The sequence below is a fragment of the Phascolarctos cinereus genome, unplaced genomic scaffold (assembly GCF_003287225.1).
Source record: "Phascolarctos cinereus isolate Bilbo 61053 unplaced genomic scaffold, phaCin_HiC Scaffold_2;HRSCAF=192, whole genome shotgun sequence".
Classification (NCBI taxonomy): Eukaryota; Metazoa; Chordata; class Mammalia; order Diprotodontia; family Phascolarctidae; genus Phascolarctos; species Phascolarctos cinereus.
The window spans coordinates 175856490-175928578 of record NW_027555625.1 but is presented as its reverse complement, the minus strand read 5'-3'; the positions used below and the strand labels follow the sequence as shown (position 1 = coordinate 175928578).

At 40.2% G+C, this 72089-nt stretch overlaps 1 long non-coding RNA gene and 1 pseudogene across 4 annotated transcripts; one reads left to right on the top strand and one right to left on the bottom strand.

Annotated features, from left to right (window-relative positions):
* Nucleotides 1-18477: 18477 nt before the first annotated feature.
* LOC144455833 (uncharacterized) lies at nucleotides 18478-57940 on the top strand. Of its 4 annotated transcripts, XR_013484640.1 has the most exons (4): nucleotides 18478-18755; nucleotides 19470-19674; nucleotides 28368-28493; nucleotides 56994-57940. It is a non-coding gene; the product is annotated as an uncharacterized LOC144455833 (long non-coding RNA). The 4 variants fall into 4 exon arrangements; XR_013484641.1 differs by lacking the exon at nucleotides 19470-19674 and having other exon boundaries at nucleotides 28368-28489; XR_013484638.1 differs by lacking the exon at nucleotides 19470-19674.
* Nucleotides 57941-63665: 5725 nt separating this feature from the next.
* Nucleotides 63666-66163, bottom strand: LOC144455685 (ubiquitin-like FUBI-ribosomal protein eS30 fusion protein pseudogene; annotated as a pseudogene).
* Between the last annotated feature and the right edge of the window lie 5926 nt (nucleotides 66164-72089).

The following is a 72089-nucleotide window of genomic DNA, read 5'->3' as shown; positions in this document are numbered from 1 at the left end:
TGCAAAATCAGCTGTATAGATCTCTCAATATCTGTCAGCACTGAAAATAGAAAGGAAAACTCTCTTCCTTGAGTCAAAAAAAACAACAAGCATTTATCAAGCATCTAGACGCTAGCTGTGTGACCCTGAGGCAAGTCACTTAACCCTATTTGCTTCAGTTTCCTCATCTGTACAATGAGCTGGAGAAAGAAATGGCAAACTGGCCCATTATCTCTGCCAAGAAATCCCCAAAACGGGTCACAAAGAGTTGGACTCAACTGAAAACGACTCAGCAGTGACACGAAGTACAGTAGGCACTGTGCTAGCTGCTAGGAACACAGATATGAAGAATCAGATGATCCCTATTCTTGAGGAACTTGCATTCTTTCAAAGGAGGCAAGTACATATGTTTGTGGTTGAGTCATTTCAGTCATGCCCAACTCTTCATGACCCCATCCGGGGTTTGCTTGGCAAAGATACTACAATGATTTGCTACTTCCTTCTCCAGCTTCTTTTACAGAGGAACCGAGGCAAACAGGAGTAAGTGACTTGCCCAGGGTTACACAGCTATCTCAAGTAGCAATACAATGCGATAGGATTACACTCTCCAAGCCCTCTCCAATGAGAAGACAGCAGAAGGAAGGACAGAAAGAAACATATATAAGCTTTGAAAGTTATGAGGGGCAGCTAGGTGGTGCAGTGGATAGAGCTCAGACCTTAAAGCCAGGAGGACCTGAGTTCACATTTGACCTTAGACACTTGACACTTACTAGCTATGTGACCCTGGGCAAGTCACTTAACCTTGGTTGCTCCACCAAAAAGCAAAAAAAAAAAAGAAAAAGAAAAAATTATATGATGAATTTACTGTACTTAAACTATGACTATGCTTAATAATTTAAAATGTATTACATTTAAGAAGAAAAGCAAGCTATACATAGAAGAGATTTGCAGTTTCATGTACAATCATCTCCTTATGCTCTCTGTTGTATATGGAATTGCTCATTTTATTTGGTGTTTAAGTTTGAAATCAAAAGAAAAGGAAGTAGAACGGGGGAAAAATTAATAAAATGAGGATGTTGGGCTAGTTGGCCTCAGAGATTATCTAATCCAAACCACTCGTTTTCTGGATAAGAAAACTAAGGCAAAGAGAAGAGAAGTATTTACCCAAATGGCAGAGCTGAGACTTGGCCCCAGGACTACTGATTCCAGGTCTAGAATTCTGTCCACTGCAAAAGAGCCTTCAGAAAAGGTTCCTTTCCACTGGTTCCAGAAAACAGCACGGAAGAGGTTGTGCATAACAGGACCTCCTCGTGCCAGAAATAATCACATAAATATATGTCGGGTTCATAAAGACACACTCTGCCTAGGCAGGGGGGAACAGAAAGGAAAGATGAACAACAGGGAAAGGGAAACAGTAACTTCTTATACCCATATATACTTCTGATTTTGTAACGTACAGTAGAAATCGTAGATTCACAGAATGTCCAGAGTTAGAAGGGACTTTAGACATCATTTCATCCAACTCCTTCATTTTGCAGAGGAGAAAACTGAGGCCCAGAGAAATCAATTTAAAAGCCTCATTTATCAAAACTTATTCTTTGAATATTTAATGAAATACAAAACACTACTTGGGAGCAAGATCAATGGCCCTAAAAGTCTCCAGAAGAAAAAATGAGCAATTATGGAATTTCAGCGTTGGAAGAAACCTCAAAAGTTCTCAAGTCCAAGTTACACCTTAACAAGAAAGCCACTCTATAAAATACCCAACAATCATCAAGGTTTTGCTTGAGAGTCAAGTGAAAACTTACTTGTACAGTGCAACTGTCTACTTTTGGACAGCTCAGTCAGTCAATAAATATTTATTAAGCACCTACTACTTCCAGGAGGCTGTGTTAAGCCTGAGGACACAAAGAGAGGCAAAAGATAGTCCTTGTTGTGGAGAGGAAAGATAAAGAAGCTGAAAAGGGAGGGAGGTGGAGGGGAGGGAAGAGACTAACCAGGTGTGACTTCCAGGATTGATGTAGGTTGATGGAGTTCCTGGGAGCGTGGTGAAATCCAGAGGCATATAGTTGAATGGGAAATGAAGAGATGGCTGGCCCAGGAGAGCCTTCTTACATAAAGTATCTGGGAGGACTGCTTTGCTCTCCACCCTCTCCCATCAGAGGGAAGGAAGGGCCCCAAGGGGAGGGAGTCCTTATGAGTTGTGAATTCTAGTTCTTCAACAATCCACCTATTCCCTCTAGCTCTGTCATTTGGGAGTCAGAGAGAACAAGCCTAACCCCTTTTCCACTGGGCAGCCTTTCAAATATTTAAAAGGTATTGTACCCCCGGAAGTCTTTTTTTATAGAATCATGTGATTTCTATCTGCGAGTGAACCAAGAGGTCATCTGGTCCAGAAGTTCAAACAGACATGTAGCCCTAGTGAAGATCCAACCAGATTAAGATGTAATTGGGAAATATTTAACAAAATAAATAAAAATACAATAGAATATAACATGAATATGTGGTTTTCTAAGTCAACATGGAGCCTATGGTGATCCTCATGTTTGGTTTAGTGGCTCTTGTTTGACCCTGTTAACTAATCCAACTCCCTCATTTTAAAGTTAAGGAAACAGAATCAGAAAATATAAGCAATATGTCCAAGGTGTCTTAGGACGCTGGTCACATAGCAAGGATTCAAACCCAGGTCACAGCTTCATGGACTCAGAGCTGAAAGGTACTGCAGAGGTCATGGCCAGGCTAAACATCCTCAGGCCCTCCACGCAGTCTTCACACGGCAGTCTTCCATCCCTTCGCCATCTTATTTGCCTTCCTCTGTACAATCTCTAGCATGCCAATGTGCTTCATAAAACGTAGCTGCCAGAACTGAATTCAGATGTGGTCTCACCAAGGCAATAGAGCAATTGAGAATCACCTCCCTCACTCTAAATGCCGAGCTCCACCGTGAAGACTTGAGTACCCACCAGGCTTTTTGGCTACCATGTCACACTACAGATTAATAACTAAGATTTCAGCCCACTGAAACATCAAATTCTTTTTCACCTAAACTATTATTTAGCCAAGCCTCCTTCATCCTGTATTTGTGCAGTTCATTTTTCTTTTCAAAATCCAAGTGAAAAGGTGGCAGCTAGGTGGTACAGTGGATAGAGCTCTGGCCTTGGAGTCAGGAGGACCTGAGTTCAAATCTGATCTCAGCCACTTGACACTTACTAGCTGTGTGACCCTGGGCAAGTCACTTAACCTCAATTGCCTCACCAAAAAAACCAAACAGAGGGCTATCAAAATCCAAGTGAAAGAATTAGCATTTGCCACTGTTAAATGTTGTTTTAGACTTGGCAAATTCTCCTAGCTTGTGGAGATCTTAGAAGATACTGATTCAGTCTTCCAATAAATCCAAACACTTTTATATAAGCACCACATAAAAATCTTGAATAGCTCATGGTGAAAGACAGATCACTGGGGCATTCTTTCCCATTCCCATCAACCAATTCATGTCTATTCTTTGGGTCCAGTCACTCAGCCAGTTCCAAGTCCATTTAATTGTACTATCATCCATCTACATCTACCTCTCCACCTTGTCCACAAAAACAGCAAGAGTGCATCAAATGTCTTTCTGAAATCCAAGCATATTATGTCTAAGACATTCTCCTGATCTATTAGTCAAAAAAGAAATGAGATCAGTCCGACATAATCTATCCTTGATGAAAGAATGCTAACTCCTGGTGATCACCACTTTCATTCCTATTGCTCACGAACCATCCCTCTAACAAGAGCTGTCATTACACCCCTTTAATCCCTTTAATAATCCTTTAACGGTCTATTTTAGAATTTCATCAGAAATTGAAATCAAGTTCACAGGCCTGTAATTTGGAGACTCTACTGTTGTCCCTTTTATGAAGAACTGGATCTTCTGTAGATTCACTTATGCATGAATTTCACCATTTTAAAAAGTAGGAACTACTTTTGGGTCCTTAGAGTCTTAGGGTATGATTATTAGTGCCCAACTTAAGATCACAACAAGAATAGGCTAGAAGTCATAGAGATCTCTTCCAGAACATTGCTTGGGAAGAGATGTCCATGTCATCAACTCAATCAGCAATGCATATTAGGCTGGGTCCAAAGATTAGAAGGGAAAGTGTCTTTAGAAATAAAAATCAGGAAATAGGGCTCTGATCTTGACAAGGTCCCCTGTTTTCCCTGTAAAGTTCACCAGGGGGGGCATCATTACTCTGACCTTTGAAAAATAGTAAGAAGGATTAGGAAAAAAATGGGCACATTGGTCAATGTTATTCTGGTAACTACTTTGGACTTGTCAGCAAGGTGAATTTCACTGTCCTAGTTACTGTTTTACTCCAAAGGCATTGGGGGTAATAGAATGGCTTTAAAGCCAGTGGACTTCAAGATTCCAGTTTAGTAGAGTCAGTTTGGTCTAAAAGAACTCTGAACTGGGCCTCTGAGGACCCCCTAGCTCAAAATTCAAAGCCCAACTTTGCCAAACTGGCTGTGTGATCTGGGCCTCAGTTTTCACACCAGCAAAATGAAGAAGGACTCCATGATTTCAAGATCCTTTACAGATCTAAGTTCCACGATAGGAGCCCAGGTTGTTGGACCACAGCAGAGCAGAATTCAGCAGTGCAAAAACCCCACACTGTTGAGAGCAGCTCAGGTTCTCTAACGATATTCCTTCTGTCCCTTCCCTGACCTGACCTCTCCCCAGCCTCCAACACACTCAATTGAGGCCTTAAGAGGCCGTGGGAGTTTGGCTGCCATTATCCTGTTCTTATCACCATTAATGTACAGTCTGACACTGAGCCCACTTAGCTCAATGAGTAGAAGCTGACCCCCAGGTCAAGCCTGTCTCCAAAAAACCCCTGCTATCTCACTGACAGGCCAAAACCTTGGCAGGAGCTCAAGTTTTCTGACGACAGAGAGGACCCTCTCCACCCCACCCCCTACCCTCTCCATCTCACCACCCCCTCCAAAGCCCTCCTCAGTGTCTGGCATGGCCCCGGGAAGGCTCCACTATTACTCATGGAAATAGCAACCCTGATAACTAGAGCAGACAAAAACACACGGACAGATTGCTGTTCTGAAAACAGCCACCTCCCATCCTCACCCTCGTCTTCCCCATGCCCTACTATCTCTCACACAGTCCATCACTCATGAGCTCACTAATCCCGTGTTGTCCTGCATTCATGGTGACACACAGTAACACATACAAGGGCAGCAGTCATGCCCATGTCTATGTTATGAGAAGAGGTGACAGGTGAAGTGCAGAATTGAGATAATTATCAGGACGGTAAAGGCTAAAAATCACTACCCCTTGTGTGGTAGAGTGAAAGAATATTGGACCAGGAGTCAGAAGACCTGGACTGGGCAGCAAGGGCTTAGCTCAGATCATTATAATGGCTAATCAATCAATAAGCATTTATTAAGTGCCTATTATGTGTCAGGTATTGTGAATATAAAGACAAAAAAATCAATTCACACTTATTAGGGACAGCTAGTAATTGACACAGCATTGGGACTGGAGTGAAGAGACTTAAGTTCAAATTTGACCTTAGATATTTAACGTGTAGGGGGCAGCTAGGTGGCGAAGTAAATAGAGAGACATAATAGTCACTGGCTGTGTGACCCTGGGCAAGTCACTTAACCCCATTGCCTAACCAAAAAAAAAAAAAGATACTTAATGTGTAATCCTGGACAAGTCACTTAACCTTTGTTTGCCTCAGATTCCTCATCTATAAAATGGGTATAATAATAGCACATGCCTCCCAGGGATGTTGTGAGATAATAATTGTAAAGCACTTGGCAGCCATGCCTGGCACATAGGGAGCATTATGTAAATGTTAGTTATTATAATTATTGCACGCCTATTAAAGGCTAAGCAGTGTATTAGGTGCTAAGAACTCAAAGACAAAAGGGAAAGTCCCTGCCTCTCTAGAGAGAGAGACAACATAAAAAAAAAACCTTAGCTTCTTCATTTATAAAATGGGGCTAAACTACATGATCTCTAAGTCCCGTAGAGCTTGCCTTAGGTCACATAGCTAACCACATTATACCTACTCTTACTTGGAACCAAATGTATGATGTTTCATTCATACCTAGCTGTATGACAGTCATGTGGGTATGACCTGAGTATGTGTGATGCCCTCTCCTTCCCCTCCTTGCTTGCAGACCTCGAGTTCAAGAGAACCTAGTCCAGGGATAAGTCTGTTGTATCTTAGTCCGCTTAAGAGACAAGTAGGTGGCTCAGTGGGTAGAGCTCTAGGTCTAGAGTTAGGAACTGAGTTCAAATCTGGCCTCAGATACTTACTAGCTGTGTGACCCTGGGAAAGTCACCTAACCTGTGTTCGCCTTAACCCATTAGAGAAGGAAATGACAAACCACTCCAATATCCTTGCCAAGAAAACCCCATGGACAGTATTGGCATGATGTATCTATGGGGTCTTGAAGAGTTGGACAGGACTGAACAACATTTTAGTCCACGGATAGGCCCTTAACAAATGCTTATTGCTTGATTAATCAATTGACCCAAGATCTTGGAAAGACTCAGACAGGGATTAGGAGGACAATGAATGGGCAACAATGACTCCTTTAGCCACACAAGTACTGCCATCAGGCGCTAGACACAGACAGTGAAAAGAGAAAAGGAATAGGAAGGGGAAAGAGAAGATATTAAAGGAGAAGTGAAAGAGGTATGATGGGGAAGAAGGGAAAGGGGAGGGGGGAGATGGAACCAACGGAGAGAAAAGCACTAGCAGTTTTCTCAGAGACCACTCAGTTGTGCCTCAACCAAAGGGAGCCTGTGGAAGCTCAAAACATCTGAGACATCTAGATTCAGACATCTTCTCTTCTATGTCACATGACACGAGCCAAAGTCCCCGCTCTGCCACTTAGCAGTCACATGACGTTGGCCAAGCCGTTCAGTCTCCCTCAGCTTCATTCACTTCCCCCATCTGTAAAACAGGGAGACCAAAATAAGCCTGTCTATCTCACTGAGTTGTTGTGAGGATAAAAGAGAAAATGCAGGTAAAGGGCTTTGTAACCACTGATGAAATAGCAATGTAAGTTACTCTTACCAGACATCATCATCATCATCATCATCATCATCATCATCATCATCATCATCATCATCATTCCTTTGTATATCAGCTAGAATAGGTGAAAATCTGTCTGGGAGGAAAAAGTGTAAAAAGAACGCTAACACACCTGATCAGAATTTGAACAGCGTCGTGGGTGGCCCCCTGCTTTCTTTTCTCCTTTCCCTTTGTAGTCTATAGAAACTCTGGGAATCCTTATCCAAACAGCATCTGAAGAGTCAGGTGGGTCCCTAAGCAAAGCTATCTCTCACCCACAGGATTCTAGTGGGAACTCATAAGGAGGGGGCTATACCTGGTGTCCACCTGGTCGCCCAGCTCTCACTTATGGCTCCAATAAGCTGTAGCATGCACAGCAGCCACGCCTTGCTAAAAAATCATCTTGGTAGACAGGCTGAATCAAGTTGAGGGTAACCAAAAGGCTTCAGACCTTGAGATGTGTTAGGGGGATGTCTATTCCAAGAATGTGAAGATTTCTTCCCTGCAGAATGGGCAGATGAGAACAATTTGTTCCAAAGGCCATGAAGATGGCTGGAGCAGGAGCCATGGAGCACTTAGATACCAAGGTCACATCCACTGCACCCCTGGGCCTCACCAGTCATCCTGACTTTTTCTTGTCACTGTACTTCAATGACTCTGGAAGACAGAGTGCAACGATGCCTCACTTAAATGCAATTCCATCAAGTCAAGATGTCATTGATTCTCTGAAAACAGACATCTTTTTCTAATGCTATTGGCTCAAGCATTCATTCCAATATCAGTCACTAATGATTACCAACCTAATCTCTTAATAAGCAGCTAGGTACCCCAGAGGATAGCTCACCAGACCTGCAGTCAGGAAGATTCATTTTCCTGAGTTCAAATCTGGCCTCAGACGCTGAAGTCACTTAACCCTATTTGCTTCAGTTTCCTCCTCTGTAAAATGAGCTGGAGAAGAAAACGGCAAACCACTCCAGTATCTTTGCCAAGAAAACCCCAAATGGAGTTGCCAAGAGTCAGACATGACTGAAACTACTGGACAACTCATTTAACAAATCATCACCAATTAATTTTTACAAAAGAACATCTATTGTAAGGATATAGCAAGAACAGAAGAACAAATATGCCCCCCTCCAGCACCTGAGGGCCCTCTCTCCCTATACTACCTCAGTCCCTAGGAAGAATGAGTTCAAACTTCAAGTAATTGCTGCAAAGCATTTGTCCAGTTAAGTTGATTTCCAAATTTAGCACAACCTCCAAACAAGGCTCAGATATCACTGGGCTTGTCTCCCACTTCTCAGAGAAGCAATGACAACTGGGATGGTAGCAAATTCTGGCCTGGACTCCCAGCACCGGACTTATAGTATTTTGCTTTCTGACTTTATAAAGCTCTCAAAGTCATAGCCTTCTCCAACACTCCTTACCCCTAAAAAATATAAATATATAAAATAGAAAATAGAAATATCTGCAACAGCCAGACCAGGGTCACATGAAGGCAGCTTGGGTGGGATGATAAAGACTTGGGCCTTTCCTATACCAAGAGCTTAGAGCAATTCTTTCCCTCTCAGGCAGGAAAGAGAATATTTCTTGAACAATTAGTGCCTTCTGAATACATATCTGGTTCCAACTCATCAGCCACTCAAAAGGCTCCTCTTCTTTATACAGTAAGCTAACCAGAAATAAAACCTGTGTATGCTCAAGTCCACATGAGAATTATATCAGAGTACATTGTACCTGCTCGTAAGGACTGGGCTCTCATCGACCAAGGCAGTCACCTCCATTTCCACATACACACACCCTCGTTAAGATTCTGGCCAATAAGTCTAAGGACCACTAAATTCAGAAAAGCCCATCACTGGAGGGTTGGCTGCTTGATGGTAGGGGGTTTTCTGCCATGGCAACTCATGAGGATTATCTCTTAAAGGCATGGAGGGCTGGGGTTTCAGTCTGTGCTGATGGAGGGAGCACCTATACCAAGAAATCACCACTCCTTACAGTAGTGAAGTTGAATTATCCCCTGTACCTGCTGTTTCCTCTACAAGTCGAAGTGTCCTCCAGATCTCAGGACACCTCATCCAAATCTAGGAAGTGCTCAATAAATCCTTCTCTATACATTTCTGTTGCTGTTAAGTCGTTTTTCAGTCACATCCAACTTTCCTTACCCAGCTGGGGTTTTCTTGGCAGAGATACTGGACTGGTTTGCCATTTCCTTCTCCAGCTTATTTTACAGATGAGGAAACTGAGGCAAGCAGGGCTAAGTGGCTTGCCTAGGGTGACACAGCTAGTGTCTGAGGCCAGATTTGAACTTGGGGAGATGAGTCTTCCTGACTCCAGACCCAGCACTCTATCCACTTCGCCACCTAGCTCCCCCCATCCAGCTGCTTCTCCCAAAAAGATAGACGTAAATTAATTACACATACCCACACACACACACTCAAAAGAACAAGGTGCTACACTGATGACACTAGCCAAAACCCAACAATCTTACTTCCCATTTCAGGAACCACCATCACCACCCCTACTTTAAGGAACAAAGGCTTCTGAGAAGTTTGCATCTCAGAGGTTGTCCCAGCCACTTGGCCACCCACACCTCACCAGGAACAACAGAAACTGCCTTAGGCTTATTGGCTTTAGCGCTAGAAGGAACATCAGGGCTCCATTTATTTTCTCCCCCTGGCCTGTGCTTTAAGAGCACTGGGGAGCTTGCTTTGTCTTGGCTACTTCCTCCTGAGGCTAGGGGACCCTGGTCGAGGCAGGACTTCTAAATGGCATTTTGTTTTTATTTATTTATTTATATTTCTTTTGCTTCCAGTTCCCTTTCCAGACCCTCTCCCTTATCTGCTTCCATTTTCCTGTTTTCTGCTCCCAAGCAGTCCCCAGTGCTCTTCTCATCCTGGAGCACTTTGCTCTGGTTGGCCCAGGCTGAGGCTGACTGTTTCCTCCCCTGACGCCATGGCGGCCAGCCCTGGACTCTCCCGGATATTGGTGCAGACGTGGAGCCAGAGCCAGGGCAAAGGGGTGGCTTTGTGGGGACAATTCTGACCACCCTTGCCTTGAGGGGACAGGGCTTTAAGTGTCAGCCTTACCTCAGGCCCCAGGAAGGAAAGACAGAAGAGTTCAGGGGGTTGGGCCCCAGTGCCTTAGCCAAGCAGTACTAAAGGAGATAAGAAGGAAAAAGAAAAGCAGAGTCTCGGTTGGGGGGAAGGGACTGTTTCCTTTTACCTTCTGGTGGAACCATCCCTCAGGAACCTCTGATCTGACCACAGCATCCAGGCTTTTGGGCTTCAGGCTGAGTGACTTTTTGACTTGTGACATCTCTAGGTTGAGACAAATAATAATGCTATTCATAGAGCCTCCTAATTCCATAAAGATGTTTCTCACCAAAAAAAGAAAAAAACCCACCTCTGATGGAGAGAATAGAAAACCAACCCCATTTGACAGAGGAAGTTGGGGAGTCCCAAAGCAGAGAAATGTTTTGTCCAATGTTATAAATATATAGCTAGAAAGATTATTGAGCACAACCCCTGCATTTAACATGTGAGGAAACTGAGGCCCAAAAAGTCAAATAATTTGCCTATTGGACACAAGGTCCCAGATAAAGGACTTAAACATGTAGCCATCTAAATTCTACCCCCATAAAATCACAGAATTTTAAAGTTAGAAGGGATGTCAGGAGATCATCTAGTCCAATTTTATACAGGGTTAATTAAGGCCCATAAAAGGGAAAGAATTTGCCCAAGCATGTCTAGGAGGGAGTAGGGAGGGAAGAGGAAAGGCCCTATTCAGCTGAAAGTATTCAACTCTGCCTGATTATTGAAGCCTTCTGTTAAATAGAGGAGGCTGATGATCCCAGAGCCATCCCTAGACCTAGGACCAAGGATGGAATTCAGGGTTTGCTCCCCACTACCTAACATTTCTTTACAGTTGAAATCTGCAGAAAATGACCATCAAGGTCAACTATGATCAGTAAAATGGAAAGCAGGATACCCTTTGATCCAGCAATAGCACTTCTAGGGCTATATCCGAAAGAGATCAAACAAATGGGAAAAGGACCCACGTGTACAAAAATAAATGTAGCAGCTCTTTTTGTGGTGGCAAAGAATTGGAAATTGAGAGGATGCCCATCAATCGGGGAATGGCTGAACAAGTTGTGGTATATTAATGGAATGGAATACTGTTGTGCTATAAGAAATGATGAACAGGCAGACTTCAGAAAAACCTGCAAAGACTTGTATGGACTGATGCTGAGTGAAGTGAGCAGAACCAAGAGCACGTTGTACACAGTAACAGCCACGTTGTGTGATGACTAATATTGATAAACTTAACCCTTCTCAGCAATGCAAGGATCTAAGACATCTCCAAAGGCCTCATGATGGAAAATGCTATCCACATCCAAAGAAAGAACTATGGAAGTCGAATCGCTCTCACTTATTTTTTACCTTCTGTTGAATTTTGTTTCATCTTTCTGATGGTTCCTCGTATTGGTTTTAATTTTTACTTACAACTTCAGTAATGTGAAAATATGTTTAATGGGTATGTAAATGTAAAGCCTATATCAGATTGTGTGCCGTCTTGGGGGGGGGGGGAAGGGAGAAAAATTTTCAACTCAAAAGCATATGGAAAAAATAAAAAAATTGAAATTTAAAAAAAAATGGAAAGTAGGAACTTGTGTGTGGGATTTACAATTGCCCAACCTACAAAAAACTCACTAAGAACTCTGAGCCAATGTCACTTTATTAAAGGGTCCATGGTCCCCTCTCATGAAGTGGACTTCATCAGGTCTTCCTCATGAGCTGAGATGCCCCCTTCTTCCAGGGCTTTTTTATAAGGCTTGATGCTAGATTTGATACCTGAACACTCTAAAGGAGCTGCACAAAATACAGAACCCAGTTGGCTGATAGACCTTGCTTCAAGGGCCAAAAAGTGATGCATCAGCTAAAAATGGTATGTCAGCAGGGGGGATCTTGGTTTAGGTGAAACATGGGGCATCTTCACTGACTGAGTGGTCATAAGATGGTTACTTGCTCATTTTGGACAAGAGAGAATGGTCCACAGGTACAAAAATAAGTTGGGGGACTTTCCAGGTAATTGAGTCACCTCCACCACATCGGGGTTGGTCACCATGACAAGGAAAAACCAAGGCGGTGGGCCTCTAGTTAGCTTCCTCTGATTAAGCAAGCAAACTTACAATCTGCAGTTCGTAGCTCTAGGGACTAATATTCAGACCTTATAACCTCTACCCCCTGTGGAATCATAGCAGACTGATTAATACCGATTGGAATAGAAAGGGGTCCAAATGAATTCTCACAGATGCTATTGTGTTAGGAGGAGATATTACAAGCTGGAGTTGACTCTATATCTTTTTTTTTCTTTTTTTTAATTCTAAAATGATTTTTAAAGGGCTAAATAAAGTATATGTTGCTGTTGGTGTTACCCAGAACAGGGTGCTTCACATCTGAATCTCTGAGAAACTGTGATCCTGGATTGGGTTCATAGGATACCAAGGGCAAGGGTTATTCAGGTCATAGATTCCTCTCCCTCTGCTCCCGAGTCCCTCACAGGCCCCTAGCACTTCTCCATTCCCTGCACCCCCAATAGGCTAAGAAATGTAACCATCTGTTTGCCAGACTCATGGAGAAGAGGCTGTCCTGACAAGGTCGGCCACCAGATGGAGCTCTCTCTGCATGATTGTAAGAAGTGGCCCAGGTTCTGCTGTTCCAGGCCAGACCAGTATAGATCAAGGATCTGGTTTGTTCCCTTTTTACCTGTTTTAGCTAACAGCCGGCTGGCCCTAAATGAAGGCGGGTCTGCCCTCAGCAGAAGGATGCTTCAAATGCCAGGCTGGTGCCCTCCCTCTGAGGTGCGGGGTCGTTTCATAGCCCCTGGACCTGATTCTGGTCCCAGACCTTCCGGGGATCTTATGGTAGTCTGCAATCAGGGGTAGCGCTAAGGGTGAGAGGGAGGTGCAGGCGGCAGGCAGCAACCAATTCCAGGCTATCACCGGACTCAAGAACTCCCTGCAGCAGTAGGACGGCCCTGGGTGGAGTTTGAAGTTGATAGGAGCAATCAAAAGCATTTATTTAGGGAATACTACATGCCAGACCTTGTCAATAAACACTAAGGGCCTACTGTGTGTCAGGCATTGTGCTAAGCACTAGGAATGACAGTCCCTGCTCTCAAGCTCAGTCTAATGGGGGAGGTAGGTGCTATTATTATTCTCATTTTAGAGATGGGGAAACCAAGGCTGAGAAAGTTTAAGTAACTTCCCTAAAGGTCAGACCTTCAGGAAACATCTTTTAAAAAAAAATGGGATTTGAAAGTCAGGTTGCCCTGATGCTACAACCAATATTCTATCCATTATATCACTTAGTTGCCTATAAAGTGTAATAAACCTGGAAATATAGGCTAGAGCCAGATTGTAAAGGGTTTTAAAGGCCAGACAGAGGAGTATGTACTTCATCCTTCAGGTAACAGTGACTGAAGCTTCTCTAACTGAGGAATGACATAAGCAGATCTATCCTTTAGGAATATCATTTTGTGATCCAACCATTTTGGAGGGCAATTTGGAACTATGCCCAAAGGGCAATAAAAATGTGCATACCCTTTGACCCAGCAATAGCACTTCTAGCACAAAAATATTTATGGCAGCTCCTTTGTGGTGGCAAAGAATTGGAAATTGAGGTGATGCCCATCAATTGGGGAATGGCTGAACAAGTTATGGTATATGAATGTAATGGAATACTATTGTGCTATAAGAAATGATGAACAGGCTGACTTCAGAAAAACCTGGAAAGACTTTGTATGGTCTAATGCTGAGTGAAATGAGCAGAACCAAGAGAACACTGTACACAATTATGCAGTGATTAATATTGATAGACTTAACCCTTCTCAGCAATACAGGGATCTAAGCCATCTCCAAAGGCCTCATGATGGAAAATGCTATCCACATCCAAAGAAAGAACTATAGAGTTTGAATGCAGATTAAAGTATACTAATTGGTATTTTTTTTCTCTTCTGTTGTGTTTCGTTTCTTCTTTCTGGTGGTTCCTCCTATTTGGTTCTAATTCTTACTTACAACAACACTAATGTGAAAATATGTTTAATAGGAATGTATATGTATAGCCTACATCAGATTGTGCGCCTTCTTAGGGAAGGTGGTAGTGAGGAAGGGGGAGAAAAATTTTGAACTCAAAAGCATATGGAAGGGGCAGCTAGGTAGCACAGTGGATAGAGCACCGGCCCTAAAGTCAGGAGGACCTGAGTTCAAATCTGTCCTCAGACCAAACACTTGACACTTACTAGCTGTGTGACCCTGGGAAAGTCACTTAACCCCAATTGCCTAAAAACAAACAAACAAACAAAAGCATATGGAAGTGATTGTTGATAAATCAAAATAAATTAATAAATTAAAATTAAAAAATAAAAAAAGGAATATCATTTTGATAGCTGTAGGGAGAATGGATTGAAAGGGGGAACCAAAGGCAAGACCAGTTGGAAGGCTATTGCAATAGTCTTGGCAGAAATAAAAGGGATATGAACTAGGGCAGTGGCAATGTGAGTGGAAAAAAGTGGACTGCAGGGATGGGAACGATGTTGTAGGAGTAGACTGACTGATTAATTGACTGACTGATGAAGGCTGACTGTAGATTCGGATGTCATCCCCCTAAATATGATAACTGAATCCACGGGAACTGATAAGAGCGCCACAAGAGTGTAGAGAGAAGAGGAGAGGAGTCATGACTGAGCCTCCGTACAACAAAGGGAGCCTTCTGGCTCTCTCCCCCACTCCAGAGAAACAAACCTTGATGCAGCAACCCCAAGTACCAGCTTCTGCCTTTAAATCTGGCTAAGGGGGGGGGAGGGAATTTGTTTTGCATGACTTTACACATTCGTAATGGATTTTATCTTTCTTGCCTTCTCAATGAGTGGAGAAGGGAACAAGGGAGGAAGAGAATTCTGAACTGAAAATAAAATAAAATTGAATTTTTTTAAAAGAGTATTTAAAATGGATATCAGTAGGAAAATTGTTTTTCAGGCTATATAATGGGCCTTTCTCTCTTCAGTCAAAGTTGCTCATTATTTCCTATTTAAATTTCATGGCCCTTGCCCAGAGTTTATGCTGTAAAGGACTGATTCCATGTGCCAAACTAACCCTCCTGGTTCTGCTGCTCTGAGAAGACTAGATCTAAATGGTTACAATCTTTGCACTTGTGTTTTCCAATGGCTGGCCCTTCTCTAACCCTATCTCCCACCCCACTCTATCCCCTCAGGTTTCTGGAAGAGGTAAAAAGTAGACAAAGCCTGAAGGCAGCTCTGAGGATGCTTTATTTAACAACCCGTCTCACCTCTGATCCCTTATAGCCCAGAGATTTCAGAACTGGAAGGTACCTATGAGATTACCTAGTCCAACCTCTTTGATTTACAGAAAGGCAGCGAGAAGTCTAAACAGCTAGGAGGTGTGGTGAATAGAGTATTAGCCCTGGAGTCAGGAAGACCTGAGTTCAAATCTGTCCTCAGACATTTACTAGCTGTGCGACCCTGGGCAAGAAACTTAACAGTTTGCCTCAGTTTCCTCAACTGCAAAATGTGCTGGAGAAGAAAATGACAAACCACTCCTGTATCTTTGCAAAGAAAACTCCAAATGGGGTCACAAAGAGTGGGACAAGACTGAAACAACTGAACAACAACAAAGAGGGAGATCCAGAAAACACTTCCTACATCTTGCCCCCATAACATCAGGACCTCCTCATCGTTCTGGATCTGCATCTGGCCCCAGTGTGTTGAGACTGAGCATCTAGGTAAGGAAGGGCTATGAGGGAGGCAGGTATGGGACCAGGATCAGGCTAAGGAGGGGAGGAAAGAGAGGAAGAGTGCCATGTAGCACTAAGGCTTTCAAACCTCTTTGCATACATTATCTCATTTGACCCTCACAATAACCCTGACAATTGCACTTACTATTGTTAACTCAGTTATACTGGAGAACAAATTGAGGTTCAAATACTCAGACTTACACAGCCAGTTACTGTCTGCAGCAAGATTCAAACCCAGATCTTCCTGACTCCATGTCCATCCTTCTTACCCACTAGCCCATGAAGAGAAAGAAGTAGAAAGCAAGAAGGATGTTAATTTGGTACTTAATAGTGTCATTTCTAAACTACAATCAATATTTCCCAAATTCACAGAAAGACTTGGAATCCAGAAACACAGAATGTTAAGGCTGGGAGGGTTCTTAGAAATTACCTGTGCTTATTCCCTCATTTGACAAAACTAAAAACTGAGGCCTAAGGAAAGGACTTGCTTAAAGTCAAAACTCTCTTGTCTGCTGGCCCAGGGTTTGCTTATATTCAACCTTTTTTTTTATTTTTACAAATTACATTCTTAATTATTTTATTTTATCGAAGAAAATCATTTTGGCTATTCAAGTTTTTTTCCACATACTAAATTCTAAGATGCTTTTCTATCCTTTAAGAGAATGATTTGAGGTACAGTTCTCTTATCTAAGACTGTCCATTATCTGGAAATCCATAGTTCACATCTCTATAAGAACAAAATGGAGTTTTTTGTTAGCATCTATTATCATATACATGTTAGGTACATATCTGTAGATGCAAATACATGCTTGTGTGTATTTATATATGTATGTGTACATGTAAACATATGTCATTGTTGCTATTTGCCCCTTGTTTTCAAAGAGGACCCATGACATCACAGGGTGATGTCTTGACTTGATCATGAATCAGATTTAAGTGAAACAGAGTTGCACAAAGTTATCAGCTTCACTCTCTTCCAGAGTCATTGAAGTCCAGTGGCAGAGCTAAAATCAAGACAACTAGCTATGGCCCAGGAGGCAGTGGATGACCTTGGCATGTCTGACCAAGCTCTAAGCACTCCACAGCACCCACTTCAGAAACAAACGTTCTCCTCCAAACAAATTGTTCTCATCCATCCATTCTGCCAGGAGAAGTGCTCTCATGCTTGGGGAAGATACCCCCCTAACTCACTGATAGATCTGAGGCCCCTCAGTTACCCTCAACCTAGTTTAGCCCATTTGTCCAATTGGTTTACCAGGGTGTGGCCGCTTTGCATGCTACAGCTTCTTGGTGCCACAAGTGAAAATTTAGTGACAAGTAGACACCAAAGATAGATAAGAAGCCCTGAAAAAGGCTCAGCAAGCACTCACACCAGAGATGCTAGTCTTCCCTGGACCGCCCATACAGCCACAGGGAGAAAAAGAGAGAGCTACATATATATGATATAGATACATAGACACATTTTTACACATATATGTGTGTGCATATATATATATATATGTATATATATATATATATATTTATAAATACCTGAATTAATGTTCTTAAATCAATAAGGGTGCTGTCTTTCTATATCCATCCATTCATCCATCCATCTATCTGACTGTCTGTCTGCATGTCTATCTATCTATCTGTCGCCTTGAGACACCAATGATGGGCCTCATGGAGGTGGGATACTGAGCCATTCCCCTGTTCTGTATCCAGCAATTCAGTATGAATAGGGTTCAGTCCTAGAAGGAGCCTACCTCTAATTAGGAGGGTTAGGCATCCCTACCTCATGATCTTCAGTTAATTAAGTTCCCTAATTAAGGGGGAAATTGCTTAAGACTTGCTATAAGTACTTCTTCTAGCCAAAATGGCTGCTTATACCAGAGGTATAACTGCCTGGTTCCTATATACTTGCTTCAGCAAAACCTTGAAATTTACACAGGAATGAGTATTGATCAATATATCCAATGATAAACTACTGAGTGATTTCTCCCAACTCAGAACTGCACACAAGACTCTCCAGAAACCTGATGGCAGTAGAAAAAAAGCCCCTTCCAGCATAATCAGACTGCTAGGGGGAATGCTAGTTCCAAATCTCCACCTGAGAATTTCTGACCAAGCTGGGGAACTTTCACACTTGCTGTCTTCAAGGCTCTGTGTCCAAAAGCAGCAAGAGAGGAAGAGTCCCCAGTTTGATCAGAAATCCTCAGATGCAGACTTTGGAAATGCTGAGGAAGTGCAATAGAAGGGGATAATGAAGAGTGTGCAATGGCAGCACTCTCTTCGGTTCCCTGTTGTGAGATGTCAAAGAGAGCCTTGAAGATCCAGCATTCTAAATTCGAAAAACAAGGAGAGTCTAAACCTGAGGAGTTGACCTGGGGTGGTGGTTGTGCATGGGGAAAAAAATTGTAAAAGTCTTCTTGTAGAAAGTGGGATTTTAGCTGAGACTCTGGTGCTCCCTCTTGAGTGCCAACTGCCTTTTCGACATCTAGAAATGGATGTCCCACAAACAGCTCAAACTCAGCATGTCAAAAATAGAACTCAATATCTCCCTCCTTTCTCCCCACCTCCTCATCCAGTTCTCCCTTCTTCTCAACTTCCCTGTTACTGTTGAGAACCCCACCATTCTTCTGGTCACCCATGCTTGCAATCTTGGCATCATCCTCAACCCTCTTACTCATACTGCATGCCCAATCCATTGCCAAATTTTGTCACAGTACAAACTGACAGAGTCAAGTGAGCAAAGCCAAGGGAACAATTTATACAAGGACAGCAACACTGTAAAGGCAAAAAAACTTTAAAAGCCTCAAGAACTCTGATGACCAACCAACCATGTCTCCCCAGTGGACCCATAATGAAGCATTTTACCCAACCCTGACAGAAGGATGATGGACACAAGGTACAGGAAGATTTTTGAACACGGTCACTGTGTGGATTTGTTTTATTTGATTATACTTATGTGCTACATGGGATTTTTTTCTTTCTTTTCCTTAGTTAAATGGTGGGGGGAAGAGGGGAGGCAGGGAGGAAATTAACAATAGTGATACCAAAAAAAAAAGTTGGGGGTGGGTGTCATTGAAACATTTTTTTTAAATGCACAGGAAAAAAAAATAGAAGTTAGGAAGGAAACACGGACAAGCAGGACAGTTTTTAAAATAACATGTAGAATGTATTATGTAACTTTTTTAAAAAGCTAGTGGTATAAAATAGGGATTTATGGTTTCATGTGGAATCTGCTGTGTGTATGGAAATGCTGTTTTGAGTGTTTAAGTTAAGAATTTTACAAAATAAAAAATTTTAAAGAAAAAAGTCTTTAGGTTATAACTTGTGTCTAGATCTCCCCAAAGGGGGAAGTAAAAGAGATACAATATGAATCACGTATAGGACAGGTAGTTTATTCCTAAACAGAAAAGGAATGACACAGTACATTCCCAAAAACATATTAACAGAAGAAATTAAATAGTATTATGTAGTTTATCTCATAACTATTGTTATAATCTTTGGGGAGGGGAAATGTTACTTAATTCCATTAGAAAATAAATCAGTTTGCAGCACTACTAATTAGGCATTATACATTTCACCTCAATTTGGTACTATTCTTGCAACTCTACAGGTAAATGCCCAGACTGGTGTAGCCCTCTGCTTTTCAGTGGCTATCCTTTCCAAGAGTGCTAAAATAGTTTCTAGGGATTCTCCCACTGCCTCTATCCATCTACAACCTGTGACAGAACCTTCAGACCTCTCGAACTTAGAAGGTCCACCCTGCCAAGATACCCATTGGCTTAAGATCAGGAAAGGACAAACAAAAACATGGAAAGGTAAATTAGATTGCAAGCTCCTTGAGGGCAAGTCCTGTCTTTTGTCTCTTTGTGTATCTGCAGTGCTTAGCACAGTGCCCGGCACCGTCATAGCTGCTTAATAAATGTTTATTGATTGAAGGCACAAGCTTGCCTAGCTGTCAACCCCTATAGTAGCTGCCACATTGGTGAGGTCCTCGTAGTACCAGCATAAAGAAGACCCTGTCCTTCCCCACTCTTTCTCTGAGCTACCTGATGTCACAAAGCCTCAGTCAAAAAAGCACCAGTCAAAAGCTATTTGCTCTTTTAACTGTAGCACTGTACATGAGCAAAGAACCACTCAGGGTTTACCACAAGATACCAGCACACAAAGTCTCTTTAGCAATGAGTCACAACAATACAAAATACAAATAGTTTGGGTGCTTCCAGAACCTGAGGGAACCCATAATTCCTTATAGCCGTCTCTGGCATTTCTAGAGAGTGAATGAGCTCAGGAAGGCATTCTGGGTTCAAACGGTAACTAGTCACATAAATTTAGACTTAAACAGTATAATAAGTTTTCTGAACAGTATGATAAAGCTGTGTGTGCCATACCTGGCCCAGCACTCTATCCACTGCCCATCTCTCTACCCTTTCACAGTCATTCTCCTGGGAAAGCTGCCAGCACTATTTGCTGCTACTTCCTCATCTCTCAATCTTTTGTAATATGTTTTTCTACTTTATGAAATTCAATTGAAACTATTCTCTCCGTGGTTATCAGTGATCTTCTAATTAGTCCAATGACCTTTTCTCAGTCGTTATCCTTCTTGACTGCTTTGTAGCTTTTGACCCTGTTGACTTCTCTCTTACATACTCTCTTTCCTGGATTCTTCTGTCATTGCTCTCTCCTAATTTTGCACCCATCTTTTTCTTAGTCTTCTTAGCTGAATCATGTACCTTTGTGTAGGTGTATGTACTCCAGGGCTCTGTCCTAGATTATATGCATAGCCCAGTAAAACAAATTTCCACAATAGCCGTGTCCATAAATGTTTGTGTCACCCTGCATTTTAAGTCTATCACCTCTCTGGGAGGGGGTGGGTAGAGTGTTTTACCTTCAGTCCTTTGGTATCTTAAACTCAATATGTTCAAAACAGAACTCAGTGTCTTCCCTTGAAACCTATCCATTTCCCAAAGTTCCCTATTTATGATGAGATCACCATCATTCTTCCAGTCAACAAGTTTTGTAACTGTCCCTCACCCCACCCAATATATAATTAGTTGCTAAACAGCTGGACAATTCACTTGTTTATTCTGCTTCCATATCATGTTTCATATCTGTCCCTTTCCCCTTGCTCAGCAACAACCATAGTGCAGGCCTTTAGACCTCTTTCCTAAACTATTACAACTTCATCTTCATTGGTATCCCTGTTTCTGGTTTCTCCCCTCTCCAATTCATCTTCCACATAGCTGCTCAATGGATATTCTGAGCACATCATTCTTTCTGTTCAAGAAGCTTCAGTGGCTCATTATTGCCTCTAAGCTAAAATACAAACTTTTCTCTTTGGCAATCAAAGCTCTTCACAATATGATTCCAAACCACCTTTCCAAGCTGATCACACAATCCTCCCCTTCATACATTCTGTGTTCCAGCCAAACTTGCCTACTTAAGGTTCCCTGTACATGACTTTCCATCTCTAGACTTCATTTCTTTGCATAGGTCTCTTTTTTTCCCCCATACCTACCTACTTTCCTGGAATACTGTACTCCTTCACCTCTACTTACGAGAATCTCTAGCTTTCTGGGGCCAAATCCTATAGGGGGAATTTTGCTATCTTCCCTACTGTTATTGGTCTTCCTCCTTCAAATGTCTCTATATTTACTCTGAAGGTATATTTCATACACTTATCTGTGGACACTCTGTTTTCAGCTCCTTGAGGGCAGGTATGGCTCTATTTTTGTCTTTATATCCTCACAGCAACCCTGTGATGTAAATGTAATAATAATCACCATTTTATAGTTGGGAAAACTGAGGCAGATAGTAGCTAAGTGACTTGCCTAGGGTCACATATCTCATAAACATCTGAAGCAGGGTGTGAACTCAGGTCTTGACTCTAGGCCTAGTACTTAATTCACTTCTATAGATATGAGCTACTGCTGCTGCTGTTGTTAGAAGCAAGGAGAAATCAATATAAATGTTATTATCCTTAAGAGAGAGCTCTCTTTTTCATACTATAAGGAAGGATGAAAATCCCCACTTTTGGGCTGCTTCCCTCTTCTTGCACCTACATCTGAGCAGCTAGCACTTTACACAGGTGGGAGTAAGATTCATCCAGTAACCTTCACTAGCTGGAGGAACATAGCACCCAGGAAGTTCTCATGGGGGATCATTCCTCAGCATTCATATCCCTGTGGAGTTGGAACCAAGAACCAGCCTATCACATCCGAAAATTTCACCCCAACGATTTTGCCTTTAAATATGTTGGTTTGGTTAACAGGTTGCTGTCAGTCAGACAGTCAACAGTCATTAAGCACCTGTTTTGTACCAGTTACTACACTAAATATTAGGAATATGAAGAAAAGTTTAAAAAAAATAGTCCCTGCCCTCCAGGAGCTCACAATCTAATAGGGGAGATAATGTGCAAAAAACAAGCTTTTATATATACATATATATGATAAATAAGAAATAATCAACATAGGGAAGGCACTAGAATTAAGAAGAAATGAAGAGGAAAGGCTTCTTGTTGATGGTGGGATTTTAGCTGGAACCTGAAGGAAGCCAGTGCAGCCAAAAGGCAAAAATGAGGAAGAAGGGCACTGAATTACCATAAAAATCATCCATTTATACATTTTTACTAAGTGGTGAAGAAAACCAATTAGAGTTTAGAAACCCAAATAACACTGTCACAACATTCTATACCAAATTATAGTTCCACAATCATTAATATTATTATTGTGACTATTACCACTACTCCTCCTCCTCATTTTTTTGCTAAAGTGACCAGCATTGTTTTCAAATTATTGCAAACCATACTAGGCCTTCTTAGCAGCATGGTTAAATGGAAGAAGCACCAGCTATGGAGTCAAAAGATCTGTTTTTTGTTTGTTTTGTTAGAGAGGTTTTTGTTGCTTTGTTTTTTATGCTGGCTGGGGGCGCTTTCTACTTAAGTAACTTGGGGCAAGTTTTTCCTCTTCTCTGGATCTGAATTCTCTTTGATAAAATGAGAGTATTGGCCTGGATAAAATCCCTTTCCATTCTAAATCCTATGATTCAGAGAATCCTTTGCAGAGGTATCTACATCATGATGCTTCCCATATTAAAGGTTACAGTCCTGGGGACATCTCAGCATCTCAGTTTCAGTGTTCATCTTTTGGTGAAAGAGGAGTGACAAGCTATAAAATGGCCCCCTTTTGTGCTAAGGAGTGCATGAGGGGGGTGGTAAAGGGTTCTTACCTCATACTTTCCCCCCTACCGTTAAAACTTTAATTGTTACCTGAGAAGATTAGCTGGAACAAGGAATTGTCTGGTTTCTATTATGGGACCATGTGACCTGACAAAGTCTGCATGATCAGAGGACACGAGGTTACTATGTTCAGTTGCCATTTCCCCAGGGACATGTGATTCTATCAGAAGAGGAAATTTAAAAAATGCTAAGCAGAGATTTTTCTGAGGGAAGTGCCAGGGCTTGTATGGAAAGGAGTCCTATTCCCACAGAGCAGCTGTTCTTCTATCCAGCCCCTCTTCTCTCCTCCCCTTGCGTCCCCAGAGCATGGGAATGACCCTTTTCTTACCTGACTCCTTCTCCTCAGACTACCACATTCACCCTGAAAAGCAAAGCCTTCCTTCAGTCTTGCCCTGAGAAAAATTTTGGAAAGGTTAAGAAAAGTTTGCAGTTGATGTGCAATCATCTTTTTTTTTCTATCCTACTACGTTATTGAAATGCTTGTTTTATTTCTTAAGTTCAGAACAAATACATAAGCAAGCAAACAAATAAATAAATGAAAGACTAAGGAGGATTTATGCAAGTGGAGGCAGAGAAAGAGAAAGGAAAATTAAGAAAACAACCCTATTACCTACTTGAGGAAATGTGCCTAAGGGTCTCTAGCTAGGGAGATTAAGATGGCTAGAAATTATTGCTGAGAAGAAAGTTCCAGGAAAGCCTGGGGCTTCTAGATAGTATCTGCGAATTTAAGGGTAAAGGAAAATTCCATCCAGCAGAACTGATGTGCCTAGTACAGAGTACACATGTGACCACAGAATACAAAGGAAGGACACACATATGAGGACATATGAACATGGAATAGGCATGAAGAGGCACATACAAGCAAACTGGATAGCCATTCCCATGGCCTCCTCCTCCACCATACCTCAGCTACACAGTGGGTCATACTTTTGGCCTTGCCAGAGCCCACAAGAACTCCACTTCCATATTCGTGAACTCTGAAATTCCCTTCATTTTACCATAATTCTCATCACCCATCTTCATCCTCATAATGACCTCCATTCCCTCCACCCCTCATCCCTTTCCCAGACCATCACTTTTGTACTGGGTAGACTCACTTCCCTTCACTCTCTAGACTCCTTGGTTAACCAACTCAACTCTCCACTATCCCCCACCCTCAATTCCCTTGCCCCCTTGATCTGATAACTATTAGACCTTGTCCAACACTGGATTACTCCCTCTGTCTGTCTCCTTTACTCCTATTCATGTACAACTGACTAAAGCTACCTGAAACCACAAAACCGTTAACTGAGCTTATTACAACTTTCTATTGTCCCCTCTCAACTGGGCCTTCATTGCATCTAGGAAAATATTATATTCCTCCCTTATTGATTCACTACCCCACACTCCCCAGAAGCTGTTTCAAACCTTCCCATCTCTCCTCAAGCCTCTCATGGCACACCCTCCCCCTTCCCTTTCAGATGAGGACTGTAATTCTTACTTCACTGAAAAACTTAAGAGCTTCATTGGGAGTTCTCCCTTCTTTCCTCCTCTTCATCTCACTTCACTCAAACATCTTCCTTCACTCTCTCTTCCTTTACTCCAGTCTTATATGTAGAGATTACCTTTCCCCTTGACAAAGACTCCCTTTTAACTGCCCTTTCACTGTGGCTCTCCTATCACTTTCATTGTCTGCATCAGGCCCACTCCAGGCTACTTGCCACTCCTTAATCTCATCTAGACCCTTTCCCTGTTGCCCCTGGGCCACCCCAGGCTATTTACCACTGCTTAATCCCATCCTTAATCCCGAGATCTTCTCCCGGCCTTTTCTTATATATAAGTACCAATCTTATCCCCATCAAATTTCAAAGATTCCCCAAGAATCACTCCAGCTCCTATTGGCATCACAATAGTAGATTCACTAGGAATCTTACTGTGATGCTGGTGTTACATTTTGAGGTTCCCAGCCCCCCAAACCATAACTACCGGCATTACTCCTCATCATATGCTTCTCATATGGCTGTTATGAGAACCATAATGCATTAATTCCCCAAATATGGTAGACCACTTACTATATGCAATGACACTAGTACAAATAAAGTATCTCTCCTTAGGAGTTCTGAAGAGAGAGGGGTCATTTACCTCTGAGAAAGGACAAAAGTAACTGGGGAAAGCTGCATAGAGGAAACATTTCATAGAGCTGGAAGAAACCATAGAGAGTATCTAGAACAGAGTTCTTAGCACTTTTGGTGACATGGCTCCCTTTAGCAGTCTGGTGAGGCCTATGGATCCCTTCTCAGAATAATGTTTTTAGATGCATAAAATAAAACACAAAATATTACAAAAGAAGCCTGTGGGACTCCAGGTTAAGAACACTAGATCTAATACATCTTTTTCATCCTACCATTGAGGAAATTGAAGTTGAAAAGTGAAGAGATGTGTTCAAGAACATACAACTAGTAAGTGACTGAGCCAGGACTCAAGCCTAGGGTGTTTGGCTCCAAACCCAATATTCTTTCCACTACCCCAACTTTCATCCAGCAAGCTTTTCTCAGTGTACGTGAACCATAAATCTTGTTGATAAACTCCAAAAAAAAAAAAAGGGCAGGATTTCAAAAGATTGAAAGGGGAGGGGAAACAAGGAAGAGGGAGTTGGGAGCAAATCCCCTAGGCTAAAGGGAATCATCTGAGTTTTCCCATTCTACCGATCTCCTAGGCTTCATCACGGTCTCCATTAACTCATCTTCCTGCAAGACTGAGTCATTTCTAAAAGTCATACCTTCTCAGTTACCCCTGTGGCCCTAGGACCCTTCCCTCCTTTTGACCAGAGAGAGTAGAGGACAGATGTCAGAAAGCTCCTCTCAGATTCTCCATTAGATCTTCATCATACCCTTCCCCACCCCCTTTTCAGCTTTTTTGTAAGTGATTTCTTCAGCCATCAGATTGTCATCTCTTCAAGGTCAGGGTCTGCCTTTTGCCTTTCTTTGTATCCCTAACACTTAGCACAGTGCCTGGCACATAGTCAGCACTTCATAAAAGTTTGTCAACTGACTGAGTTAGTTAGGCATGGAAATGGAGGAAATAACACCAAATTTTCTTTAAATACAAAGAACAACAACACATTCACAGACAGATACACTTTTTCAAAATTACTATTCAAAATTATTCAAGGCCATCCAGCCTGACTCATACTTAAACAAGGATCCCCTCTACAACATATCTGACAATTAATCATCAGTTTTTGATTAAAGTCCTCCAATGAAGCAGAATCTATTACTTCCCAGGTCAATCCATTCAACTTATGGATAATTCTAATTGTTCCAAAGTTTGAGGCTTTTTTCCCCTCCAATGTTGTTGTTATTTTTGTTGTTGTTCAGTCATTTCTGACTCTTCATAACCCCATTTGGGTTTTTCTTGGCAAAGATACCAGAGGGGTTTGCCATTTCCTTCTCCAGTTCATTTTACAGGTGAGAAAACTGAGGCAAACAGGGTTAAGTGACTTACCCAGGTCACACAGCTAGGAAGTATCTGAGGCTGGATTTGAATTCATAAAGATGAGTCTTCCTGATTCCAAGCCCAATGCTCTATCCACTGTGCCACCTAGCTTGCTCCTTAATTTTCTTCTTTCATTTCCTGTTTAATGTTGCAGGGTTGTTCTTTGGGGATGAGTAGAAGTATAATCCCTATACCAGTCCTTCAAACAGTTGGAGATAGTAATTATGTTCTCTCTAAGTCTTCTTGTCTCCAGGTTAAACACCCCTCGTTCTTTCAAATCACACTCATGTGGCAGGAACATGAGACCTTTAACCATTCTGATTGCCCTACTCTAGATTCTCTTCAAATCATGTTGTTCCTAAAATATGATGCTAGGAACAGAGTACATTACTCCGTGTGATGGGGACCATCATCTCCCTAGTTATGACCATCATTCCTCTCTCAATAGAGCATAAAGTTAGATTCGCTTTTTGCTTGCCACATCACAAAATTGATTATAGAGAGCATCACTATGTATATTGAGAAGAGAAATTTATAATTTTCATACTAATTGATATGATATGTGTAATGAATATACTAATAATTTCGTTTTATCATGAGCTGCCTCTCTGGCTTGGAAGTCAGAGCTCACAAATGCAGCTTAAACTGATTAATCAAAACTCTGACAATGCTCACAATCACTGGATCTGAAGTGAAGCAAATCAAAGATTGCAGAACCTGTTCCCTTCACAGAACTGTGGTTCTGTACTCTAGGGAGGTGGTCAGGATAACCAGACTTGACTCCAGAATTGTACTGTGGGACTTACAGGCTTCTAGTGGGAAACCATTAAATGATTGTTTGTAATCCACCTTCCCCCTCTCCTTCCCCACTTGTGATTTAAGCATGTAACCTGTGCTTTTACTTCAGCTAAAAGAACGTTCCTCTCTCTGAAACTGATTAAACTACTTGATTCCTGGCACTCCTGTCTCTAGGCCTGCTTTGTGCAGTTTCTAGCAATCTCAGTTTAGAGACTGGCTCAGTAAAAATCTTGCCCATGGGACAGCTAGGTGGTGCAGCGGATAGAGTACCGGCCCTGAAGGCAGGAGGACCTGAGTTCAAACCTGACCTCAGATGTGTAACACTCACTAGCTAGGTGACCCTGGGCCCCGTTACCTCATTAACCCCCATTGACTAGCCAAAAAATAAAAATCTTGTCCACAATATTAAACCACTAGATCTTTAGTCAGATGAATTGCTATATAGCCCAGTCTTCTCTATCTTATATTATAAAGTTGATTTTTTAAACCCCCAAATAAAACTTCACATTCATTCATATTACATTTTATCTCAATATTCTAGCCAGCCAAATATCTTGTTGGATCTGAACGATGTTGTTCAATGTGCTAGAAACTCACTCTACCTTCCCCCCACCCCACCACCGACCTAATCAGCTTTGAATCATCTGAAATTTTTAAAAAGAGTCCATGCAGTCCTTTCTCCAAGCTACCTTGACTAGCAGCTACTTGGTAAAGTGGATAGAGGTCTGGCCCTGGAGTCACAAAGACCTGCATTCAAATCTGGCTTCAGACACTTACTAGCTATATGACTCTGAGCATGTCACTTGACCTCTGTCTGTCTCCACTTCCTCACCTGTAAAATAGGATGATAATAATAGCTCCCGTTTCACAGAGTTGTTGTGGGGATTAAATAAAATAGTATTTGTAAAGTGCTTCTGTCCAGCTCTTTGTGACCCCATTCGGGGTTTCCTTGGCAAAGATACTAGAGTGATTTGCCATTTCCTTCTCCACTTCATTTTACAGATAAGAAAACAGGGTTAAGTGACTTGTCCAAGGTCACACAGCAAGCAAGTGTCTGAGGCCAGATTCGAACTCAGGAAGATGAGTCTTCCTGGCTCCAGGCCCTGCATTCATACCTGCACACAGTAGGTACTTAATACGTGCTGTTACTTTCCTTTTCCCACTTTCCCCAAGTTAATAATAAAACGCATTGAACATTTGGCTCCTGGCATGGAAATAAGCACAAATCCCTGAGGGACTCCAGGGGAAACTCCCGTTCAATATTAGTCCCACCAGCTCCAGATCCATCTAACTATACTACCATCTTGCTCACAGCTCTCCAGCTTTTCCAAAAGAATAGCATTGAGTCTGTTTCCTTATTTGTAAAATGATGAATTGTCCCTTCCAGTCTTAGATATTATAATACCTATATGATGCAGCAATCACTTCTACACTATCTGCAAAAACCGGTCACCCCAGGCAAGATCAGAGGTCCCTCATACTCATTAGTGAAAGTCCGTGAACATTCTTTAAATAATCTAAATGTTCTTGATGGTGAACCACCAAAGGTTAATTATTAGAATTCCTTACATTTGCCCTAAACCAAGAGCTTGCTCTTTGAGAATCCCAAAGGGCTTTTCACTCTTTCATCACCAGAGGAGAAGAATTTGCCACAAAAGGAGTATATGACCTGAGGTTCACATTAGCACAGAAAAGAACTGAATTCCTGTTCTCCTCTATGAGACTACAACCGCAGGACCATGCTCTTTAACTTTCACAAATTATTAAGACACAGCTTTCAGCTACAATCAACTTGTAGTAGCTGGCAGCAGTTTTTAAAATGTGAACTTCCTGATAGAACACAGTCTCCTGAAAAACTCAGCAGGGGAAAGGGTAGTACAAAGGAATCAGAAAAATAGGAGTCAGGAGGCTTGCTTTTGGCACTAGGTTACTGTGTGACCTTGGGCAAATCTCCTTCCTTCACTGAGCCTCAGTTTCTTGTTCTGTAAAATGAAGGAATTAGACTAGGTGATCTCTAAGATGGACAAGTAAGCTGCAAAGCTTATTTCCAGCTTTAAAATTTTGTGATTCTATGCTTTATCCCTAAGTTCTACAGATTTCTCTTCTCTTGACACCTTTACAAACTGAAAAGGCATCTTCTTGGAAAGGTTTAGGGCAGGGGTTCTTAAGCTTTTTGTGGGTTATGGAACCCCTGGGCAATCTAATGAAGTCTAAAGACCCTTTCTCAGAAGAACGTTTTTAAACGCATAAAATAAAATACATAGGATTACAAAGGAAGCCAAAGATTAGTGAAAATAAAGTTTTTTTTCCCCATCCAAGTCCACCGAAATCTAATAATGGACCCCTGTGGACTCCAGATTGAGAGAGCCCCAGATTTGAAATGAATCTTGCCTAGAGGCAGGTAACTGGGCAAGCTGGCCCCTTAGGGTTAGACTACACCAAACTTTCAGCCTATTTTGACATGTCTTATCTAATCCCTTAATAATAGCTAACAAAAAATTAAATTCAAGAAAAATAATAGCTAATATTTATATAGCCCTCATTATGTGCCAGGTAGTATACTAAGCACTTTACAATTATTATTTCATTTGATTTTCACAACAACTCTGGGAGGTAGGTGCTGTTATCCCAATTTTACATATGAGGAAACTGAGGCAAACAGATTAAGTTTAAGACTTGTCCAGGGTCACACAGTTGAGAAGTATATTTGAACTCAGTACTCTATCCACTGCATCACCTAGCTGCCCATAGTTAACTCAACCTGGCTCTTCGGATCAAAACAACAGGGTCAACAAACCAGGCTTTCTGGAAACTTCTCCCAGTGGGCGGGGGTTTAGGTTTGTTGTTTTAAAACTTTAGCTACGACCCTATTGATGAAGTCTTTCATCATGTTCTGCCTACAGTCCCCACTCAATGTTATGGGGTGGGGACCTTGATGGCACACCCCATGCACAGCCTCCCAGTTTTGTGAGTCATTTTGTTTCCCCAGCTCTGGAATGATCATCTGGTCTCCACATAATACCTCCTCCTTCTTGACACTTAATGTCTTCACTATGTTTATGTAAGGAGTCAGGGTGACACATCCAATTTTACTAACTGAGAAACTGAGGTTGAACCAGGGACAGAGGGATCTAGAAAGAAAATTACTTGCCCATGGACACCTAAAGGGCGATGAAGACAAAAATGAACGCAGATGTCATGATTTGAGCCACTATTCCCCAAATTGGAGAAGAGCCTTGGATAACAGGGCGAAGAAGTCAAAAGGTACTTCCCCGGCACCTCCTGTCTTTGTCCTCCAGCCTCCACTTTCTTTCCCTGTCTTCTCTTATTTTAGAAGTGACAAGGCTCTCCAAACTAGTCTCAGACAACAGGTCCACAATCTTTCATTGAACAAACACTCAAAGTCTTTACAGATCACTCAGAATTACAAGAGCTTGTGTTTCTATGACATAACTAAGAACCCAGGGTACTCCCTCACACCTCATACCATGGTGAGACATTAAAGGAATTTCAATCTTATATTTTTAAAAGCATGTAAAAAAAAAGTTTCATGGAGGGTCTTATTTTCAACATTTAAATTTGTTTATAATCAAGGCATGTGAAGTAATATCCTTGAAGACAAGATGGAGTAACGTCGACCAAGCCCATGCATTCATATCTCTTATGTTCTTACCCCTTCTCTCCACTCACTCAGCTACTGCCTGACCTCAAGCCTTCCTCCCCTAAATTACTATGCTAGCTTCCTAGTTGGTCTCCTTACCTCAAGTCTCTCCCCATTCCAGTCTGGGCTACACACTAATGCCAAAGAAATTTTCATCAAATACAGATTGGACCACATGACTCTCCCACTCAATCAATTCTAGTGGCTATTGACGGCGGAAAAAAACATAAGCTTTCAAAACTACACAATCTGTCTTTAACCTATCCTCCCAGTCTCAATGAGCATAAATCCCCCACCTGCTCTCCACAATCCAGCCAAACTGACTTTCTCTCCATTCTTCCTACGTAATCCTCCACCCTCTGTCTCTGATCCATTGTACTAGCTGTCCTACATGCCCGAGATGCAGACCTTACTCACCTTCCCCTTCTAGACTTTCTCCTTCAAGATGCAGCACAAGTATCATCTTCTACATGAGCCTTTACTGATTCTCTCAACCTCTATTTCCCTTCTTCCCAAACTGCCTTGTATTTCATTACCTTTAAGTCCACAAACATGTGTGCATTTATATATGTGTGTGTGTGTATACATACATGTGTGTGTATAGTTTTTCAGTCAATTCAGTTATGTTCAATTCTTTGTGACCCCATGGACCATACTTGGCAAAGATATCGGAGTGTCTTGCCGTTTCCTTCTCCAGTGGATTAAGGCAAACAGTGGTTAAGAGACTTGTCCGGGATCACACACCAGATTTGAACTCAGGTCTTCCTGACTCCAGGCCTAGTGCTCTATCTACTGATTTAAGATCATCGTAACTAGAGTTGTTTCATTATTTGTAATTCTATCCCTAGCACCTAAATAATACACATACTTGATTGATTGATCACTTGATTTTAATAAATATTGTTATCCTGGTCCACAGTGGAGAGTCCCAGGGATCTCTCCTTGTCCTTATTCTGTGCAACATTTTTTATCAGTGACTTGGACAATAGCATAAAAGATGAGATGGTTGTTACATTTGCAGATGACAGGAAACTGGGAAGGGCAATGTATGTAGGCTGGCATCCCAGAAAGATGCTGACAAACTCCAAAGATGGGCCAAAACTAATGAGATCACATGTCTGTATTAAATTTAAAATCTTGAAGTATCAATTTCCCATGTACATGATAGAAAAGACAATGCTGGAATACATGTGAAAAAGATCTGAGGATTTTTGTGGATTGAAAGCTCATTATGTGTTAACAATGTGACAAGGTAATTCCAAAAGGTAAATACTATTCTAGGTAGCAGTGAAAAGCATAGGATCTCCATATATACCAAAATATTTCTAGCAGTATTTTTCATGATAGCAAAGAAGTGGGAAAAAAGTAGATGTCCACCAACCAGGTAATGACTAAACCAATTGTGGTACACAAATATATGGAATATTATGTAATAGATACAGAGAAGCATGGAAACATCTACCTGTCTGTACTCATGCAGAGGGAAGGAATCAGAGCCAAGAAAACAATATACACAATGAATACAACAGTATAAATGGAAAGAAAAAACACACAAACACATACACAATAATAAATGTTGCATGAACATGCATGCTTTACAAAGAACAAAACTGGCTCACAAGAAGAGATGTGAGAGAGAAAAACCCACGTCACCTCTTTGCAGAAGTGGGAAGTCTACAAATGCACATGGTGCATATTTTCAGACTTTTTTTCAATGTATTGATCAGTTTTGCTGATTTTTTCTTTTCTTTTTTTTTGTTATTGTTAAAGATATCATTTATTATATAGGATTGCTCTCTGAGAGGGGAAGGAATACTGGAAGAAATCTTGATGATATAAAAATACATCAATTAAAAAATTATATTAAAAGAGAAAAGCATAATTTCCAGAGGGAAGAAGAACAAAAGCAGAAGGTCAGATCATGGATCCTGTAAAGGAAACACTTCTAATAATAGTTATTCAACAACAGAACAGCCTGCTTCATGAAGTAGTGAGCCTTTTGTACCTAGAACAGTTTAAAAAGAGGCTATTTACCCATCTGTTAAAGATAAAGATTGCTGTCTGCAGTGAAAAGTTATGCTAGATGGCCTCTAAGACCCTTCTCAGCTCTATGACTGTCACATTGTCACTCATGCTCACACTGTTCTCTCTGCCCCCCTTCCATTTCTCCTGCTTTGCCACAAGTCAGCTAATTCAACAAGCATTTCCCAAAGCTGGGATATTCTTTGTAGAAGGCATAAGAGAGGACCTGACCTGGTTCCTTCACCCTAGTTGGAGAGATATGAAGGAAAAATATGAATGGGAAGCATGAAGACAAAGAATAGTTAAACAAAAGAAAAAAGAAAGAAATTCAAGTTACTACTCAGTAAAACACAAGATTTGGTACCTTAAAGAGCAAATGTTGAAGGAGTTTAGAACAGGAAGAGATTGTTGTGGGTTACAGTAATCCAGGAACATTTCAAGAAGTCCATCTAAATCAGACCTTGAAAGTTAGTGTGAAGATAGTATGTAAGAAGGAGAGTAGACAGCCAGGGCTAGGGGAGAAACAAGATAAGCAAGGACATGGAGACAGAAATAAGCATGTTGGAATTGGAGAGAGGAATGACAGAAGACATATTTATCCCAACTGGACAAAAGCATTTACCTTAGACAGTAGTAGAAGATAAGGTTAGATGGGTAAGCTGAGGTCGGATAGTGGAAGACCTTGAATGACAAGCTGAGGATTTTTTAACTTGATCTATAAAGAGCCAGGGGCAAGACAACAAAAGGATGCCGTCAAAATCTCTCTCTGACTCCTGTTTGGTCTCTTTCTATACACCATGCCTCTTCCTCTCTCCCCATCTCTTTCTTCCTTCAATTTAGTCTTTAATTTTTCTGTCTTTTTCATCTTCCTCTTCCTTCTCTCTTCTCTTGATCTCTATCTTTTCCTCCCCATTTTCTGGCTCTTTGCTCTGAGGGTAAATTGTTTTATTTATCATCCCTTGGCATTCACTGATTGTCCCCCATGCCTGAAATGCACTTCTTCCTCATATCCTGGATACTTCTTAGAATCCTCTGTTTCCTTCAAAACTCAACTCAAGGACTTAGAAGTCCTTTCTTGATTCCCTCCCCCACCCCCAGATGCTTGTTTATGTCTCTTCCCAAAAAATTAGCTTGCATTTATTCTTTATATATTTGGTGTGTGTATGTATAACACACACAAAGCAACGATAATAATATCTAATATCTATATAGTGCTTCCTCTGTGCCAGGCACTGTGCCAGGCAAGCTTGTTACAATTATTACTTCTTCTGATCCTCACAAGATCAAGAGCTAGGTGCTATTATTTTACAGATAAGGAAACTGAGGCAAATAGAGGTTTGAATGACTTGCCCAGGATCAGACAGCTAGTAAGTTTTTGAAGCTGGATTTGTATGTACATACATACACAAAAATGTATACACATACACAAATATATGTATATATACATAGTGTCTTCCCTGGTACGATGTATGTTGTAGCTATCAAATGGGTGTGTATGTCTATGTATATACACATATATATGTAGCATTTTGCAATTTAAAAAAAAATGCAAAGACTTAAAAAAAGAATGTCTCTTAGATCTAAGAACAGGATGGTGGGAGATGACAGAATCAAAGATCTAGGGAAATTAGAAGCCATTTAATCCAACTCCTTCATTTTACACATTAAAAAAAAAATTGAGGCCCAGAGGAATTCAGTGACTTGCTCAAGGTTACATAAGGTATAGATTATAGAGGCAGGATTTAAACCATGACTCTGAATGCCACTCTGAATCCACTATCCCATTTGGGGAGGGACTGAGTCAAGAAAAGGCTATGGTTTTGGTTACCTGTTGAGAATAGCCTCCTTCTATATTGTTTGAGCGAAAGGGAAAGGTTCCTTTTTATTTCATTTTTATTCTTGTATCCTCATTGCTGAGATAGCATGACATAATGAACAGAGAGCCAGTCTTGAAGCCTGGAAAACCTGGGATTCAAATCCTGCTTCTGACACATACTACCTGTGTGACCCTGGACCTTAGAGCACTGAACCTTTCAGCTCTCTGAGTAAATCTCTAGGACAATAAACTGCAGAGAGAATGATAGCCCGCATTGATAGAGGGAGTTTCCTCAACCAGAAGTTCCTTATGCCAATGAAATCGCATGTTTAATCCCCATTCCTATCCCTATCTATTAGCATAGGCCTGGCACATGTTATTATTTAGTTGTTTTTCAGTCATGTCTGACCCTTCGTGACTATATTTGAGGTTTTCTTGACAAAGATACTGGAGTGGTTTGCCATTTCCTTCTCCAACTCATTTTACAGATAAAAAAACTGAGGCAAACAGTGTTAAGTGACTTGCCCAGGGTCATACAAATGATGTGCCTGAGGCTAGATTCCAACTCATGAAGGTAAGTCTTCATGATTCCAAGCCCAATGCTTTATTCACTGTGGCACCTAGCTGCCCCTGGCACAGAGCAGGCATTTAATAAATGCTTGTTGATTATCTCTGTGCCCTAACTAGTACCAAAGTCATAAAACATTAGAGCTGAAATGAACCTGGAACACCACCTAGTCCAACTTGCTTCTTTTAGAGATGAGGAAGGGGCAGCTAGGTGGTACAGTGTATAGAGTGCCAGGCCCAAAGTTGAGACGGTTCATCTTTCTGAGTTCAAATCTGGCCTCAGATACTTACTAGTTGTGTTACCCTGGGCAAGTCACTTGACCATGTTTGCTTCAGTTTTTTCATCTGTAAAATGAACTGGAGAAGGAAATGGCAAACCACTCCAGTATCTTTGCCAAGAAAACCCCAAATGCGGTCACAAAGAATTGGATACGATTAAACAACAAAACATAAGAGATTAGGAAACTGAAGCCCAGGGAGGGAAAGAGACTTGATCCAGGTAATACAGAATGTAAATAGAAAAGCTAAAATTGGGATGCTTTTCTACTCCATGTCCAATGCTCTTTCCACAATGTAGGAAAAGGAGCTCTGCACTTGGACATGAAGTCAGAAACACGCGGTTTTGAATCCCTCCCCTGAAACTCATTCCCTATGTGACTTCAGGCAAATTTATTTTAACCTCTCAGAATCTCAGTTTCCTCACATGAAAAATGGAAATATCTGCAGAACCTACTTCAGAGAGCTATTGTCTCAATCGAGATAATACACACATAGTATAATATAAATGTCATTATGGCATGCTGTTTAAAGATAATAATAAAGACAACTCATGTCCATTTAGCACATTAATAAGCCTTGACCAATTCTGCATCATGAACATGAAGGGTCAGAATACCAGAACATTTCCGAAGAAGGGCTAGCAGTGCTTTTATACCCACAATTATGTCATGGCTCAAAGCACAGCAAATCTATCAAAAGGGAATTCCTGTAAATGTTGGAGAAGTTGTGGGAAAATTGGAACACTAATGCATTATTGGTGAAGTTGTGAACCATTCTGGAGAATAATTTGGAACTATTCCCAAAGGGCTATAACCTTTGACCCAATAATATCACTTCTAGGTCTATATCCCAAACAGATCATAAAAATGGGAAAAGGACCCATATGTACAAAAATATTTATAGCAGCTCTTTTTGTGGTGGCTAAGAATTGGAAATTGAGGGGATGCCCATCAACTGGGGAACAAGTTGTGGTATATGAATGTAATGGGATACTATTGTTCCATAAGAAATGATGAGCAGGCAGACTTCAGAAAAACCTGGAAAGACTTATGTGAACTGATGCTGAGTGAAGTGAGCAGAACCAGGAGAACGTTGTACACAGTAACAGTAATATTATGAGATGACAAACTTTGATAGACTTAGCTCTTCTCAGCAATGCAAGAATCTAAGACAATTCCAAAAGACTCATGATGGAAAATGCTATCCACATCCAGAGAAAGAACTATGGAGTCTGAATGCAGATAGAAGAATACTATTTTCTCTTTTTTGTTGTTGTTTCTTCTTTCTCCTGGTTTTTTCCTTTGGTTCTAATTCTTTACAACATGACTAATGTGGAAATATGTCTAGTATGATTGTAGATTGCATGCCATCTTGGGGATTGGAGAGCAGAGAGAGGGAGAGAAAATTTAGAACTTAAAATCTTATAGAAGTGAATGTTGAAAACTAAAAACAAATAAATAAATAAAAATTTTAAAATAAATATTTTTTTAAAAAAGAAGAAAGAGAATTCCTGGAATGGAGTCTATTGTCAAGATATAGATTTTGCCTTTTTTCCCCTCTCCTTTTAAGTAATTTGATCTTTTCTTCAAACAATATAGAAGGAGGCTATGGCCAGCAGGTAATCTGGAACCACAGTCTTTTCTTGGCCCAATTATGAGAAGTTCTCAACAATGAATAATCCTGAATAGTAAATATGAACTATGTGGCACAACTCTGGCCTTGGAGTCATGATGACCTCAGTTCCTATCTGGCCATAGACAGTTAGTAACTGTGTGACCCTGGGTAAATCCTTAACTGTATTCTTCCTCAGTTTTCTCATCTGTAAAATGGTGATAACAATAGCACCTGCCTCCCAAAGTAGTTGTGGGAATGAAATGAGATAGTACTTGTAAAACATTTCACAAACTTTAATGTTATATCAATGCTAGTTATTAGTATCATCATCATTATTATTACACAAGATACATCTCCTGTTAAATGAGAGTTGGACCAGATAGCCTGAGGGGTCCCTTCCAACTCTAAAGAAATGATTCTATGGGGGCAGGTAGGTGGTGCAGTGGATAGAGCACTGGCCCTGAAGTCAGGAGGACCTAAGTTCAAATCCAGCCTCAGACCAAACACTTGACGCTGACTAGATGTGTGACCCTGGGCAAGTCACTTGATCCCAATTGCCTAAAAAAAAAAAAAGAAATGATTCTATGATCCCACTGAGAACTGTTTGCATAGAGGAAGAGGTAAGAGAGAAACGAAGACAGAGAAAAAATGAGATGAAATGATTACTCACAAAACAGTTAAGACTTAGAACCAAAGAAAACTTACGATCATAAATTCAGAGCTAGAAGGGACCTTAGAGGAACTTTTTAAGGGCAGCTAGACTCATCTTCCTGAGTTCAAATCTAGCTTCAGACACTTCCTAGCTGTGTGACTTTGGGTAAGTCACTTAACTCTGTTTGCCTCAGTTTCCTCATCTGTAAAATGAGCTGGAGAAGGAAAGGGTAAACCACTCCAGTGTCTTTGCCAAGAAAACTCCAAGTGTAGTCAAACATGACTGAACAACAGAGGAGATTTAGTCCAGTCTTGCCATCTTATAGAAGAGGAAACCCAGGCCCAGAAAAGCAAGGTCATACAAGTAACACATAGCATAGCCTAGATCCAAATCCAGACCCTTTGACTCCAAATTCATCTCTCTTTCCAATGTTAATAATAATAATATTTATATAGTGCTTTGAAGTTTTGCAAAGCACTTTACATGCATTATCTCATCCGATCCTTACAGCAACCCTGTGAGGTAGGTTCTATTATTAACTGCATTTTACAGATGACAAACCGGAGGCTGAGAAAGATTATGCAATGTGCTCAGGGTCACAGGACTACTAAGTGTCTGAGGCAGTATTCAGAGTCAGGTTTTCTTGAATACAGCTCCAGTACTCTATCCTCTGTCACTTAACTGTCTATTTAGCATGCCTCCTAGCAGCCAGTACACCCCACTGTCTAGTTCAACCCCCTAATTTTGTTATTGTTGTTGTTCAGTTGTTTCAGTCATGTTCAACTTCTTGTGGCCCCATTTGGATCAAAGATACTAGAATGGTTTGTCATTTCCTTCCCCAGCTCATTTTATAGATGAGGAATTGAGGCAAACAGGATTAAGTGACTTGCCCAAGATCACACAGCTAGTATCTGAAGCTGAATTTGAAGTCAAGTCTTCCTGACTCCAGGCTTAGTGCTCTATCCACTTCACAACCTAGCTGCCCTCTCCCTAACTTTACAGATAAGGAAACCGAGGCCAAGGATGGTACAAATGATTTATCCATTATCACACAAATAGAAAGAAAGCAGATCAAGAATTCAAATCTACTCCTCTAACAGTTGCAGTTCTCCATTCCAGAACCTAGGTCCCAATGCCTCTGAACTCCTCTCACTCCCACCCTATCTTAAACTTTCACCAACAAAGGTCCCTGTGGGTAGAGGACCACAGGAGAGAGGGAAAGGCATCTCACACCAAAGTGTTTCCTTCTAATGCTTCTAATTCTCAGACCTGTGGCTCTCAAGATAGATTCTCTCCCAGCTTCTTCCACCCCAAAGTCTCAATGACAAGGTCAAAGCAACAACAGACTTATCCGGACGTGTTGGAACTCTTGTGGCTTCTCCTACCCAGAATTCTCAATGCCCTATGAAAAGTATCACCTAAGTGGCAAAATCTGGAACAGTCTGTTAAGATATTTCCAGTAGCATTCCATCACAATCATATACCACAACTTATTTGGCCATTTTCAGTGGCAATTTCCAGTTCTTTGCCACTACAAAAATAGCTGCTATAAATATTTTAGAATATATTGATTCTTTTCCTTTTTCCCTAATCTTCTTTGGAAATAGACCTAGTAATGATGTTGCTGGGTCAAAGGATATAGGTTTAATAACTCTTTGGGCATAATTCTAGATAGAATACTGTGCTATAAGAAATGATGAGCTCAATGACCTTAGAAAAACATAGATAGACTTGCATGAAATAATGAAGAGCGAAATGAGCAGAACCAAGAGAACATTGTACATAGTAACAGCAGTATTTTCTTACGAACAACTTTGAGTGAATAGAAACATTTTGACTATTATAAATACCCAAACTAACTACAAAGAACATATGAAGGAAGACACTGCATCCAGAGAGAGAATTGATAAATAGAAATATGTATAGAATAATTTCACATTTATATACATATTTGTGTCTAATGGTAGCCTTCTCTAGGGCAGGGGGAGGGAGAAAAGGGGGAAAAAAAGAAATTTACTTGACAACTTTACAATATATTTAAAAGAAATAGCAAGTTGTGCATAACAGATTTGCAGTTTCATGTGTAATCATTGTTTTTTATTATACTATATTATAAAAAATATTGTTTTACTCCATAAATTAAAAATAAAGAAATAAAAGAGAAAGAGACATTTCCAAAGTCCAGTGTCTCTATGGCAAGATTTTTCAGGCAAGGGCCTGGGAACTGAAAGCTGACAGTAGGAAAAAGATTTTAAGAGAACACTGTGATGTAGCCATAAAAAAAAACCCTGAAGTTATTTTAGGCTACACAGAAAGGCATGGAATTTAGAACAAGAGAGGCAATACTAGAGAAGGGAAGAGAACAAGTTTTTATTAAGGGCCTACTATTTGCTAGGTACTGTGCTAAGCACTTTGCAAATATCTTTTTGGATCTTTACAGCAACATTGGAGAGTAGGTGCTATTATTGTCCCTATTTTACGGTTGGGGAAACTGAGGCAGAGAGAGGCTAATTGACTTGTGCAGGTTACACAGTTGGTTAGTGTCTAAGGCCAGATTTAAACTCAGGTCTTCCCAACTCCAGATTCAGTACTTTATTCATGACACTACGTAACTGGTCAGAGCACATCTGGAATTACTAGGTTCAATTCCAGGCATCACATTTTAGAAAGGAAATTGATAACCCAAAGCACCTGCAGACTTGGATGGCAACAAGACTGGAGACTAGGCTGTAAAAAGGTGTGTTGAAGGAGCTGAGAATGTGAATTCTGAAGAAGACAGGACTTAAAAGGACAGAATAGCCATCACCAAACATTTTAAGTGTAGTCACATGGAAGAAGAGAGCTTGGCCCCAGAGAACAGAACCAGGAGAAATGCCTGGAAGCTACAGAAAGGTCAGTATAGGTTAAGGAAGAACTTCTCCCTCACCAGTAGAGCTATTCAAAGGCAGAATGTCTTTGCCCCAAGTGATAGGTACCTCTTCAAACAGGCTGGATGAGCCCTTGTCTAATATTGTAGAAGGGATTCCACTCAGAATCTCAGCCCACTCAGGCTAGACCAGATGAGCTCAGAAATCATCTACCATGCCAAGCGCTTTGCAAACCTTAAAGTGCTATACAAATGTCAGTAAATGGTGTTGTTGCTGTCAAAGTTGATGTTATTATTCAACTCTGACTTGAGGAGTTAAGAGAAGAAAGGGGCAGGGTTCAGGATAAATATAGCCCCATATGCCCGCCCTATGTCTAAAGACTGCCATGTACCATCCCTGACCTAAGGGAGAATCCTGAGGTTGAACCAGAGCTGGAGGCTGGATTATTGGTTATAGTAATGAGAGACAGACAAGGGACAAAGCCCAGAAGGGACATTCTCATGGCAAAAAAAAAAGAACATATAATCATCAGGGAAAGACAAGGGCAGGAAAACTATATGGGAACTTTTAGGGTAAAGAAGAATGTTAAAAGAATGAATATACAGGGAAAAGCAGGCAGTGGAATGAGGTATTCAAAAATGCTAAAAAAGCACTGTAAGATTTCTTCAATCCTAATTGGGTTTAAGAGCAATTGTTGTTTGGTTGTTTCCCATCATGTCTGACTCCTTGTGACTCCATTTGGGTTTCCTTAGCAAAGATACTAAAGTGGTTGCCATTTCCTTCTCCAGCTCACTTTTTTACAGATGAGTAAACTGAGGCAAACCAGGTTAAGTGACTTGCCCAGGATCACACAGCTAGTAAGTGTCTCGATTCAGTTTTGAACTCAGGGAGATGAGTCTTCCTGACTCTAGGCCCAGCTCTTTATCCACTGTACCACTTAGCAGAGGTGATCAATAATTAGACCACTACAGAACCAGAATAATGGTGTACACAGTAATAGAAATATTGTGAAACACTTAGCTACTCTGATCAATACAAAAAAAGGACTCATCATGAAAAATGCTATTTACCTGTGCTGTGTCACAGATAGACAACTGATGAATTCTGGGTGCAGAATGAAGCATACTTTTTTCACTTTATTTTTCTTGCTTTTTTTTTTTGCAACATGACTAATATGGAAATATGTTTTTCATGGCTTCACATGTATATTTGACATCATATTGCTTGCCTTCTCAGTGGATGAGGAAGGGGCTATAGGAAGGGAAGAATTTAGAACTCAAAAAAATTTTCAAGAATGTTAAAAATTGATTCATTTTTAAAACTATTTTTAAAACAATAGACATCACTATCTAGGGGGTGTCCTGTGCCCAGCCTATCATCCTGACACTACTGTGGTAGGAAAAGGACCCAGGAAAGCTGTTAACCTACATTCCTTAAGGCAACATAAGAATTCATCAAGCCCCATGCCATAATGATTAACAGGAAAGAAATCAAGGGATCCTATAGAATCATAGGATCACAGAGCTAGAGCTAGAAGGGAACTCTGAGGCCATCCAGTTAAACTGCATCATTTTACAGATAAGGAAACTGTAGCCTGGGGTGGGGAGGGTCAAATGATTCTTCTAAGGTCATAGAGTTAGTGAGTTTAAGAGATAGGATAAGAACCCAGGTCTTCTGACTCTGAAGATAGGACTCTTAATACTATACAATATATAAGCAAGTGGGGGGAAGGTCATGTGTGTGATTCAAAAAGAAGCAAGAATAAACATCTCTAGCATCTCTTCCCTCCACCTTCTCCAAGGAAGACTTTGATTCCAGGAGACTGGGGCTAAAGGCTACCTATTCTGCTCACCTCAGAGCAGATACCTGGTTAGAATTACATCAATCTGCTCCCTTAAATGTTATTAGTCTAGGGGACAAAATGTTTAGGGTCAAGCTAAATCCCTGATTGCTTTTCCTTAATGAGGAAGGAAGACCTCAGGCTTTATATATAAGGTTTGATCCTTCCCACCAAATATCAGTTCCACAATGAACACACATAGCAAATAGCAAATAAATCCACTTATCCAAGTCAGTAGCAAAAAAGAAATTAGAGAAAGTATACATAGAAGACTCTACACCAGACAATATAGATTAAATGAGTGCCAACACTAAGCTACCATAAGTGCTAAAAGGTTGCTGAAAGGGAGGGAAATGTGGATGTTTGAGAGAATAAAAAAATTTAGAACAGCTGCTTTCATTGTCTCCTCAGCACTTAGGAGCATGTCTTGTGCATTGTAGTAGGTGCTCAATAAATTCCTGTGAGATTAGATGTTAGGAGAGTAAAATAGGATTGTTTAACAGTAGCAAGGACCCAGTTGAAATTATAAGCTGTGAGCTATGAATTTGTTCTCTAGTGATTCTCACTAGCCTGGGAGAGGGAGCAGAGAAATGAGCAGGTGGGGGTTTAACCAGGTATAAAAGGCCTTATAGGGGCTTCCAGGAGCCAAGATGACAGAGTAAAAAGGTAGTCACTCTCACCCTCCCCTATCAACCTCTGAAAACCCAGAAAATATCACCCTAGGAAAAAAAAAACCCTTTAACAGTTGATCTAGAAGAAAGACGGGGAACAGCAGTGCAGCAGCCCAGCAAACCAGTCTCCCAGTACCTCAGCAAAAATAAGGGAAGCAGCACTACAAAGGGCCCCAGGTGGTTAAGCACCGTGCAGCATTCATCTGAAAGGAGCTGAAGAAAGCAACCTAGAGTCTTCCTAAAGTCCCAACCTTGCTGATTCCAACCCAACACTAGGTAAGCTGTCAGAACCCTACAGCCTCCAACTGTCAACCAGGAGGAAATCCTGAAGCCCAGGTAGTAAAGCAGGCAAACACCAACACCTGCACCTCCGAGTGCTTCAGTGAGGGTGGGGGAACTGGTGGAAACCAGCTCAGAAAATCACCAGATGCCTCAGCATTGTACTGCAAAGGAATCTCCCAGTGCATTAGCAGAAACAAGGGAGGCAGCATTGCAAGGGGCCCCAGGCAGATAAACACCCTGTAGCACCCATCTAAAAGGAGCTGAAGAAAGCTAAAGGAAAGGAAAAGCAGGCAACCTAGAATTGCCTGAAACTTCCAGCCTTGCTGATTCCAGCCCAACACGAGGTAAGCTACCAAAACCCTACAGCCTCCATTGCCAACATAAGAGGCCCCAGCACACAAAGCCAGTGACCAAGACTAGACTCCCAACATAAGAAGCTTGGGTCAGTGCCCTCTGTTCCTCAGCAGGAGAGCTCAATCTCTTTAAAGGCCAGGGAATAAAGAAACCATGAGTAAAAAGAAATGTACTGAAGAGGTCTAGGACTTTGGGGTGCTGCTGGAACCCCAAGATCGCAGTACCAGGCCCTGCCTGAATGAATTCAACTCAAATCTTCTTCAGCCAGAGGAAAAGTTTATTAGTGATAAATCACATTGGCCAGGTGACCCCATAAGGACAGGCAGGCATGAGAAAGTCTCAGCCTTTTGAGATGAGATTCTCAGCCCCAAATGAGGGCCAGGGTAGATCTTATATACTAAAGTGACTTTGGGTGACCAGGAGAGGGTCTGGGAAAAGGGTATGGGTGAGAATTCTGATTGGAAGTTCTGAGAGATTGAATAGACAATGGGAATAGATAATGAGATCAAAAAGGTGGGGCTAGGGCTTTCAAAGGGAGATAAGGGCTGAGGCTTGTAGACAAATAGGAATCAGATTCCCTTTGGGGCAAGTGTCGAAGACCTTGGCTTGGGCCACACCCATCAGTACCATAGATGCATATTATGAGAAGAGTGGAGATCAAGACAGAAATTCTGAAGAGGACAACATTGTCAACAAATCCACATCTGCAACATCAAAAGGGAATATGAACTGGTCTGAAGCCCAAAAAGCCTTCTTAGAAGAGCTCAAGAAGGATTTTAAAAGTCTAATGAGAGAGGTAGAAGAGTCCTTAAAAAACACAATTGGCTAACTGGAAAAAAAAGTACACTGAAGAAAAATCCCTTAAAAATACAATTGGCCAATTGAAGAAGGAAGTACAAAACTAACAGAAGAAAACAATCTGTTAAAAACTAGAATTGGACAAATGGAAACTAATGACTCTATGAGAGAGCAAGAATACCTCATCGGTAAAAGGAAAACTGCCTGGAAGTCCTAGAACTAGAAGGTAAAATAACCATAGAAAGAATATACCGCTCACCACCTGAAAGAGATCCCAAATTGACAATGCTAAGGAATATACTAGCAAAATTCCAAAACTACCAGATGAAAGAGAAGGTGCTGCAAGCAGCCAGAAAGAAACAATTTAAACATCATGGAACCGCAGTCAGGATTACACAGGACCTTGCAGCTTCTACATTAAAAGACCTCAGGGAATGGAACATGATATTCCATAAGGCAAAGCAGCTTGGATTGCAGCCAAAGATCAACTACCCTGCAAAAATGCGCATGATTTTTTGAGGGAGGAGATGGATATTCAACAAAATAGGGGACTTCCAACTTTCCCCATGAAAAGACCAGAATTCAACAAAAAATTTGATCTTCAAGTACAAGATTCAAGAAAGACATAAAAAGGTTAATGGGACAGAAAGATACAAAATGTTGTTAATAAGGGTGGACTGTTTACATCCCTACAAGGGAAGATGACACTTGCAACTCTTGAGAACTGTATTGTTATTACACCATGTTAAAGGAATATACATAAAGGGGGTGGATATTAGTTGACTTTGATGTAATAATGAAAAAAAAATCTAATCAAGTGGGTTAAATGGATCCAAGTAAGTGGATTAGTCTGATCTTAGAAAATGTACTGAGAAAGGAGCAGGCAGACAAGGGTAAATTGCATTACAGGAAAAGACAGAAAATCCTATTACAGCAGAGGGAAAGAAGGGGGGGGTGAGCATTGTTTGAACCTTAATCTCATCAGATTTGGCTCAAGAAAGGAATAACACGGGGCAGCTAGGTGACACAGTGGATAGAGCACCGGCCCTGGATTCAGGAGGACCTGGGTTCAAATCTGGCCTCAGACACATAACACTTACTAGCTGTGTGACTCTGGGCAAGTCACTTAACCCCATTGCCTAGCCAAAAAAAAAAAACCCAAGAAGGGAATAACATAATCAGTTAGGTATGGAAATCTAACTTGCCCTATGGGCAGGAAGAAGTGGTGGAGGGGGGAGGGGAAGAAGGGGGAGAGACTTGAGGCGGTGCCAAAAAGCAAAGTACTGGTGGGGAAGGAAGGGAGAGAGGAGAAAGAAAAGCATAAATGGGAAAAAAAGGATGGAAAAAAAAGACAGATAATAATCATAACTGTGAAAGTTGAATTGCCATCTTTTTTTTTCTCTTCTATTGAGTTTTGTTTCCTCTTTCTGATGGTTCCTCCTATTGGTTTTAATTTTTACTTACAACTTCATTAATGTGAAAATATGTTTAATAGGAATGTAAATGTATATCCTCTATAAGATTGTGCACCATCTTGGGGAGGCTGGTGGGGAGGAAGGGGGAGAAAAATTTTAAACTCAAAAGCATATGGAAGTGATTGTTGATAAATCAAAATAAATTAATAAAAAAATTTTTAAAAAAGGACTTGTAGGGTGGGAACAGCAGGTCAGGAAGACAAGACATTCTGGAGTAGAGAGCATAGCGAGACAATAAAGGATCAAGGCTCAGTATAGAAGCAAGGGAATTCAGAGTTGGGCTGGGTGAATAGGAATTAGTTTGGAGAAAACAATGAGGGCAAAGAGAAAGTAAGAGAATTGGAAGGATAAGAAGCTATGATCAGACAGAATTATAATATACTATTTTTTAAAGTTGCTACAACACTGATAGATGGTAAGCTAACATTCCTATGACACTTTTCAAAGTGCTTCTCTCACAACAACCCTATGCAATAGGCAAGGCAGATATTATTGTCTCCATTTTGCAGCTAAAGAAACTGAGGTTCAGAGAGAGATGAAGTGACTTGTCCCAGGCCATGTATTGGAGGTGGAATTTGAACCTATGTCTTTTGACTCCAAATCCTACTGCCTTCTGCTTTAAAAAGATGCTTAGGGGAGCTGTTCAAAGAATAGTTTATTCAGTTTTACCCCCACTCCTATCTTCACATCTCCATATTATTCCTAACAGCACACAGATGGCTTTTGACAATTTACATGTAAAAATATTTTTCTACCCACAGATGGAAGAACAATTGAGTTTCTACCCCACTTCCCCAATTACCTTCTCAGTCTTTATTGGTGCCAATCCTCAGACTCCCAATAGCCTCCTAAGCCATAAAGAGGGGCCTCCAGCCACAGGAAGATGAAGGGTCCCCAGTGGGCCCTGGAGACTACTGTGAAGCCAATTTGTCAGGCACTCAATTAAAACTAATTCCTAAACCAAGGATAGATTTTGGCCCACTGGGACTCTTGATCCAAATTTCCTCTCCTCCCCCAACTCCCAACCCAACTACAGGAATAGACAGCAAATGCCAAGGAGGTGGTAAGACAACAGCCAGCATCAACATTATGATCTCAATGTCAACTGATGATAATGACAAGAAACAAGGGCACTGATACTATCAATGCATGCCAATGTCTCACCCAGACACAGGATTTGACTCCAGTCACCTGGGTGTGATTCAGCCTTTGCATTTCTTCCCCCACAGCAATTGTCTATTGGCTCTAACAGTTGCTTCACCTAGCATCCAATTAACAAACTCATACTAGGAGCTCAGAAGTCCCTTTGAAGAGATGGAGATAAGTCAGCTGGGTCACCATGATTAGAAATGAAAATGTATGACTTCAAACCCCAACAAGAATCTCTATTGTCTGAAGACATTTTCAGACAAAGGTATAATGCATAGAAAATAACGACCAAGCACATTTTGTTTTTTTTATTTTTCCACTGTGGAGGAGGAGTCCAAAGAGTATCATTGAACATTTTTTTAAAATGCACAGAACAGAAGAGAAAGAAGGCAGGAAAGAAACACAGATAAGCATGAAAACTTTGAAGGTTATATGTTAAATTATTTTAATATGGAGTGTATATATTTGCATATATATGTATATGTTATATATTATGTTTGCATATATTTGTGTGTATATGTGTGTATGTATGTTTGTGTGTATATATATGTATATTTAAAAAGAAAAACAAGCTGTATATAATAGGGTTTTGTGGTTTCATGCACAAGCCTATTTTTTTCTGTTATACTTAGTATGAGGAAATGCTAGTTTTGTTTTTGTCATTTGTTATTAAGTCATTTTTGAATTTTACAAATGAGCCGTTTATTGTTTGCTAAAAAAAAGGGTGCAAAACTTTTGCAAATAAAGTGAACTGCTGGAGATCTCTTAAAGGCTTAGGACAGTGAGTACACATTTAAATATTTAAAAGTAGCTTTCAAGCTCCCTAAGCAAAAAAATCATTTTATACCTAGAAACTATTTACTGACTCGAGCTATTTCTCCACTGAAGATAAATTCCTCCAGTGGAGTGGAATAGAAAAATCACAGATTTCCAAGTAAAAATCACAGGTCTTCTAGTAAAACACCTGAGTTCAACCAGTTTCTTCAATTCACTAGCCATGTGTTCTGAGGCAATAACTTTTCTGTCTCTGAGCCTCAGTTTCTTTTTCCACAAAATGAAGAGAGAGGATCAGATTGTCTCAAGGTCCTTTGCAACTCTAAAATCTATATTCCTAGGTCATCTCCTAGAGGAAAACTCATTGGTCAGAAGTCCTGAACTGAAGTCCCAGTTCCGACACAGTAGCCAGGTGGCCCTGTCAAGTGACTAGTCTTCTCTCATCCTTAACTTTCTTGTGGATAGAATGATAATAATATTACCTTCACTACTCACCTCACAAAGTTGACCCCATCCCCTACAGGCTCCTTCTTAGCCATACTCCATGGGGTGTGCTCCAGTCCATAGACACACACATACTATCAGTCAGTCAATAAGCATTTATTAAGCACCTTCTATATGGCAGACACTGCCCTAAGAGTAGGGACTACAAAGACAAAAGACAGTCTCTGCTCTCAAGGAGTCTAATGGTGAAGACAATGTGAATAACCATATACAAAACATTGATATATAGGATCAAATGGAATTTATCTCAGAGGGAAGGCAATGAGATTAAGGAGAATCAGGAACAACTTCCAGCAGAAGGTGGGACTTTAGCTGAGATTTGAAAGAAACCAGAGTAGAGATGATGAAGGACACACTGAAAATGTTAAAAAGCCAGTGAAATGCCCAAAGTTGGGAGACAGGAGTGCCTTGTGCAAGAAACAGCCAGGAGGCCAGCACTACCGGGAGTAAGGTGTAAGAAGACTGGAAAAGTAGGAAAGGACCAGGTGATAAAAGACTTTGAACACCAATAGAAGATTTAAAATTTCATCCATGAGATGATGGAGTTTATTGAACTGAGGAGAGGGTATGATATGTACCTGTACTTTAGGAAGATCTTACAAGTGGGTGGAGAATGGATTGGGGTGGGGAGAGACTAGAGGCAGGCAGACTCACCAATCAGCAAGCTATTGCAATAGTCTAGGCTCAAGGGGATGAGGGCCTGCCCTAGAGTGGTGTCCAGGTCAGAGGAGGGAAGAGGGCTCACTTTAGAGATGTTAAGTAAAGTACTATTCTTTCCCCCAATAGAATTCAAGCACCTTGAGGACAATAACTGTTTTATTGTCTTTCTAACCCCAGTACTTAGAATACTGCCTATCAACATATTAAGTGCACGGTAAATTCTTGTTGACTGATTTCTATTCACTAAACTTGTTGAAAGACCCAGGAAACTTCCAGTCAGCATTTTCTTTGGGATACAGAAACAGCCAGCTGCCTCTTTGTTGACTACTTCATCAGAGTTCTAACTTCTGAAGCAAAATCTGCCTTTTGAAACAAAAACTCCTAAGAGAATTTTTGGGGGAAATCCAGGCCTGTGGTTTCATTGGTAAGCTCCCAGTAAGGAAACTCCCTTTGCTGGGGCAGATTCACAGCAGTTCTGCCACATTTAGAATTGGGGAGGGGGCACAGAAATTTATTAGCAATATTGTGAAGTGCTACCCTTTCCGTGTATTGTTTTTTTAGTTCTACTTATTTCACTCTGCACCAGTTCAGAGAATTCTTTCCATGCTTCTCTGTCTCATGGGGAGTGGGAAGTGGAACCAAGGAGCCCAGTCCTTATGATTTCTGACAAAATCCCACATCAACTTTGAAGTCCACATTCTGTACGTGGTTTGGGGCCTCTAACCACATGGCAGGGAGGAGCCATTTTGATTGGCTCTGGAGCCAGAACTAAGGTACATTCAAAAGGCACAGATCTGCCAAATCAAATCTTTTAGATCCTTCTGTATCAGCTAGCTTTGGATACAGAGGGCAAACTGTAGTATACCTCCAAGTGGGAGAGGGCCCTCTCTCACCTGGACCTTCAAACAGAGGCCCACTTGCTAGGCAAAAAGTAGAGGGGATTCTGATCCAGGTACAGACCTGACTACGTGGCCTGGGAAACTTTCTGATTTTGAGAACATGTGATTCCATGACCTCCTATTCCTCTATCTCTCCCTGTTTTCACAGTCTAGCACCCATGTTCTGCCTTTATTTAAATAACTTTCCCTTGCCTTTCCAATTCTACTGCTCTAGTACTATGATCTGTTTGCCAGTACCTCCCACATAGCAAATACCAGTAGAGAGAAAAAGAAGACAGATAAGCCCTATTTAGGATCAGATTCTGTTAAAGCTCAGCATATTCAAATCACAAGAAGTTGGGCTTACTTCCACATTTCTATTTCTGAAAAAGAGGACCAAGGGGCAAGAAACCTAATGCATTGAAGAATTGTTCTTCTTAGGGATATGAAAATAATGATGGTCATTTTCCTTTGTTTTTCCTCAACACTCAAATATACATTTACTCTAATGCTTCTTTAATGGAGCCCATTGAGGAACATGTTACCAGCAATGATATACACTACAAGATTCTTGCTTATGGTTTTTCATTACTCGTCCACCAAAGACCTACCCAGCATATTGGTGGCCTTCCACTAGTTCTTTCTACATGTTGTGGTCACCAGATCAACACTAGGACTGTCCATCTATTATCTCTCAGTTTCATTCCATGTAATGTATTTCATTACAAAAGGCCCCATTTCCTTTTCCAGTCCTATATTCTTGACAATGTCTTTTAGGTCATGCCCACCACAAGACTCACAAAACCCAATATGAACCAATAAAAAATTCAAAAGCAAAATAGGTTCAAGCATTGTGAAACTGCTTGAGTCTGTGATTAAGAATACTAAGGAAGGTTTCACAACCCACGTGCTTTTAGAACTTACTTATTGCATGCGGCAAACTTATGCATTTCTCATTGTAGCACTTCCTGGTCCATGGAACAGTTGGGCAATTCTGAGAATGCAGCCTGGAGCTCTTACTTCCAAGGCATCCAGCAAACTTCCTCCATTAGTCATACTGGGCATACTGAGATGACCCTAGGCTGCACTCTCATAGTCTGCCATACACTTCTGTAGCCCAATGTTCACTCTTGCTGCCACATCAGCAACTCTGTTCAGACCCAAAGCCAATCAGTCAATTAGTCAATCAATTAAGTACCTGCTATTCACCAGGCACTGAAAATACAAATAAAGGTAAAAAGATTGCCCTTGCTCTTGAGGTGCTCACAACCTAATGGGAAAAACATGCAAACAACGATGTACAAACAATAGAATAAATAGGACATAATCATTTTCATTACACGATGGCCCTTCCTCCTCTCCCAGTCTTTGGTGATGTCTTTCAGGCTACTTTTTGAATGCAAGTCATCATTTGTAACATACCTACTCATGCCCACCATGAGACCCACAAAACTCATAAAAATTGGGAAAGTCTTACTGTAGAAGGTGGGATTTTAACTAGTATTTAAAAGAAGTCAGGAGGCATAGAAAGTTGATACACAAACTCATAGAATCTTAGAACTGAAAAAGACCTCTTAAAAGTTAAAAGAGACTTTTTAAGTTCTAAAGTGGTCACTTAGTCTAACTTCTCCCATCAACATCACCCATTTTACAGAGAGGAAACTGAACCCAATATGACATGAAATATCATAAAAGATTACATTATTTGCCCAGAGTCACTCATCAAGTTTCCTCCTGATCTTATAATTAGACTACCCAGAATTCTTGGATCCAGAGTAAATAAGATTTAGGGAAAAGCTAAGTCTTTCCTTGGCCTAGAAAATAAAAATCCAATGGATTTAATAGCTCCTTCACTGCTTTTAGATGGGAAAAATAGCCCTGAACTTATAAACAGGAGTTAACGGCTGTACCATTAATTAACAATGCTAAGAATATTAGAAACTCAATTTATGTCAACAATTATTTATTGACCCAAGATGTGGTAGAGTCTCTGTTCAACACTTTAGAAGGCATAGATGAAACCTAAAGGGATATTAACAGTTTATTGTGGATAAAAAGTTCAAGTGGGGGAGGGGGTAAGATGAAGAATTTTGATTACATAAAATTTAAAAGGTTTTGTACAAACAAAACCAATGAAACTAAAATTAGAAGAAAAGAAGGAAACTGAGGGGGGAAAATCTTTGCAATAAGTTTCCCTGATAAAGGTTTTATTTTTCAAATACATTGGGAGCTGAGCCAACTTTGTAAGAATAAAAGCCATTCCCCAATTGATAAATGACCAAGGAATATGAACAGGCAGAGGAGGAAGAAATCAGTGGAAGAAAGTAGTTATTAATAGTCATATGAAAAAATGCTCTAAATCATACTAAATAAAGAAATGAAAATTAAAACAAGTCTGATGTGCAACCTCTCACCCATCAAATTGACTAAGATTACAGCAAAGTTAAATGACAAGTGCTGGAGGGGATATGGGAAAACTGGTACATTATTGCACTATTGGTGGAACTGTTAACTAGTCCAACCATTCTAGAAAACAATTTTGAATTATGTCTCAAAAGCTATTAAACTGTGTGTACCCTTTGACCCAGAAAAAACTGCTGCTAGGTCTATAGCAAAAGCTATCCAAAGGAAAAGGACCCATATGTACAAAAATATTTATAGCAGCTCTTTTTGTAGTGACAGAGAATTGGAAACTGGGGGGTTGCCCACTAACCACGAAATGCCTGAACAAGTTATGGTATATGAATTTGATGGAATAGTATTGTACTATAAGAAAAGATAAAGGGGATGGTTTCAGAAAAACCTGGGATGACATATGAATTGACACAAAGTAAATGAGCAGAACTAGAATAATCTATACAGTAACTACAGTATGCAAAAATAATCATCTGTGAAAGACTTAGTAATTCTGATCAACACAGTGACCCATCACAACTCTAAAAAACTCATGATGAAAAATGCTGTCCTTTTCCAGATAAAGAACTGATGCATTTAGAGTGCACATTGAAGCATTCTCTTTCTTTTTCTTTTTTCCCCCCCGGAACATGTTTAATGAGAAAATTTGTTTTGCATGACTTCAAATTTGTAATGAATTTGTACTTATTGCCATAGCAATGGATGGGGGAGAGAGTAGAGAGAGGAAGAGAATTGGGATTTTAAAATAAAATAGCAGAGCCAAGATGGTGGATTAGAGACAGCCACAAGCTGAACTCACTCAACATTCCCCTCCAAACAATTTTAAAATAACTCCTCAAATCAAATTTTGAAGCAGCAGAGACAACAAAAGGACAGAGTGAGACATTTTTCCAGCCTAAGATAACTTAGGAAGGTTGAGGAGGTCTGTAACACCAGGTTGGGAGTTGGCCCAGAGCATGTCAGCAGCACCACCCGTGGGACTTGGAGGCAGCTGCAACAGCTGCAGCAACAGCAGTAGCTTCCAAAGCTCTCAGCCCAGAAACCAGTAAGCATCAACACTCACAGGCTTGCAGGGGTAGCAATCATGATGTCAGACAAGGCAAAAGCAAGAATAGACCTAATTAAAAGGGATAACCAGGGAAACTACATTTTGCTAAAAATTACCCTAGACAATGAAGTAATATCAAAAATTTTTTTGTTTCATTTTTGAATATCAAAATTTTTAAAGGACAAATTTCTCTGATACAGGCCTCATTTCTCAAATATATAGGGAACTGGGTCAGATTTATAAAAATAAAAGCCATTCCCCAGTTGATAAATGGCCAAAGGACGTGAGCTGGTAGTTTTAAGAAGAAAAAGATCAAAGCTATCTATAGTCATATGCAAAAATGCTCTGGATCACTATTGATTACAGAAATGCAAGTCAAAACGGTTCTGGGATATCACCTCATAGCTATCAAATTGGCTAACATGACAAAAAAGGAAAATGTTGGGTGTTGGAGGGGATGTGGGATAACTGAGACACTAATGCACTGTTGGTGGAGTTGTGAACTAGTCTAATCATTCTGGAGAACAATTTGGAACTATATCCAAACAGCTATAAAACTGTGCACACCCTTTGAGATCTAGAAATGCCACCACTAGTTCTGTACCCCAAAGAGATCAAAGAAAAAGGAAAAGGACCTATACATACAAAAATATTTATAGCAGCTCTTTTTGTGGGGCAAAGAATTGGAAATTGAAGAGATGCTGATCAACTGGGAAATGGCTGAACAAGTTATGGCATATGATTGTGATGGAATACTATTGTTGTATAAGAAATAATGAGAGGGGTGGTTTCAGAAAAAAAAAACCACCTATGCATGCAAAGTGAAGTGAGAAGAACTAGGATATCATTGTATACAGTAACAGCAATGTTGTAATGATAATCAACTGTAAAAGACTTAGTGACTAATCAATATGATGGTCCAAGGCAATTCCAAAGGACTCATGTTGAAAAAAATGCTATCCACCTCCAGAGATAGAACTGAAGAACTCTGAATACAAATTGAAGTACAATTTTCTCACTTTATTTTTCTTGCTTTTTTCTGAAATGGTTAATATGGAATTATGTTTTGCATGATTTCACATACAAAAAAAGGAAAAGAAAATTGAAAGAAAAAAACAATATGTTATGGAGACGATAGGGCAACTTATAAAACAGTTCTCAGAGTAGGAAGAACTCTTTTGGAGCAATGGAAAGAATACTGGATTTGGAACCAGGAGGTCTGGAATCAAACTCCAGCTTTGCCACTAATTAACTGCATGATGTTGGGCAAGTCATTGGACCTCAGTTTCCTTATCTATAAAATTGTTATATTTGTGATCTTTAAGGTCTCTTCTAGCTCTAAAAATCTATGATCACACCTTCAGGAAGGCTTCAGAGGAGAAATTGGTCTTGGGATGCTTCCCAAAAGAAATCAACTCTGATGCTTCAATTGATCAATGTCAGTACTCCTTCCAACAGTACAGATAGTAACCGATCTATGCCTTCTCACCCTATGTGATGCTTGTCTACATCCTCTCATATATCTCCAGTGTCCACGCAATGTGCTTAAAGGGCTTCCTCTAAACCTCTAGGCATTGTGTGGGTGCCAATGGAGCTCATAGGCTGTCTATCTTATTCCTTGCTCTTGTCACATGACCAACTCATCTATTTTTCCAGGCATTCATTTCTAATGACATCTTTCACACTCATTCTTAAGTACATTTCCATGATTAGCCTATTCACACATGCCATGTATCATTTGCCTCTTTAGTGAACTGAAAATTCAGTTTTTGAAAGCTGTGGTATTCCATGACTTGCAGCCTTGCAGCATCATCAGAAAAATGTTTATGTTAAAGACGTTGGTTTTTTTTTTGGTTTGTTCGTTTGTTTCAGGAAGAAGCTTGCAATACACAATTTTCCAAATGTAATCCAGGCTCCCTCACTTCCTTCTATTTAATTCTGGGCCCAATCCAATATCCATCAGCAGTATCTTTCCAAAATATATTTTGGTTAGTTGGTTGTTGTCCTTTGTTGACATCACTATGTTGGAGTCAAGGTACAGTGGGTCCCACTAGGGCTGTTCAAACCAATACAAGGCTATACCACAGGTCCAGCATAAGTAGTCCATCTGATCATTTGGAGTGGAGATATCTAAATTTGCACCTCTCACATTTCTTTTGAGCTACTGCTCCTTCTTTGATATGGGCACACCATTCTGGGTAGTCTTGTGCTATTGTTTCCCATGTCTCATAATTGATTCTAAATTTCTTCAGACAGACATTGAGAGTGTCCTTGTATCATGGCTTCTGACTTCCACTTGTCTTGTGTGAGTTCTCTGCAAAACAGTCTTTTAAGCAAATGTGCATTTGGCATTCAAACAATATGGTCAGCCCACCAGAGTTGCGCTCTCTGCAGTAATGTTTGAATACTTGGCAGTTCAGCTTGAGAAATGACCTCAGTTTCGGGTACCTTATTTTGCGAGATGATCTTCATAATTTTCCTAAGAAAATTCAAATGGAAGCAATTCCGTTTCCCAGCTTGGCACTGGTTTGTTGTCCAGATTTCAGAGGCATAAAACAATGAGGTTAGCACAATGGCTCTATAGAACTTCAGTTTCCCTCAGAGCCTCCCAAACATTGAGCTAGCTCATCATCTTTGTGGACATTTCCTGGACAGTATACTGCCACGGTAAGTACACTTATTTACAGCATTCAAAATTTCTCCGTATGCTGTAACTGATGGTTCCACACATGAATGTGCTGGTTGGTAGGGAATCTCTGTTTTCTTGGCATTAATTGTTAGGTCAAAATTAGCACAAGCAGCAGTTGGATTTCATGTCCATAACTGTGTGCACATTCCATGTATTAACAGTGAGTGGAATCATGTTCACAAAAGTTTTTGGACATTTCTTTGTGTTTCAACCAAAAGGTAGGATCTCCAGACTGCTGCAGAAGCAGGCTAGGGTTAAGTTATGTGAAGCAGATAACTTTTAGGGCACCGTTTCTAGCCCCTTCCTCACCTGAGAAAGTGAGCAGTGCAGTACTTTAAAAAGGTTGCTCAGACACCCATGGGGCTGCTGAATCCTACTGCTGCTTCAGTTCAGTGAGAAGATGACCCTATGACCTGAGCTGTCTGTGTGCAGGGTTATGACTACAGCTCCCAGTGTATCCATACTCACTGCTTCATCACTTGCCTGTCACCACAGGACTTTGAGGTAAGTAAAAATGGTAAAATGGTATGGGTGATGTCTTTTGACTTGTGCATAAATTGGATTTAAGTCAGGTAAAGTTACACGAACTCATCAGCCTCGCTCTCTCTTCCAGATTCAATGGAGTCCAGTGGCAAGACAAAAGTCAAGATGACTGGTGGTGGCTCAGGATATGGTGGATGACCCTCTTCTTTGTCTAACTAAGCTCCAAGATCTCAACGGTTTATGCTTCCACTGCCTTCATGGCCCTTGGAACAAATTGTTTACATCCACCCATTCTGCCATTCTTCACGTGCTTGGTGGAGACATTGCCCTAACTCACCTATGAGTTTGAGCCCTGTGATTAACTTTAACCTGGGTTAGCCTATCTACTGAGATGGTTTACCAGGATGTGGACTCTGCACATGCTAGAGAGTTGGGTGGCAGGTGGACACCAAAGGTGGATGAGAAGCCCTGAAAAAGTCTCTGCAAGCCCTCAGTCTTGCCCGAACACCTCATATACCTTGATATATGTGCTGATGGACCTGTTCTATCCTTCTCTCTATTTCTCTTTTCCATCCTCTCTCTTCTTCCCTCCTTCCCTCTACCTCCCTCCCTCTACTTCCCTCCTTCCCACCCTGCCTCCTTCCACTTGCTATACAACTCTCTCTCTCTCTCTCTCTCTCTCTCTCTCTCTCTCTCACCCTCAGAAGCAATAGGGGTTAAGTGATTATTCGTTATTATTCATCTAACATAGCATAATCTGAACAATATGCATTTTCCCATCATTCTTCACTATTCAACCATTTGATTTTTTTCCTGTGTGGATAGTTAAGCCAAATACTTTTGAGTGATTAAAGAGCTTATTTATGAAACTCTGCAGTGTTCTGGGACTTGATGAAGTCAGCATTGTGTCAGCTACAAATAGCAGTAACTGGCGCCCCTTACCTTCTTTAGGAAATTGTTCTTCAATTTGAACTCTGCTCTGAACAGCCTCTATGACAATGGTAAACACCTTTAGAAAATGGTTTCCCCTTTTTTGCCTTGTGTGGTATGTTAATAATAAAAGGACTGTGAAAGTTATATCTGTTGTTGTGTCTTTTCAAGGAAACATGATTTCAAAATAGAGTGCTGCCTATTTTTTATAGAGATATTTTATTTGCCAAAAGGAACAGAAAAATACATTTACATAAGAAAAGCAGCTTGAGACAGTTCTGAGGACCTAAGGGAAAAAAAAAGTTTGAAAGTGGTTCAGAGGCATAAATACTGACTATAGATGGGAATAGCAAGAAGGAACCATCATTAGTCCTTTTACAAATCATTGAAGAACAGTTTGGGAGCTATGGGAAAACTGTGTATTGTTGTGTTTTAGCTGATAAAACTGTGGACTTTGGATTTTTTTTGACCTGAGTTAGAAATTATTTCTAAAAAAAAAAACCTGGGAAGACTTAAATGAACTGAAGCAAAGTAAAATAAGCAGAAGCAGGAAAATATTGTATACAGTAACAGTAATATTGCATGATGATCAACTGTAAAGAACTCAGTTATTCTCACCAATAGCATAATTCAAGACAGTTCTGAAGGGCTTGTGATGAAAAATGCTTTTCACCTTCAGAGAAAGAACTGATGGAATCTGAATATAGATTGAAGCTTCTTTTTAGACTTTATTATTCTTGTTTCTTTTTCTTTCTTTCTTTCTGGTCTGTGTTTGGTTGTTGGTTTTTGGGGGGTTTTTGCAACATAGCTAATACAGACATTTTACATGACTGTATATGTATAATTTATATCAAAATGTTTGCCCTCTCAAGGAGTGGGGAGGGAGGGAAGGAGAGAATTTGGAACTCAAAATTTTTAAAAATGAACATTAAAAATTCTTATTTACATGTAATTTAGAAAAAAATTTAAATAAATAAATAAACAACACATGTAAAGATGTTTAAATGTGCAAAAATAATAGGTATCAATAAAAAAATTTAAAGGGAAAAAATTATTAATAAAGATACCCTGATTTGAGGCACTGGAAGCTAAATGTAGACAGGAAATTAGAATATCAGAAGCATGAGAAGACAGAGGGAGCTTACTTATAGAACAGAAAAGAGAACTGAATAGGAGCTGAGCACAGCTGAAAAGCAGACTCTACTGCAACTAGGTGGCACAGTGGAGAGAACACTCAGCCTGCAGTCAGAAGGACTGAAATTCAAATGCAGTCTCAGACATTAACTATCCATGTCACCTTGAGCAAGCCACTTATCTGGTACTTGCCTCAGTTTCTTCATCTGTAAAATGAGAATAATAGTTAATCAATAAATATTTAGTAAGTATCTACTGTGTCAGGCATTGCAAAGGATAGTCACTGCCCTCATGTTCATTACAGCTCATTACATGGTATAATAATAATTAATAAAAATAGTACCTACCTCCCAGGGCTGTTGCAAGGATCAAATGAGATAATAGTTGTAAAGTGTTTAACTCAGTGCCTAGTACATAGTAAGCATTTGTTGTTAGAGAGAACAAATCACAAAATCTGAAATAGTTTCAGAAAGAAATTTATTAGTTCTTTTGATAGAGAGAGGGCAAAAGAAGGAGTAACACCCTCTACAAGTCTTTGTGAGGTCACATTATGTAAAGTTCAGACAAGGGCATAAGGACATTTGTCTGATTGGCCTCTTATAAATATAGATACAGATAAGGGCAGCTGGAAATGTATATCAGCAGGTAAGTCCATTTACTTTGGGAAACCCATAACACAAGCTTTGGGTAGATTCAAAACAAGATCTGTGGAGACCCAAAACAAGCACTGGGTAGGATCTGAGCTTTCCTTACAACCATCCTGGAGTGTCTCTGAGGTCAACCTGACCTCTACAGTAAGCTTTTTTGGGTTAGACAATTTTTTTAGCCACATAAAATTAGGTTTAAACAATATTAATAAATGATAAATAATAATTCACACACTACATAAATATTAGCTATTATTATTTGGGGAGCTATTTGATAGGAAAACAGTATCATAGCTGCTGGAGGCTGATGGGAGAAAGCAGAATCCTCTGGTTCTTATGTGAAGTGCTGACTGGACTCTTTAGCTCTTTAGCAACATCTACAACCTGAGAAACGGGAAATCCTCAAAAGCTTCATTTTGTTACCTTCTACTGACTTCTCTGCCTTGAGAGGGAGAAACTTCTCAAAACCAGAGAACAGAATGAAGGAGCTTTGCAGTTGTTCAGCTTAAAGAAACTATATGACACTGAAATAGCTTCACACTACTTCAGTGCTGGCCAAGGAAATACTTGGAAAGCTTCAGACCTTGGATTTAGAGTTATTGTTTCATTGAAAGAGTAACATTGAAGCTTTACTAAAGGAGAATTTAACATTGCTTCAGTTGTCTGAGAGTGGCAGAATGGCAACTTTGTCTAGCAAGAGAGGAGAGAGGCTCAGAAAAGAAGACTCATGGTACATAATATGACCTAAAAGAGACCATCAACATCCAAGCATGCTGCCAGAGTTGTGACTTGCCCCAAGTATATGTATTTTCCTCCTAGATTTTTTTAAGCGTGTTCCACTCTCTCTCCCTCTCAGACCCTGTGTGTATTGGTGGTGTCGAGCTTTAGGGGCACTAGAGTGCTGGGACTCCGAAATAGCGACACTTGGGTCTTGCCCGAATGAATTCGACCTACCCAAGCCTTCTTTCAGACAAAGACAAGCTTTATTGAAGATCTACCATATTGGCCAGACCCTTAAAGAATCAGAACATTTGTAAAGCTCATATTGACAATCGGGCTAGATTGAATCTGAGCCTTAGGCCACACTGAATCCCAGCCTTGGCCAGATTTTAAGAATCTCAGCCCCTTAATGGATGGATCTTATATACAGAAAGAATGTGGGAGGGATCTAGGAGGGATCTAAGAGTGGCCAAGTAGTCTGAGGTGACTGTGAGGAGGGGTCTAGGGAGGATCTAGATTGGAGTGGCCAGTAAGCTGGGGTGACTGTGAGATAACAGAACACCAGGGACCTGGACCATGTGGCCAAGGGAGACTGGGGTCTAGATCAGATCAAAGAGTGGAGGTCTAGGTGCAGACAATGAAAGGGCAGTTATTTAACTGGGAAGGGCTGATTGCTCCAGGAGAACTCCAGGGACGTGGCTTTTCCTTTTAGAGGTTCAGATCCCACCCCCATAAGTGGAAGAGTGTGACCCAGGTTTGAGTAGACATATTTTGATTAGTCCTGCTTTTGATTTATTTTGAGTGAACGTTATGTGAGAATTATTATTTCTTTTGCCCTTTCATTTAGTAAATGTTTCATGTGTGAGAGCTAGAGGTATCATTGTGATTACTTTGTGTAAATAAGAAACATACCAATGAGGCTCAGGAGGCACAGTCAGGCTGGTTGGTTACACCATAGGACTCTGATAGTGAGCTGTAGCAGTGAGGTTATAGCTGTGGTTAGAGACTGTGTAAGGGAAACTGAGGAAGACAGATCCTCCCCAGTCCCCTGTGTAACCACCTCATGACCGGACATAAAGATAAATTGGAGTTGCATGGCTGGGACCAAGGAGACTAGAACATTAAGTAACAAACAAACTATGTTACCTGGGAAATCAATTTATCTCAAAGAACATTTTTCTTGAGAAAAGTGTGTAAGTGTCCAAGGAATTGATCACTCCTTGGAGATTTACACAACAAACAGGTATTTGGGGCTGTGATCAAGCCCCAGTCTTTGTTAGAATGTGTGCGTGTCCTGGACATGAGCTCACCAAGAATACATACATAAAACAAAATATCAAGATTGTTTTTTTCAGGCTTACATAGACATAAAAGGGGTCATTTGGGAGGGGATTTTTGGAGAACTTTGATGTCAGAGATAGGGACACCAAATCTCTGTTGCGTTCAGAAGCGGATCGCGTGCATGGCTTCTGTTGAGTCAGAGCAGGATGCCGCTCCATTGCCTCCCTGACCAGACCTCTTGGCTGTTCTTCAGTCTCCCCAGTCTATTAGGTGTTTGAGCTCGCCTGGTCAGTGAGTGTGTATCCTTTCTCTTCTTATTCCCCCTTTTCTTTATTTTGATTATTACTTATTATATTGGATGTTATTCTTACCTTTATTTGTGTGTTTTGCTTTAATCGTTATTAATCATTGTAAAAATAAATGTGATTATTTGTTAAGTTTACACTGAGTACACGCAATTACACCTTGAGATCCGAACCTAAATTGAAACTGCGCAGTACATAATCCTTTCGATTACACCCTATCTTAGAAATACACCCCACACACACACACACACACACACACACTTGCCATTGTGAGGGTAAACTGGACCAAGTGAGCCATCCTAGTCAGGGAAAAGAAAGGACACGGGTGTCATAATGGGGCACCAAGCCTGTATATATCTATATGTGTATGCATATGTGTGTATATATGTGCGTGTGTATGTATATATATATGTGTACACACATACACATTTACATTTACATATATACATATGAGATAACTTGCTAGAACAGAATCTTTAGAATGGAAATTCACTCTACTAATTAGTCATTTTTTGTGTTGAACAGATAATAAATATAGTAGCATCTTATGCTGCTTCATCAGCCAATTGTATAACTAGAAAGATGAGGTCTACTGTGGAATATTATTTTCAAAAAACTTCCTGTTCCCTTTTTATAGTTTCATCAAGGACAATGTAGAGATTATTCTCACAAAGACTTTATAAAAATGGAAAAGTAGGAATATGGATCAATAGCCATAGATATGTTTGTCCTTTTTCAGTAGTGATAATTTCCATGATTTTTTCCTAATCATTGAGTATCCTGTATCCAGTGTTATCATCCACATTTCAGAGATGAATGAATGAATGAAAAAGCATTTACTAAGAGCTTACTATGTGCTATGCACTGAGCTAAGCATCAAGGGTACAAATACAAAACTGAGACAGCTCCTGCCCTCAAGAAGCTTATATATAATTAGAAAAAATAACACATAGAGGGAGTGGTTACCAGGGAAGGATGTTTTGATGGTTTAGTGAATAGAGTGCTGACTTGGAGTCGGGATATCCTGGGTCCAGGAGACCCCACCTCGGATACTTATTAGTTCTGTGACCCTGTGTAAGTCACCTAAACTTTATGGGCTTCAGTTCCTCATGTATAAAATAAGTGGGTTGAACTATGTGATCTCTGAGGTACTTTATTGCTCTAAATTCACAATTCTACAATTTCAGAAGTAACAGGGATTGTGGGTGGATCCATAGTGAGGTGATTGATAGGCCCTTTGTAGTAGCAATGGCAGCATTGATTTGTGTATGGATTCAGAGCTGGAAGCCTAGAAGAAAAGAAGAGGACACTCTAATGGCAGCAGGATGAATGGAAAGAAGATGGTTGAAAAGTCTTATGATGGAAAATGCTATCCACATCCAGAGAAAGAAATATGGAGTTTGAATGCAGATCCAAGCACACTATTTGCTCTTCTTTTTCTTCCGTTTTGTTTTGTTTTCTCTTTCTTGTAGTTCCTCCTATTAGTTCTAATTCTTCTTTACAACATGACTAATATGAAAACATGTTCAATGGGAATGTATATGTAGAGCCTATATCAGATTACATGCCATCTTGATGAGGGAAATGGGGAGAGAGGGGGAGAAAAATTTAAAACTCAAAAGCTTTTGGAAGTGATTATTGAAAACTAAAAAGAAATTAATTAATTTGAAAGAAAAGAAAGGAAGGAAGGAAGGAAGGAAGGAAGGAAGGAAGGAAGGAAGGAAGGAAGGAAGGAAGGAAGGAAGGAAGAAAGAAGGAAAGAAAGAAAGAAAGAAAGAAAGAAAGAAAGAAAGAAAGAAAGAAAGAAAGAAAGAAAGAAAGAAAGAAAGAAAGAAAGAAAGAAAGAAAGAAGGTGGTTGGAGTAGAATGCGGAGCATGGCTAGGGCCAGCTAGATATGTGGACCAGGAGATACTCACCAATTTTGAAAATAAATATCTTGAGAAACTGTTTCTCAATAGACTCGAAATTATGACACTTCCAGCATAGACCTGATTCTAAGCATAACTGGTCTGGCATAGCCACATTCTGTCTTCGTTTTATGTAGTCTTAATTCTACTTTTTCACGTAAAACATTGGTAATTGTGATGCTGGGGTAGGGGGGTGATAGGGAAAGAGGGAAGGGAATAAGCATTTATATAGCATCTACTATGTGCCAGGTATCATGCTAAACACTTTATAAACATGATCTTATTTGATCCTCACAACTCTGTGAGGTAGATTCTGTTATTATCCCCATTTCAGAGTTGAGGAAACTGAGGCAAAGAGAGTTTATATAACTTTCTATGGGTCATTCAGCTAGTAAATGTCTAAGGCTGGATTTGAATATGTCTTCCTGACTCCAAGCCCAGCAGTCTATTCACTGCAACACCTAGCTTCCTCTGTTAGAATCCAAACTTAGTGGATCCATTGTCACTGATGGTAAAAAGAAGATTCTTTCCATTATTAACCTCTTTGTTGTTCTCTTTTCAGTTTCATCCTCAAATTCTCTAAAAATAATCTGCCTTAATTTCATTTCTCACCAAGCCCTCCATATACTTTCTTTTCCCCTCACTGCTTCTCACTATTTTATGAGATACTTCTTGCAATCTTCTAGCATCCTCCTCCATAAGATTTTTTTTTCGAGTCGTAGCAGCTTTATTGGGGATAGACAGAAAGTGCCAGGGGATTAGGAGTTGGCATTGGGCCCTTCTTGCCAAACGTGGGCACTACATTGACAAAGTGTCAGTTGTACTGCATCCTCCTCTTAGCATGCCCAGTCTTCTGCTGCTGCTGCTGCTTGGCCGTCTGACTCCTCACTTTTCCAGCTCAGGCCAAAGAGCCATGGACTTTATCTCCTAGCATCTAAGCAACCACTTCCAGAGTGGACAGAGGCTCCACCCCACACTGCCCCAAGAGGGCTTCATCCTCCAGCGGGAGCCACCTAGAAGCAGGACTCAGTCCTCGGGAGCAATGCCCTCCAGGGATGCCACATGGGCCTTGTTCTGGGCAATAGACTTTTGCCCGTCCACCTCGAGGGTATGCAGAACCTGCATGCAGACAGATAGCTGTATGGGGGCAACTCAGACTTTGCAAATGAGTTTATATTCTAAATTGATTTTGCCCTTCACTGCTATGTCACTCCTTTTAATGAGGAGCTCAAATATTTGCTGGTAGTTTTCAGGTTCTTTAGGCTTTCTAATTGCCTTAAAAATTTATATTAGATAAACTTTTTTGAGAGATGGTGATAGCCATTGATATTTGGTATTTGTTCTTTTATTCATTAGCACTTTTATTCGTCATCGATAGCTTCTTTAAATAGGTCAAGTTGGCACGACTTTAATTGCACACCATAGTTATCATTGTTATTCTTATGATCTAATGTTGATTTTAACCTTTACACTAACATGTGGATGGTCTGATTGTACTTAGACAGATAATTTAGAAATGACTACCATATCAGTAATCAGTCATTTCCTGTCTATCAGTCTCATTTTTTGTGTGTGAGGTTATTTAACGTTCATAATGTCTGATGCCTCCCAAGTCTTCTCTTGAAGAAAATATTCATGCTATGTAGATTAGAAAGATAAAAGGAAAGGTTCTGGAGTGGTAAGGAGAGCAGGTGGACAAATTTAGGGAACATCATAGAACTGTCTTTATGGATCACAGAGTATGACTGTGAAAGGAATGAGAGATAAGATAGATGGATAAAACTGTGAACAGTGTTGACTCTCAGGCTGGTGCATTTGTCTTCTACCTAGATGACAAGTATATAAAATCTCCTGTTTGATGACAGCAGCTATCCTTCCATTCCATTTCATCTAGCTATAAGCAAGTACCCACTGGTTTACAAAACAAAGTGGGTGGCTAGCAACTGGGAAATGTCTTAAAAATATATTATGCTATAAGAACCAATAAAGGTGAAGAATTCAGGACTCTGAAAAATTTGTATAAACTGATATAAAGTGAAATAAGCAAAACAAAGATGACAGTATACACAATCTGATTTATTTAACTTCAATGACTAGTCTTGGTCTCAGATAAAAGATGATGAAATTAACTCTGTCCTCTGCAGCAAGGAAATCTTTTTATACTTAAATAATTAAAATCATTATGGAGGGAGGGAAAAGGGAGGGCTCCCAAGCCTTTTCATTCCTCCTCAAATCTCCCATAGTTCCTATCCCCCCATCCTCTTGGCTGAGAACCGTGTCTCATATTTCTCTGAAAAGACTGAGTCCATTCATGGAGAGTTCTCCCTTCTTCCATCATCATCTCACATTACCCAGATGCCCTCTGCCTCTATCATCTTTGTCTCATACAAAGAAGAGGCTCTTCTCTTGCCAAGGCAAAACCCTCTACAAGAACAAATGATCCCATCCCATCCTATCTTCTTGAGTAGATTGCTCCATTATCCTTACTCTCTCACTTATCTTCAATTTTTCCCTGTCTACTGGCTGCTTCCCTATCCCCTACAAACATACTTGTGTCTCCTTCAATCTCAAAAATCTCCACTACCTATGATCCCATCTCTCTCCTCCTCATTGTAGCTAAACTCCTTAGAAAGGTTTTCTATATAATCAATGCCTTTCTTTCCTCTCATTCTTTTCTTAATTCTCTATAGTCTGGCATCTGATCTCATCATTCAATTGAAACTGTTCTCTCCAAAGTTACCAGTGATCTCTTAATTGCCAAATTGAATGGTCTTTTCTTAATCCTCATCCTTCTTGATCTTTCTGCAGCCTTTGACATGGTTAAAAACTTCCCTGTCCTTGTTACTCTCTTCTCTCTAGATTTTTGTAACACTACTATTTCCTGGTTCTCCTCCTACCTCTCTGAGCACTCCTTCTCCATTTCCTTTGTTGAATTTTCACATCCAAATCAGTCCTACTTATTACAGATATCCCAGAGGGACCTTCTTCTCTTCTCCCTCCATACTATTTCATTTGGTGATCTCATCAGCATCCACGGATTCAATTATTAACTTTATACTGATTATTCTCGGATCTAGCTTATCTAGTTCTAAACTCTCACCTACCCTCCAAACTAGCATCTCCAACTACTATTAAACATCTTGAATTGGATGTCCCATAGATATCTTAAATTCAACATGTCCAAAACTGAACTCATTATCTTTTCCCAAAAACCTTCTCTTCTTCAGAACTTTCCTATTACTGTTGAGGATACCATCCATCATCTTCCCAGTCATCTAGACACAAAACCTAGATGTTACCCTTAATTCCTTATTCTTTCTCACTACCCATAGTCAATCTGTTGCCAAGTCCTATCCATTTTATCTTTGCAACTTCTCTCATATATGTTCCCTTTCCTCCTCTGACATTGTCACTACCCTGGTACAGGCTCTCATCATCTTATGCCCAGACTATTGCAGTAGTCCAGTACTTGATCTTCCTGAATCAAATTTCTTCTAACTCAAGTCCATCTTCCCTTCAAATCTCAAATAAATCTATCTAAAACACAGGTCTGGCTACATTACCCTCCTATACAATAAATTCAAATGGCTTCTTATTGCTTCTAGGATAAAATATATGTGTTTGGCAATCAAAGCTTTCCATAATCTAGTCTTCTATATTTCTGGTGTTGTTACACTTTACCCCTCTGGGACACTGGCCTCTTTGCTGTTCCTTCTACAAAACATTTTATCTTATTGTGTGCAATTTTCCTGGCTACCCTCCATGACTGATATTCTATCTCTTCTTATTTCTATCTCATGGCTTCCTTGGGTTATTTCAAGTTCCATCTAAAATCCTACCTTCTACAGAAGCTTCTCCCAATAGCCTTTAATGCTAAAGCCTTCTCTCATTTGTGTATCTCCAATTTGTCTTGAATACATCTTATTTGTATATAATTACTTTCATGTTATCTTCCCCATTAAATTGTCAGCTCCTTGAGAGCAGGGACTATCTTTTGTCTTTCTTTGTATTCCTTAGGCTTAGCATGGTGCCTGGGAGATACAAAGATGGATAAATCATTCCATCAAGGAACTTACAACCTAGATAGGAATATGGGACAGAGGAAGCACATACACACACACACACACACACACACACACACACACACACACACACACACGCACAGAGGTGTGTGTGTGCGTGTATGTCCCTAAAAAGTTATTAAAACTCAAAACTGCATTAACCCATTTAGGATACCCTGTACACAAACACATATGTGTATGTATATGTAGGTAGATAGAGATATAAGTATGTATTTATATCTCTATCTATCTATCTATCTATCTATGATAATCATAGAAATATATGAAAAGACCAGTAGTATTACTTGTGGGTAGGCATAGGGGTCAAGGCAAATTTCATTGAAGAGGTGACATTAGCTTGGCCTTGAAAGAGAGGCAAATATGGTATTGTGGAAAAAATATATACGTTCAAGTCAAAGGATCTGGGTTCAAATCCTGGATCTTCTACATACTACCTGTATTCTTGGATCACTTCCCATTTCTGGAACTCAGTTACTTACTTCACTTGATGAAGGCATTGGACTAGATGATTTCCAAAGTTCCTTGCTGTTGGAGGCAGCAGAGTCGATAGAATGTTGGACCTGGAGTTTGACTTGAGGTCAAATCCAGGCTTAGATACTTCCTAGTTGTGTGACTGAGGGCAAGTTATTTAAGCTTGTCTGTCTCAGTGTCTCCATCTGTAAAATGAGGATAATATTAGCACCTACTTCACAGAAATGTTGTAAGATTAAAATGAGATAATATTTATAAAGCACTTAGCAAACCTTAAGGACCATACAGATACTGTTATTGTTGTTATTGTTATTCTGGTATTAAATCCTTTGATCCTGGGATAGCTAGAACTTAAACTGTTATAGAAATATAGAAGGAACATGAGAAGGAGTGTGGTGTAGAGGATAGGGGGCTGGCTTTGCAGTTGGGATAACCTGGGTTCAAATACTGCTTCTCATGCATATTGGCTTCCCTGAGGAATTGCCGACCTTTCAATGTTCAGTGAAACTCTCCAAGACAAAAATATGTAGACAATTGCCTATCTGCATGGTCAGAGGGAATTTCCTTACAGAGAGCTCTTTACACCAATGATATAATTTGTTGTTGTTATTCAGTCATTTCAATTGTGTCCAACTCTTCATGGCCCTGTGGATCTCTGTTCATGGGGTTTTCTTGGAAAAGATACTGGAGGGGTTTGCCATTTCCTTCTCCAGTGTTAAACAGAGGTTAAGTGACTTGTCCAGGGTCACACAGCTAGGCAGTGTCTGAGGCTGAATATGAACTCAGGTCTTTGTGACTCTAACCTCAGCACTCTGTTCCCTGTACTACCCATTTGCTCAATGAAATATAGGGATAAACCCCCCCAAAAAATCATGAAGAGCTAACGCTATACAGCATGTAGTAGCTCATGTTAAAATAGTTACAAAGTACTTGACGTGAATAAATTTGCTTCAGAGCAGCCCTATTAGGCAAGTAGTACAAGGCTTAGCATCTTTATTCAGCTGACTGTGTGACTCTGGACAGGATACTGGAATTCTCTGGGTCTTAGGGAGGTCTCCAAGACTCTTAAGTTGTGGAGAAGATGCCAACCTGTGGGTAGAGGGAGTTTTCCTTGTTCCCTACACTATGGAAATTGCAGCTCCCAGGCTTGTCTGTAACAGCTGAGAAAACTGTGGCCCAGGGAAATGAAAGGACTCACCCAAGGCCATACAGGTCCAATATTCTATGTACTATACCATGAAACTAGAGGAGCTGCCCCAGAGAAAAATAGTAGATAATGAGACACATAGGACGAGAGAAAGATGACCCTCTGAACCCTAACATTCAGTGGGACATGCTAACATGGATACCCTAGTGCTGTGCAGGAAGAGGAGAAATGAGGACTGATTCTTCCTATGATATAAGAATCAAGTAGCATAAGTAGGAACTGTTTCCATAGCATCTGAGACCATCCCCCTTTCCCTCCCCCACCCCCATATATGAAGAAGACCTAGAACTGAATACAGTACTCTAGATATGGTCTAGCTAGGGAAGAGTAGAAACAGACTACCATCTCCTCATTGGAAGTTCTGGTTCTCTTAATGCAGCCCAAGAAAGAATGAGGTTTTTTTGGCTGCCAGATTGCACTGTGGTCTCATATTGAACTTGAAGGCCACTAAACCCCCCAAATCTTTTTCAGACAAGCTGCTTTATAACTATTGCTCCCCATCTTGTACTTCTGGGGTTGAATATTTTTAACCAAATGCAAGACTTTACATCTGTCCCTATAAAATAAAATCTCATTAGATTCCACCTAATGTTCTAATGTGACAAGATTTTTTTTTGAAACTTGACTTTATCATCCAGCATGTCTCCCATTTTTGTATCTTTTGCAGATTTATAAGCATATTATCTTCAGCATCATCCAAGTAACTGATAAAAATGTTAAATTGCCTCTAGAATAAAATATGTTCTTCCTCTGGTGGCAAAAATACTGGAGTCTAAAGGGATGCGCATCCACTGAGGAATGCCTGCATAAGCTATGGTATATTAATATGATAACATACTATTGTGCTATAAGAAATAAAGAAATAGATTATTTCAAAGAGATATGGAAAAATGTATATGAATTGGTGCAGAGTGAAGTAAGCAGAACTTGGTGTGACATTTTAAAAGTTTGGCAGACATAATTTCTAGGTAGTCATTTTATTAATAATGCTAGCATTTTAATAAAAGGTCAGTGGCACTCTCAGAGGCCAAAGACCCCTCATGGTGGTGGGTTCACAGTTTATATGCTCTTGGAAGAGTGGTTCTTCCTGAGGGTGACAATAAACTCTGATTGGTTAACAATTAATGAGAAAATGAATATTATAATAAAATGTGGGCTCATTCTAATGAAGGTATTAAGGTACCTGATTTCGATCACCCAAGTCTTGGTCAAGAGACTTAACAAGTTCCATATCATTTGTCTGACAAAAGGGAGGATACACATTTTCCAGACATGTCTGAGAAAACAAATGAGCAGGAATCCTTCCATTAGCCTAAGCTTATGATTTCTTTTACTGTCTGATCACATCTTAGCCTGCATAAGTTTTTTGCAAGATCTCCCACACTGGTTGATTTCTAGATGAGGAGGTAGAAAAGGACCAAAACCTTGGTTCTGATTCTACAATTAGTTATTGATATGAGAGAAATAATCATTTCTCTCATTGGGAACAATTTATACCAAAAAATCAATATAATTACAAAACCCAACAATTTTCAAGGCTTATATAAACTTATGAGGAATGTAATGAACAGAACTAGAACAATTTATATAATAACAACAAAATTGTCCAGACAAACATCTTTGAAAGATCAATGAACTATGATCAATACAGTGGCATCCAAGATTCAACAGTAGAAACCTACTATCTACCTTCTGACAGAGTTGATAGATTGAGGACACATGAGACATCTACTTCCATATACAGTCAATGAGGGAATTTATCAATATGCATATTTGTTATGAGGCATTTTTTTTCAATAGTGTGGGAGACAGAAGGAAGAAAAATACATTTATTTTGATTTTTTTTAAATAAAGAGATAGAATGCTGTATGCACTTTCAGATGACACCGTCATATTATTAGCTTTACTTTGAAGAAATTTCTAACAGAATAAGGGTAATCTGTAAATGTCTGTAATATAATGTGGAAACAAAACACATCAATAAAACCTAAATTAAAAAAAAATAAAGCTCTTCACAATCTGGCTCCAGCCTTTCTTTCAAGACTTCTACCATTATTCTCCTTGTGTACTAGTCATACTGGCCTATTTGCTAATCCCCTTCCACAACATTCCATCTCTCACCTACCAACCCCTCCACCCACCCCCCATGTCTTCTACCTTCTCACTTCTATCTTTTGGAATCCTTATCTTTTTTTAAAGCTCAGTTGAGGTTCCACTTCCTACATGACAATTTTTCTAATTTCTCCAGTGGTTAAATGTTCTCCATTCACCCTGAAAAATACTTTGGATTTACTTATGCATTTACACATAAACATTTGTATCACCCTTGCATAATGTAAGATCCTTAAAGGTAGGAACTATTTTTTTTAAGTTTCAAATGTTTTCTGAATTTGATTTAATTACTATTTTTCATTCATTTGTAAGCATTTCTTAAGCACCACTGCACATAAGGCACTGGGCTAGGCCCTGGGGATACATACTAAAATGAAAATCTCTGTCTTTAAGGAGCTTACATTCTACTTTGGTGAATATAATACGAAC